At 45.1% G+C, this 72089-nt stretch overlaps 1 protein-coding gene across 1 annotated transcript; it reads right to left on the bottom strand.

Annotated features, from left to right (window-relative positions):
* Window positions 1–19946: 19946 nt before the first annotated feature.
* Window positions 19947–25277, bottom strand: LOC120951604 (uncharacterized). The gene has a single exon (XM_040370404.2). The coding sequence runs from the start codon at window positions 25275–25277 to the stop codon at window positions 19947–19949; it is 5331 nt and encodes a 1776-aa protein (XP_040226338.2).
* Window positions 25278–72089: the final 46812 nt, after the last annotated feature.

The raw sequence follows: 72089 nt of genomic DNA, 5'->3' as shown, positions 1-72089 counted from the left end.
ACTGTTGGAAAATGGACGTTCCCCTTCCTCTACACCTCGTTTGTCACTGAGAAAACCCTTTACACTGTGATACTGTTCGTAAAACTGGTTTCGTTCTTCGTTAATTAATTGTTCATCATAATCGTCCAGCTCCAGCAATACCTTGTCCCTCACACTTTCAAACTCTCGCTTAGCTTCTTCTAACGCCTGCAATCGACTCGCTAACTGAGTATAATGCGTTGTCGCATTATAACCCTCCTTAAACTGCACAAACGCATCAATCGCACGTAACCGATCATCATACGTACGCTTCAGTTGCTTAATCGCTTGAGCCTTAAGCGTCATGTTGACTTCTTCCAAGTTTTTTAACAAACTGTAAGCAACAATGTTCCGATTCGTTGAATTAATCACACACCAAAAATTATTCTTCTCAAAATTCTAAGCCTTACGCGCACCGTATCTAACACTGTCGCAATCCAGAACGAGTCAACAACCTCTCAAACACACTATTGCAAAGACTCAAATTTAACGCACGTTCACTCAATCTTGCCTCAGCTATTAGATGCTTGTACTCAGCCCAGTGTTCACGCACACACTTTCCTTTCTAGCGCAATCCTTCACAGTCTCTATACACTCTCCCGCTATTATGCGTTAGACAACCCTGCTGAGGGTGACCAATACGTAGCTCTCTCCCTATTCGAGTGCGTTTTACACGTACACTGCAGGGCAATACACGAACACTTTCCACGCACACTGTCCTTACACACTCTTGCTGTGGTACGCATAAAAACCGTTTGGTTGAGGCTACACACACAAACCCAACTCAATAGGCCATCATGGCTGCACGAGAAACGTAAACCTCCTATCACAAGAAAACACTACGCTCCAGTCACACTCAAATTGGTGCAAATAACACAAACTACAATTTGGTAGACCACACTAATTGAACGCAGTTCAAAAGTTCACTCTCTGATGCCAATATGCCTAAACTGTCCTAGCACAAGTTCACTAATCATCCGCAACAGTTCGTACCCGATCCAGCGCCCAATAATTGTGCCACGAGTCTAGCCACACACTCCTTATTCAAACAACATACCGAACGGCAAAATTAACTAACTCCAACTTAATCAATGTCACAGTATATCCGGTTCGAAGGACCAATGTTCAATAGCTCAAATAAACGATGTTGCTGAGACGGCTTGTGGGCTTAGACTAAACTTTTTTTTTACAATTATTCCTACATTATCCTATTTCATCCTAATCCTATCACTAACACTAGTATATACATGGTTAGGCTACGCTCTAGGCGTGAACAACTAGCATGTATAAAACTAATACGAGCATAGACGTCTCCAGCATATATTGTACCCTATGCCTTATACACACTCAAGGATTCTATAAAAAAAACTACTTAAATATGGATCAACATGATGAGCGCAATTCCAGTTCAGTTCATTCGCGAATAATGAATAATCCGTTTGAACGGGATCGATCTATTGAATTGTATATGTATAATTTCCACACCAACAGAGCACAGATCGAACACAAATGAGCCAGTTCGAACGCGTTCGATGAATTCAGTCGTATAGATACGATTTCCAAACCAACAGCACACCAAGGATAATGTATTTAGAAGGTTGATTTTTATCGCTTTTGCTGGGCGACATTGTGGGGGACATCTGTCACTCTCTGCATACAAATTTCATTACCCCGCACCAGCCCTCCCCGATTTTTATACCGTAGCCCCCGGAAGAGAAATGTCAAGTCGAGAAATGTCATTTTGCTCTGAACAACTTCACCTTGTCATTTATAACACCTTGCAGCACACGTATCGAACACTGCCTGACAAATTCGACGGCGTTCGAGGAATTGAGTTGTATGGGTACGATTTCAACACCAACAGGGTACATTTTGATCTCTGACGACCCGTTCGCACGATGCGAGAAAGAGCGAGAAAGCAATATGATTTTGCACGTTTTATTACCACATTTATGTGTGTCGTCGAACAATGAACGGAACGTTCGAACGCGTTCGGTGTAGTCAGTTTCTTCCAAAAGTCCTGGTCGTTTTTTGTTAAGAATCTCGTTCGTTCGTGCACTTTACCGAACTGTTCGAACGGTTCGATTCTCGTTCAACCTTTCGTTCCGAAGTTCGGTTGAAAACCTTGATGTTAAATCGTTTAGCAGCCTTTGGTCATTCAAAAATCCTTCTTGCTTCAACAACACCATGTTGTCAATGAGATTGCGCAAAGCGTTGGAAATTCTAGCAGTAAAGACTTGTAAATGCTTTCAGGGTTCCCGACCATTTTGTCGAGCCTGGTTATTACGAGCGCAACGGTTTTCTCGGTTAAGCATTGATCCGCTAACTGCACGAAGTGCTTAACCTTTCAGATGCTTTTGCAGCCTATTTATTTTTTCTAAATTTATTTCACTACTTGCCGATCCGTTGGTTAAAGCATCCTCTCTGGAGCCACTAATCGCTTAATCGCTGGCGCGTTGCATAACGTAGCTATTCAGCAAGTATTGCTACCTAGCAACACTTTGTTTTTAAGGCTAAATTATCGTAAGCGACAGACGGAAAGAAGGAAAAGGAGGGAAAGGAATGAGGAGGGAAAGGATGGAAAGGCGAGAAAGGAGGGAAAGTAAGAAAATGAGGGAATGGAGGGAAAGGAGGGAAAGGAGGGAAAGGAGGGAAAGGAGGGAAAGGAGGGAAAGGAGGGAAAGGAGGGAAAGGAGGGAAAGGAGGGAAAGGAGGAAAAGGAGGGAAGGAGAGAAAGAAGGGAAAGGAGGGCATTGGACTACTTGCCGATCCGTTGGTTGATGCATCCTCTCTGGAGCCACCATTGGTCGCGCACACGAAACTGTCTTTCGGAGCAGCAGCCCAAGACAGGCACAGTACACGCCGACTTAAGCACAATAATAAACGCACCAACTGGCTCTTGGCAAATGATGCCTTCATTAATTTTTTCAATTGAATTTATACTCTAAAAATGCTGACCGTCGTCGATCAGCATTTTCTTCTTAGCCTATGTTTTCCATTAAATCGTTAAATTCCATTTAATCGTTAAGCGCGTTTAATCGCTGGCGCGTTGCATAACGCAAGTATTGCTACCTAGCAACACTTTGTTTTTAAGGCTAAATTATCGTGAGCGACATACGCAAAGGAGGGAAAGGAGGGAAAGGATGGAAAGGCGAGAAAGGAGGGAAAGGAAGAAACTGAGGGAATGGAGGGAACGGAGGGAAAGGAGGGAAAGGAGGGAAAGGAGGGAAAGGAGGGAAAGGAGGGAAAGGAGGGAAAGGATGGAAAGGAGGAAAAGAAGGTAAAGGAGGGAAAGGTTGGAAAGGAGGGAAAGGAGGGAAAGGAGGGAAGGAGAGAAAGAAGGGAAAGGAGGGGATTTGACTACTTGCCGATCCGTTGGTTGATGCATCCTCTCTGGAGCCACCATTTGTCGCGCACACGAAAGTGTCTTTCGGAGCTGCAGCCCAAGACAGGCACAGTACACGCCGACTTAAGCACAATAATAAACGCACCAACTGGCTCTTGGCAAATGATGCCTTCATTAATTTTTTCAATTGAATTTATACTCTAAAAATGCTGACCGTCGTCGATCAGCATTTTCTTCTTAGCCTATGTTTTCCATAAAATCGTTAAAAAAGCGCGCATCGCTGGCGCGTTGCATAACGTAGCTATTCAGCAAGTATTGACCAGCAACGCTTTGTTTTTAAAGCTTAATTATCGTAAGCGACAGACGGAAAGAAGAAAAAGGAGAGAAAGGATGGAAAGGAGGGAAAGGAGGAAAAGGAGGGAAAAGAGGGAAAGGTGGGAAAAGAGGGAAAGGAGGGAAAGGAGGGAAAGAAGGGAAAGGATGGAAAGGAGGGAAATGGGGGAAAGGAGGAAAAGGAGGGAAAGGAGGGAAAGGAGGAAAAGGAGGGAAAGGTGGGAAAGGAGGGAAAGGAGGGAAAGGAGGGAAAGGAGGGAAAGGAGGGAAAGGAGGGAAAGAAGGGAAAGGAGGAAAAGGAGGGAAAGGAGGGAACGGTTGGAAAGGAGGGATAGGTTGGAAAGGAGGGAGAGGAGGGAAAGGAGGGAAATGAAGGAAAGGAGGGAAAGGAGGGAAAGGAGGGAAAGGAGGGAAAGGAGGGAAAGGATGGATAGGAGGGAAAGGAGGAAAAGGAGGGAAAAGAGGGAAAGGATGGAAAGAAGGGAAAGGAGGGAAAGGAGGGAAAGGAGGGAAATGAGGGAAAGGAGGAAAGGAGGGAAAGGAGGGAAAAGAGGGAAAGGATGGAAAGGAGGGAAAGGAGGGAAAGGAGGGAAAGGAGGGAAAGGAGGGAAAGGAGGGAAAGGAGGGAAAGAAGGGAAAGGAGGGAAAGGAGAGAAAGGAGGGAAAGGAGAGAAAGGAGGGAAAGGAGGGAAAGGAGGGAAAGGAGGGAAAGGAGGAAAAGGAGGGAAAGGAGGGAACGGTTGGAAAGGAGGGATAGGTTGGAAAGGAGGGAGAGGAGGGAAAGGAGGGAAATGAAGGAAAGGAGGGAAAGGAGGGAAAGGAGGGAAAGGAGGGAAAGGAGGGAAAGCACAATAATAAACGCACCAACTGGCTCTTTTCAAATAATGCCTTCATTATTTTTTTTCAATTGAATTTATACTCTAAAAATGCTGACCGTCGTCGATCAGCATTTCCTTCTTAGCCTATGTTTTCCATTAAATCGTTAAATTCCATTGAATCGTTAAGCGCGTTTAATCGCTGGCGTGTTGCATAACGTAGCTATTCAGCAAGTATTAGCCGGCATCGCGAATAAATGAACTCTTTTTAACAGTCGTTTAAAGTTCATTTTGGTTTAACCGAGTTTATTTGTTGTTCATTCCTGTTCAATGAAGCTCTATGTAAAAATATTCCGGATAAATTCACGGAAGGTATTGTAGTCCTTGTTCGGAAAAACAATCTACAGAAGAAGGATATAGAAGCTTATCGACCTATAACTTTATTGAACACCGACTTTAAAATACTTAATAGAATAATGAAAACAAGGATCACAAAAGTTATAGATGAACACAACATACTTACAAACTCTCAAAAAAGTAGTAATAAGGACAATAATATTTTTCAAGCCCTCTTATCGATTAAAGATAAAATTCTAGAAATTAACAACAAAAAGAAAATTGGGAAACTCATCTCCTTTGATCTTTCCAAGGCATTTGATAGAGTAAATCACAGCTTTTTGTATAAAACAATGCAAGCAATAGGATTTAACCCAAGTTTGATTACATTCATTAAGAAAATAAATGCATGCACATATTCTAGACTCTATATTAACGGAAGCCTATCAAAAAAAATCCCGATCAAAAAGTCAGTGAGGCAAGGAGATCCACTTGCGATGCATTTGTTTGTGTTATACTTACACCCCTTACTGGAAAAATTAGAATCAGTGTGCAACGGATGTGACGACATCATAAACGCATATGCTGATGATATTTCTATCATAACAACAAAACAAGAAACAATTAATGACATCAGGAAAATATTTATGGAATATCAATCAGTATCAGGAGCTAAATTAAGCACCGAAAAAACAAAAGGTCTGGACATCGGTTATATCACAGAGCGCAAAAGATTAAAAGTTCCTTGGATTAGCACAGAGTATCGCTTAAAAATTTTGGGAATAATTTTCACCAACTCGCTAAGATTAACAATCAAGTTAAATTGGGATAGAACCACACAAACATTTGCACAACTAATCAGACATCACAAACATAGAGATATCAACTTGCAACAGAGAGCCATATTATCAAACACATTCCTAACAGCTAAACTTTGGTACATAGGATCAATAATATCAGCAAACAAAAAACAAACAGCAACGCTCACATCCTTACTGGGTGAGTTCATGTGGCCTAAAGGTGGACTGAGGGTCAGCATGAATCAACTTGGGCTATCCAAAGCTAAAGGAGGTCTAAATCTGCTCCTACCAAGCATAAAGCTACCATCATTACTGATCAATAGACATCTTAAAGAAAAAACTAATATGCCTTTTACCTCTAAATTCTTGCTAAAAATAGAAAACCCTCCAAACATTCAATCAGTGCCCAAATTCTATCTATGTTTGGAAGTAATAACAAAAGAATGTGCTTATTTAACAGATGCAATAATTCAAAAACCCACAGCTAGACAAATTCATACGACTATTTTAGACTTTCTTCCACTTCCCCCTATACAACTAAAAAACAGCCAATCAGTGGAATGGAGAAAAGTATGGCGAAATTTGAACTGCAATAAGCTTAATTCTAATCAAAGAAGTACATATTATCTATTAGTAAATGAAAAAATAATTTGCGAAGAATTGAAATTCAAACAAAAATATAAAGAAATAACTGACCCACATTGTACTTTTTGTGGAAACAAAGACAATTATGAACACAAATTTAAAACATGCAAAAAAATTGAACAATACTGGAGGATGTTTTCAGAAATAATAGTATTTTATAATATAAGGCTCCCTACATTTGTTGAAATGTTAAGACCGGAATTAAAAAATTTGAATTCAACAAAACGTGCGAAGGCTATGAGTCTATTCGTAAATTATATAGAACTTATAGAAAACAAACAGATATTTGAGGTATCGGATAAACATGAACTTAAAGCTTTGATAGGATAATTAGTAGATAAGAACCTTCTATTGTATTGTTTTAATAAAAAAAAAAAAAAAAAAAAAAAAAAAAAAAAAAAAAAAAAAAAAAAAAAAAAAAAAAAATCCTGTTAAAATAAACGACCGTCAAAACAGTTAACGACTGCTCGATATCGCATATAGGCAAACACGGGGAAAAAATTCGAGCAGTATAATTAAACGACTGTTAATTTGTATCGCATACGCTCTTGACAGTCGTTTGTTTAACGACGGCATAGGACCAGTCGTTAAAATTAACAAATGAACTCAATGCGTTCGCGATGCCATATTCTAGCAATTTTTAACGACTCTGGTTAATTTTTAACGACTGTTAATTTTAAACCAATTCTTTCGCGATACCAGCTATTGCTACGCTTGTTTTTAAGGCTAAATTATCGTAAGCGACAGACGGAAAGGAGGAAAAGGAGGGAAAGGAGGGAAAGAAGGGCATTTGACTACTTGCCGATCCGTTGGTTGATGCATCCTCTCTGGAGCCACCATTTGTCGCGCACACGAAAGTGTCTTTCGGAGTAGCAGCCCAAGACAGGCACAGTACACGCCGACTTAAGCACAATAATAAACGCACCAACTGGCTATTGGCAAATAATGCCTTCATTATTTTTTTTCAATTGAATTTATACTCTAAAAATGCTGACCGTCGTCCATCAGCATTTTCTTCTTAGCCTATGTTTTCCATAAAATCGTTAAAAAAGCGCGCATCGCTGGCGCGTTGCATAACGTAGCTATTCAGCAAGTATTGACCAGCAACGCTTTGTTTTTAAAGCTTAATTATCGTCAGCGACAGAGGGAAAGATAAAAAGGAGGGAAAAGAATGAAAGGAGGGAAAGGTGGGAAAAGAGTGAAAAGAGGGAAAGGAGGGAAAGGAGGAAAGGAGGGAAAGGAGGGAAAAGAGGGAAAGGATGGAAAGGAGGGATAGGAGGGAAAGGAGGGAAAGGAGGGAAAGGAGGGGAAGGATGGAAAGGAGGGAAAGGAGACAATAGAGGGAAAGGAGGGAAAGGAGGGAAAGGAGGGAAAGGAGGGAAAGGAGGGAAAGGAGGGAAAGGAGGGAAAGGAGGGAAAGGAGGGAAAGAAGGAAAAAGAGGGAAAGGAAGGAAAGGAGGGAAAGGAGGGAAAGGAGGGAAATAAAGGAAATGGTGTAAAGGAGGGAAAGGAGGGAAAGGTGGGAAAGGAGGGAAAGGAGGGAAAGGAGGGAAAGTATTTCGAAACGCACAATCAAATGTATTTCGAACCACCAATTGGGACGAAAAAGTTACTGCAGGTATATTTCCATACCGTTTCAAACTGTTTCGTCGCTTCTCAGCCCAAGTAAGCACGGAGGAGCTGAGCCGGAATCGATACGAGCACACACCAACTGGTTGAATTTGAAGACAGATGTTTTAACCAACAGATCCATAATACACACCTTCAAACATTGTTTCCGGGATTAGGCATCTCCGAGCTACCAAACAGCTACCGAACACTCAATTCATTCCAGAAGTACCAATTAAGGGGAGAGATGTTGGATTCAGTTACCGCAGGACTCCACACAGCATAACACGGAGCGCAACATATCAACTGACAGCTGCCAAACGCGTAAGAAAACGCTTGGGAAAGGAGGTAAAGCGTTTCATTAACTGTCGGTAATTGCAGTAGGTTGGTAGCTTTTCAATGAGAAATGAGCGGCCTGCTACGGATATTCATAACATGGTACCGGCAATACAGCGTTTTCTGAAGCGTTAAGCAGCTGTCACTTGTTATGTTGCGCTCCGTGTTATGCTGTGTGGAGTCCTGCGGTTATAAGGGGGGAGATAGCACACATTGCAATCATAACATTTTCATGTAATAATTATTAATTGATCATAGTTCACGTTGTTACATTCTGAACTATAAAAAGTAGGGAATGCAAATAACACGTTCAGTTTGAATAAACCTATCGATTGAAACTCATCGTAGTTTGGCAATCCAGTACACAACAGATACTATGATGCCTTTGCCGCAACCGTACCACGCTACATTGTGCTGATAGGCGACAGTTTTTGGTGTTATGGTTGCTGTACTTGCAGCAATTGGTGTAAATTCTATGCCGAATAAAAAGAGTTAATTTTATATTGGGTATCTTACCGTTCAATTGCCTGCAACGAGTGGTTTCGTGAGGAAATCCACAAATTATACATATTGTTTCCTTTTCTGGCCCTTTGTGACAATGCTTTATATTTTGATGTTTCGACCTTTCTTGCTTGGATACTCCTTCGTTCGTGGCCGCATAATGGCTAGTTCTTCAGAGGGTTTCAGCCATTCTGCTAGGTCTTGTAGCGTAAGATTCTTGTTATCTTGTTTCGTACTTATCGTGTGTTTCAACTAGGCATGGGCAAAACGATTCTTTTCACCGAACGCGAACGAACTAGTTCGCTCACCAAAAAGAACCGTACGTGAACGACGATTCTTTCGTTCTTTTTTTCATGGGGTGTTTATTTACAAAGAACGCTCGTTATCTTTTTCATTTACCCGCCATAGACGCATACTGTAGCCAAAGAAGTACTCATTCTGCGGTTGACACCAATAATTTAAAAACATTAAAGACTCGGCCCATCTGCTGTCTGGCTAGCTATCGAAAAACCGACCAAAAACTAGCATGTATAAAACTAATACGAGCATAGATGCCTCCAGCATATATTGTACCCTATGCCTTATACACACTCAAGGATTCTATAAAAAAAAACTACTTAAATATGGATCAACATGATGAGCGCAATTCCAGTTCAGTTCATTCGCGAATAATGAATAATCCGTTTGAACGGGATCGATCTATTGAATTGTATATGTATAATTTCCACACCAACAGAGCACACATCGAACACAAATGAGCCAGTTCGAACGCGTTCAATGAATTCAGTTGTGTAGGTACGATTTACACACCAACAGAACACAGATCGAGCACCAGTTCGAACGCGTTCGATGAATTCAGTCGTATAAATACGATTTAAAAACCAACAGCACACCAAGGATAATGTATTTAGAAGGTTGATTTTTATCGCTTTTGCTGGGCGACATTGTGGGGGACATCTGTCACTCTCTGCATACAAATTTCATTACCCCGCACCAGCCCTCCCCGATTTTTATACCGTAGCCCCCGGAAGAGAAATGTCAAGTCGAGAAATGTCATTTTGCTCTGAACAACTTCACCTTGTCATTTATAACACCTTGCAGCACACGTATCGAACACTGCCTGACAAATTCGACGGCGTTCGAGGAATTGAGTTGTATGGGTACGATTTCAACACCAACAGGGTACATTTTGATCTCTGACGACCCGTTCGCACGGTGCGAGAAAGAGCGAGAAAGCAATATGATTTTGCACGTTTCATTACCACATTTATGTGTGTCGTCGAACAATGAACGGAACGTTCGAACGCGTTCGGTGTAGTCAGTTTCTTCCAAAAGTCCTCGTCGTTTTTTGTTAAGAATCTCGTTCGTTCGTGCACTTTACCGAACTGTTCGAACGGTTCGATTCTCGTTCAACCTTTCGTTCCGAAGTTCGGTTGAAAACCTTGATGTTAAATCGTTTAGCAGCCTTTGGTCATTCAAAAATCCTTCTTGCTTCAACAACACCATGTTGTCAATGAGATTGCGCAAAGCGTTGGAAATTCTAGCAGTAAAGACTTGTAAATGCTTTCAGGGTTCCCGACCATTTTGTCGAGCCTGGTTATTACGAGCGCAACGGTTTTCTGGGTTAAGCATTGATCCGCTAACTGCACGAAGTGCTTAACCTTTCAGATGCTTTTGCAGCCTATTTATGTTTTCTAAATTAATTTCATTACTTGCCGATCCGTTGGTTAAAGCATCCTCTCTGGAGCCACTAATCGCTTAATCGCTGGCGCGTTGCATAACGTAGCTATTCAGCAAGTATTGCTACCTAGCAACGCTTTGTTTTTAAGGCTAAATTATCGTAAGCGACAGACGGAAAGAAGGTAAAGGAGGGAAAGGATGGAAAGGAGGGAAAGGAAGAAAAGGAGGGAAAAGAGGGAAAGGAGGGAACGGTTGGAAAGGAGGGAAAGGAGGGAAAGAAGGGAAAGGATGGAAAGGAGGGAAATGAGGGAAAGGAGGAAAAGGAGGGAAAGGGGGGAAAGGAGGGAAAGGAGGGAAAGGTGGGAAAGGAGGGAAAGGAGGGAAAGGAGGGAAAGGAGGGAAAGGAGGGAAAGGAGGGAAAGGAGGGAAAGGAGGGAAAGGAGGGAATGGAGGGAAAGGAGGGAAAGGAGGGAAAGGAGAGAAAGGATGGAATGGAGGGAAAGGAGGGAAAGGAGGGAACGGTTGGAAAGGAGGGAAAGGAGGGAACGGTTGGAAAGGAGGGATAGGATGGAAAGGAGGGAAAGGAGGGAAAGGAGGGAAATGAGGGAAAGGAGGGAAAGGAGGGAAAGGAGGGAAAGGAGGGAAAGAAGGGAAAGGAGGGAAAGGAGGGAACGAAGGGAAAGGAGGGAAAGGAGGGAAAGGAGGGAAAGGAGGGAAAGGAGGGAAAGGAGGGAAAGGAGGGAAAGGAGGGAAAGGAGGGAAAGGAGGGAAAGGAGGGAAAGGAGGGAAAGGAGGGAAAGGAGGGAAAGGAGGGAAAGGAGGGAAAGGAGGGAAGGAGAGAAAGAAGGGAAAGGAGGGCATTTGACTACTTGCCGATCCGTTGGTTGATGCATCCTCTCTGGAGCCACCATTTGTCGCGCACACGAAAGTGTCTTTCGGAGCAGCAACCCAAGACAGGCACAGTACACGCCGACTTAAGCACAATAATAAACGCACCAACTGGTTTCAATTGAATTTATACTCTAAAAATGCTGACCGTCGTCCATCAGCATTTTCTTCTTAGCCTATGTTTTCCATAAAATCGTTAAAAAAGCGCGCATCGCTGGCGCGTTGCATAACGTAGCTATTCAGCAAGTATTGCTACCTAGCAACGCTTTGTTTTTAAGGCTAAATTATCGTAAGCGACAGACGGAAAGAAGCAAAAGGAGAGAAAGGATGGAAAGGAGGGAAAGGAGGAAAAGGAGGGAAAAGAGGGAAAGGTGGGAAAAGAGGGAAAGGAGGGAAAGGAGGGAAAGAAGGGAAAGGATGGAAAGGAGGGAAATGGGGGAAAGGTTGAAAAGGAGGGAAAGGAGGGAAAGGAGGGAAAGTAGGGTAAGGAGGGAAAGGAGGGAAAGGAGGGAAAGGAGGGAAAGGAGGGAAAGGAGGGAAAGAAGGGAAAGGAGGGAAAGGAGAGAAAGGAGGGAAAGGAGGGAAAGGAGGGAAAGGAGGGAAAGGAGGGAAAGGAGGGAAAGGAGGGAAAGGAGGGAAAGGAGGGAAAGAAGGGAACGGTTGGAAAGGAGGGATAGGTTGGAAAGGAGGGAGAGGAGGGAAAGGAAGGAAATGAAGGAAAGGAGGGAAAGGAGGGAAAGGAGGGAAAGGAGGGAAAGGAGGGAAAGGAGGGAAAGGAGGGAAAGGAGGGAAAGAAGGGAAAGAAGGGAAAGGAGGGAATTGGGGGAAGGGAGGGAAAGGATGGAAATGAGGGAAAGGAGGGAAAGGAGGGAAAAGAGGGAAAGGAGGGTAAAAAGGGAAAGAAGGGAAAGGAGGGAAAGGAGGGAAAGCACAATAATAAACGCACCAACTGGCTCTTGGCAAATAATGCCTTCATTATTTTTTTTCAATTGAATTTATACTCTAAAAATGCTGACCGTCGTCGATCAGCATTTCCTTCTTAGCCTATGTTTTCCATTAAATCGTTAAATTCCATTGAATCGTTAAGCGCGTTTAATCGCTGGCGTGTTGCATAACGTAGCTATTCAGCAAGTATTAGCCGGCATCGCGAATAAATGAACTCTTTTTAACAGTCGTTTAAAGTTCATTTTGGTTTAACCGAGTTTATTTGTTGTTCATTCCTGTTAAAATAAACGACCGTCAAAACAGTTAACGACTGCTCGATATCGCATATAGGCAAACACGGGGAAAAAATTCGAGCAGTATAATTAAACGACTGTTAATTTGTATCGCATACGCTCTTGACAGTCGTTTGTTTAACGACGGCATAGGACCAGTCGTTAAAATTAACAAATGAACTCAATGCGTTCGCGATGCCATATTCTAGCAATTTTTAACGACTCTGGTTAATTTTTAACGACTGTTAATTTTAAACCAATTCTTTCGCGATACCAGCTATTGCTACGCTTGTTTTTAAGGCTAAATTATCGTAAGCGACAGACGGAAAGGAGGAAAAGGAGGGAAAGGAGGGAAAGAAGGGCATTTGACTACTTGCCGATCCGTTGGTTGATGCATCCTCTCTGGAGCCACCATTTGTCGCGCACACGAAAGTGTCTTTCGGAGTAGCAGCCCAAGACAGGCACAGTACACGCCGACTTAAGCACAATAATAAACGCACCAACTGGCTATTGGCAAATAATGCCTTCATTATTTTTTTTCAATTGAATTTATACTCTAAATATGCTGACCGTCGTCCATCAGCATTTTCTTCTTAGCCTATGTTTTCCATAAAATCGTTAAAAAAGCGCGCATCGCTGGCGCGTTGCATAACGTAGCTATTCAGCAAGTATTGACCAGCAACGCTTTGTTTTTAAAGCTTAATTATCGTCAGCGACAGAGGGAAAGATAAAAAGGAGGGAAAAGAATGAAAGGAGGGAAAAGAATGAAAGGAGGGAAAGGTGGGAAAAGAGTGAAAAGAGGGAAAGGAGGGAAAGGAGGAAAGGAGGGAAAGGAGGGAAAAGAGGGAAAGGATGGAAAGGAGGGATAGGAGGGAAAGGAGGGAAAGGAGGGAAAGGAGGGGAAGGAGGGAAAGGAGGGAAAGGAGACAATAGAGGGAAAGGAGGGAAAGGAGGGAAAGGAGGGAAAGGAGGGAAAGAAGGAAAAAGAGGGAAAGGAAGGAAAGGAGGGAAAGGAGGGAAAGGAGGGAAATAAAGGAAATGGTGTAAAGGAGGGAAAGGAGGGAAAGGTGGGAAAGGAGGGAAAGGAGGGAAAGGAGGGAAAGTATTTCGAAACGCACAATCAAATGTATTTCGAACCACCAATTGGGACGAAAAAGTTACTGCAGGTATATTTCCATACCGTTTCAAACTGTTTCGTCGCTTCTCAGCCCAAGTAAGCACGGAGGAGCTGAGCCGGAATCGATACGAGCACACACCAACTGGTTGAATTTGAAGACAGATGTTTTAACCAACAGATCCACAATACACACCTTCAAACATTGTTTCCGGGATTAGGCATCTCCGAGCTACCAAACAGCTACCGAATACTCAATTCATTCCAGAAGTACCAATTAAGGGGAGAGATGTTGGATCATTCAGTTACCGCAGGACTCCACACAGCATAACACGGAGCGCAACATAACAACTGACAGCTGCCAAACGCGTAAGAAAACGCTTGAGAAAGGAGGTAAAGCGTTTCATTAACTGTCGGTAATCGCAGTAGGTTGGTAGCTTTCCAATAAGAAATGAGCGGCCTGCTACGGATATTCATAACATGGTACCGGCAATACAGCGTTTTCTGAAGCGTTAAGCAGCTGTCAGTTGTTATGTTGCGCTCCGTGTTATGCTGTGTGGAGTCCTGCGGTTATAAGGGGGGAGATGTTGGATCATAGCACACATTGCAATCATAACATTTTCATGTAATAATTATTAATTGATCATAGTTCACGTTGTTACATTCTGAACTATAAAAAGTAGGGAATGCAAATAACACGTTCAGTTTGAATAAACCTATCGATTGAAACTCATCGTAGTTTGGCAATCCAGTACACAACAGATACTATGATGCCTTTTGCCGCAACCGTACCACGCTACATTGTGCTGATAGGCGACAGTTTTTGGTGTTATGGTTGCTGTACTTGCAGCAATTGGTGCAAATTCTATGCCGAATAAAAAGAGTTAATTTTATATTGGGTGTCTTACCGTTCAATTGCCTGCAACGAGTGGTTTCGTGAGGAAATCCACAAATTATACATATTGTTTCCTTTTCTGGCCCTTTGTGACGATGCTGTATATTTTGATGTTTCGACCTTTCTTGCTTGGATACTCCTTCGTTCGTGGCCGCATAATGGCTAGTTCTTCAGAGGGTTTCAGCCATTCTGCTAGGTCTTGTAGCGTAAGATTCTTGTTATCTTGTTTCGTACTTATCGTGTGTTTCAACTAGGCATGGGCAAAACGATTCTTTTCACCGAACGCGAACGAACTAGTTCGCTCACCAAAAAGAACCGTACGTGAACGACGATTCTTTCGTTCTTTTTTTCATGGGGTGTTTATTTACAAAGAACGCTCGTTATCTTTTTCATTTACCCGCCATAGACGCATACTGTAGCCAAAGAAGTGCTCATTCTGCGGTTGACACCAATAATTTAAAAACATTAAAGACTCGGCCCATCTGCTGTCTGGCTAGCTATCGAAAAACCGACCAAAAACTAGCATGTATAAAACTAATACGAGCATAGACGTCTCCAGCATATATTGTACCCTATGCCTTATACACACTCAAGGATTCTATAAAAAAAAACTACTTAAATATGGATCAACATGATGAGCGCAATTCCAGTTCAGTTCATTCGCGAATAATGAATAATCCGTTTGAACGGGATCGATCTATTGAATTGTATATGTATAATTTCCACACCAACAGAGCACAGATCGAACACAAATGAGCCAGTTCGAACGCGTTCGATGAATTCAGTTGTGTAGGTACGATTTACACACCAACAGAACACAGATCGAGCACCAGTTCGAACGCGTTCGATAAATTCAGTCGTATAGATACGATTTCCAAACCAACAGCACACCAAGGATAATGTATTTAGAAGGTTGATTTTTATCGCTTTTGCTGGGCGACATTGTGGGGGACATCTGTCACTCTCTGCATACAAATTTCATTACCCCGCACCAGCCCTCCCCGATTTTTATACCGTAGCCCCCGGAAGAGAAATGTCAAGTCGAGAAATGTCATTTTGCTCTGAACAACTTCACCTTGTCATTTATAACACCTTGCAGCACACGTATCGAACACTGCCTGACAAATTCGACGGCGTTCGAGGAATTGAGTTGTATGGGTACGATTTCAACACCAACAGGGTACATTTTGATCTCTGACGACCCGTTCGCACGGCGCGAGAAAGAGCGAGAAAGCAATATGATTTTGCACGTTTCATTACCACATTTATGTGTATCGTCGAACAATGAACGGAACGTTCGAACGCTTTCGGTGTAGTCAGTTTCTTCCAAAAGTCCTGGTCGTTTTTTGTTAAGAATCTCGTTCGTTCGTGCACTTTACCGAACTGTTCGAACGGTTCGATTCTCGTTCAACCTTTCGTTCCGAAGTTCGGTTGAAAACCTTGATGTTAAATCGTTTAGCAGCCTTTGGTCATTCAAAAATCCTTCTTGCTTCAACAACACCATGTTGTCAATGAGATTGCGCAAAGCGTTGGAAAATTCTAAAAATGCTGAAGGATTATCTGTCGTTATATGTTTTATCACTAGTAATTCTAGCAGTAAAGACTTGTAAATGCTTTCAGGGTTCCCGACCATTTTGTCGAGCCTGGTTATTACGAGCGCAACGGTTTTCTGGGTTAAGCATTGATCCGCTAACTGCACGAAGTGCTTAACCTTTCAGATGCTTTTGCAGCCTATTTATGTTTTCTAAATTAATTTCACTACTTGCCGATCCGTTGGTTAAAGCATCCTCTCTGGAGCCACTAATCGCTTAATCGCTGGCGCGTTGCATAACGTAGCTATTCAGCAAGTATTGCTACCCAGCAACGCTTTGTTTTTAAGGCTCAATTATCCTAAGCGACAGACGGAAAGAAGGAAAAGGAGGGAAAGGAATGAGGAGGGAAAGGATGGAAAGGCGAGAAAGGAGGGAAAGTAAGAAAATGAGGGAATGGAGGGAACGAAGGGAAAGGAGGGAAAGGAGGGAAAGGAGGGAAAGGAGGGAAAGGTTGGAAAGGAGGGAAAGGAGGGTAAGGAGGAAAAGGAGGGAAAGGAGGGAAAGGAGGAAAAGAAGGGAAAGGAGGGAAAGGTTGGAAAGGAGGGAAAGGAGGAAAAGGAGGGAAGGAGAGAAAGAAGGGAAAGGAGGGCATTGGACTACTTGCCGATCCGTTGGTTGATGCATCCTCTCTGGAGCCACCATTGGTCGCGCACACGAAACTGTCTTTCGGAGCAGCAGCCCAAGACAGGCACAGTACACGCCGACTTAAGCACAATAATAAACGCACCAACTGGCTCTTGGCAAATGATGCCTTCATTAATTTTTTCAATTGAATTTATACTCTAAAAATGCTGACCGTCGTCGATCAGCATTTTCTTCTTAGCCTTTGTTTTCCATAAAATCGTTAAAAAAGCGCGCATCGCGCGCGTTGCATAACGTAGCTATTCAGCAAGTATTGCTACCTAGCAACGCTTTGTTTTTAAGGCTAAATTATCGTAAGCGACAGACGGAAAGAAGGAAAAGGAGGGAAAGGAATGAGGAGGGAAAGGATGGAAAGGCGAGAAAGGAGGGAAAGGAAGGAAATGAGGGAATGGAGGGAACGAAGGGAAAGGAGGGAAAGGAGGGAAAGGAGGGAAAGGAGGGAAAGGAGGGAAAGGAGGGAAAGGAGGGAAAGGAGGGAAAGGAGGGAAAGGAGGAAAAGTAGGGAAAGGAGGGAAAGGAGGGAAAGGAGGGAAAGGATGGAAAGGAGGGAAAAGAGGGAAGGAGAGAAAGAAGAGAAAGGAGGGCATTGGACTACTTGCCGATCCGTTGGTTGATGCATCCTCTCTGGAGCCACCATTGGTCGCGCACACGAAACTGTCTTTCGGAGCTGCAGCCCAAGACAGGCACAGTACACGCCGACTTAAGCACAATAATAAACGCACCAACTGGCTCTTGGCAAATGATGCCTTCATTAATTTTTTCAATTGAATTTATACTCTAAAAATGCTGACCGTCGTCGATCAGCATTTTCTTCTTAGCCTATGTTTTCCATTAAATCGTTAAATTCTATTTAATCGTTAAGCGCGTTTAATCGCTGGCGCGTTGCATAACGCAAGTATTGCTACCTAGCAACACTTTGTTTTTAAGGCTAAATTATCGTAAGCGACATACGCAAAGGAGGGAAAGGAGGGAAAGGATGGAAAGGCGAGAAAGGAGGGAAAGGAAGAAAATGAGGGAATGGAGGGAACGGAGGGAAAGGAGGGAAAGGAGGGAAAGGAGGGAAAGGAGGGAAAGGAGGGAAAGGAGGGAAAGGATGGAAAGGAGGAAAAGAAGGGAAAGGAGGGAAAGGTTGGAAAGGAGGGAAAGGAGGGAAAGGAGGGAAGGAGAGAAAGAACGGAAAGGAGGGCATTTGACTACTTGCCGATCCGTTGGTTGATGCATCCTCTCTGGAGCCACCATTTGTCGCGCACACGAAAGTGTCTTTCGGAGCTGCAGCCCAAGACAGGCACAGTACACGCCGACTTAAGCACAATAATAAACGCACCAACTGGTTTCAATTGAATTTATACTCTAAAAATGCTGACCGTCGTCCATCAGCATTTTCTTCTTAGCCTATGTTTTCCATAAAATCGTTAAAAAAGCGCGCATCGCTGGCGCGTTGCATAACGTAGCTATTCAGCAAGTACTGACCAGCAACGCTTCATTTTTAAAGCTTAATTATCGTCAGCGACACAGGGAAAGATAAAAAGGAGGGAAAGGAGGAAAGCAAGGAAAGGAGGGAAAAGAGGGAAAGGATGGAAAGGAGGGATAGGAGGGAAAGGAGGGAAAGGAGGGAAAGGAGGGGAAGGAGGGAAAGGAGGGAAAGGAGGGAAAGGAGGGAAAGGAGGAAAAGGATGGAAAGGAGGGAAAGGAGGGAAAGGAGGGAAAGGATGGAAATGAGGGAACGAAATGAAAGGAGGGAACGGTTGGAAAGGAGGGAAAGGATGGAAAGGAGGGAAAGGAGGGAAAGGAGGGAAAGGAGGGAAAGGAGGGAAAGGAGGGAAAGGAGGGAAAGAAGGGAAAGGAGGGAAAGGAGGGAAAGGAGGGAAAGGAGGGAAAGGAGGGAAAGGAGGGAAAGGAGGGAAAGTATTTCGAAACGCACAATCAAATGTATTTCGAACCACCAATTGGGACGAAAAAGTTACTGCAGGTATATTTCCATACCGTTTCAAACTGTTTCGTCACGTCTCAGCCCAAGTAAGCACGGAGGAGCTGAGCCGGAATCGATACGAGCACACACCAACTGGTTGAATTTGAAGACAGATGTTTTAACCAACAGATCCACAATACACACCTTCAAACATTGTTTCCGGGATTAGGCATCTCCGAGCTACCAAACAGCTACCGAACACTCAATTCATTCCAGAAGTACCAATTAAGAGGAGGGATGTTGGATCATTCAGTTACCGCAGGACTCCACACAGCATAACACGGAGCGCAACATAACAACTGACAGCTGCCAAACGCGTAAAAAAACGCTTGAGACAGGAGGTAAAGCGTTTCATTAACTGTCGGTAATCGTAGTAGGTTGGTAGCTTTCCAATGAGAAATGAGCGGCCTACTACGGATATTCATAACAAGGTACCGGCAATACAGCGTTTTCTGAAGCGTTAAGCAGCTGTCAGTTGTTATGTTGCGCTCCGTGTTATGCTGTGTGGAGTCCTGCGGTTATAAGGGGGGAGATGTTGGATCATAGCACACATTGCAATCATAACATTTTCATGTAATAATTATTAATTGATCATAGTTCACGTTGTTACATTCTGAACTATAAAAAGTAGGGAATGCAAATAACACGTTCAGTTTGAATAAACCTATCGATTGAAACTCATCGTAGTTTGGCAATCCAGTACACAACAGATACTATGATGCCTTTTGCCGCAACCGTACCACGCTACATTGTGCTGATAGGCGACAGTTTTTGGTGTTATGGTTGCTGTACTTGCAGCAATTGGTGCAAATTCTATGCCGAATAAAAAGAGTTAATTTTATATTGGGTGTCTTATCGTTCAATTGCCTGCAACGAGTGGTTTCGTGAGGAAATCCACAAATTATACATATTGTTTCTGTTGTGTCTCTAGCGGTGGACTGTAACTTGAGGGGGTGGGGTAGTAGGTTTTCTTTCACCATAAATCGGGAGCCCTCACGGACAAGACGATCTTTCTTGGTTGATGTCGCATGCAAGACTAAAGTACATTTATTATACCTTCAATGTGTGCGTGTCGCACTCCGGATTCTACTGTCACAAAAAATATGCAAACCCAAGCAACAACCCAATCCCTGTGACATATGTCAGTTTGCCCAAGCAGCAAACGCAATGCGCAACTCGCACAACATCCTCCCCGGCGTTGAAATGTTATTTCAATTTTCATCCTCGTCTAACGGTAGAAAACAGACCTCAGTTACCGCACGCTTGAATTCCGCTCCATTCGCCGTCTTAACGGTAACGACACGAATTGTACCATCGTCTCCAGGGTGTGCGGCAACGATTCTGGCAAGTGGCCACTGCAGTAGTGGCGCATTCTGGTCAGCTAGTAGCACAAGTGATCCTACTTTAATCACCTTCCGCTTCAGCCATTTCGATCGATTCTGCAGCTCCGGCAGATACTCGGCGGTCCATCGTTTCCAGAAGTGTTGCAGCATGGACTGCACTAACTGCCATCGTGAGAGATGATTTTCCTTCAAGGTAGAGTAGTCAGGTTCAGGAACCGTCTGCATCTCACGTCCGATCAGGAAATGTGCAGGCGTGATCGCAGTGTAGTCGGATGGGTCATCTGAACTCGGTACCAAGGGACGAGAGTTTAGTACCGCTTCTATCTGGGTCAATGTCGTGTAAAGCTCCTCGTAAGACAGCTTCCTATCGCCAACAATACGTTTTAGGTGGTATTTGACCTGCTTCACACCAGCCTCCCAAATGCCACCAAAGTGTGGGCTTCGTGGTGGTATGAACGACCAGTCAATACCCTTGTCGACGCAATAGTTGGTGATCTTTTTCGTAGCGCAATCGTTCTCGAACATACGCCAAAGTTCATGTAGTTCGGTTTTAGCTCCGACAAAATTAGTCGCGTTGTCAGAGCGTATCGTTTTTGGGCATCCACGTCGACTGATGAACCGTCTCAAACTCGCTAGAAATGCGTCAGTCGTCAAGTCTGAAACCAATTCCAAGTGAACCGCCCGAGTCTGCAAACACACAAACAAGCACACGTACGCCTTGGTGATTTGCGGTTTGCGAGAATTAGTTGATTTTATCCAGAAGGGACCGGCGTAGTCCACACCGGTATTCGAAAAGACGGGGGCTGGCTGGACGCGATACGACGGTAGGTCACCCATCAGTTGCGTCGTCTTCAACGGATTTGCCTTGAAACACACGATGCACTTCCGTATCACCTTTCGAATAGTATTCTTCACATTCAGTGGCCAGTACCGTTGACGTACAACTGCAAGCAAACCTCTTTGCCCGATGTGTAGGTTGTCGATGTGTAGTTCGCGAACGAGAGCTTCAGTGATTGGATGCTTAGCCGGCAACAGCATCTGATGTCGACTGTCGTAAGGTATGAAGGCTCGCTTGATTCTGCCTCCAACTCGTATGATCCCATCGTCAGGATCCAAAAACGCTTGTAGTCCATTAAGTCGATGTTTTGTATTCGCACCGTCCATAAGTGCGATGATTTCGGGCTGGAAAGTCTCGCGTTGAACCAGTCGTACTATTAAGAGCGTCGCTGTACGCACTTCCTTCGCTGTCAGTCGGCCCTTTACCACCTCCCTTTTGCGTGACTTGATGAACCTAGCTAGTCGCACCAAGTAGGCCATACTCCTTACAATCTGTGTGTAACTGCTCAACCTGTCAAAGATCGGAAAACGTTCGATCGGAACAGTCATGGCTAAAGCCACTCCAGCTCGCATTTCCGGCAGCTCATTATCCGGAATTTCCACTTCGTCCTCATCCTTCATGAGGTGCTGTGTTGGTCGGGGCCGCCACCAAATAGTTGAACCTATTAATTTCCTCGGTGTAACTCCACGTGAAATCAAATCGGCCGGGTTGTCATGTGTGGAAATGTAATGCCAGTGGAAGGATTGGCTAAGCTGCTGGATCTCGCTTACCCGATTTGATACGTATGTCTGCAGTAGTTCTGGCGTTTTCTTGACCCAAGCCAAGACGATTTTTGAGTCGCTCCAAAGATGTACTGATTCAAACTTAAGCTCCGTAGCGTTCAGGAACTTCACGACCATTCGAGCCAGTAACAGTGCCGCTAACAGTTCGGCTCGAGGGGTCGTGATGGCCTTCTCCTTCGGACTTCGTTTTTTCGGTAGGATCCGAGACTTGCTGCAAACAAGCTGCATCTTGGACTCCTCGTCGGTGAAAGTGCCCTGCACGTACAAGCAGGCACCGTAGGCTTGATCGGATGCGTCAGCGAACCCTTGTAGTCTCAGCTGGAACACATCCTTCCAGGAAATCCATCTCGGAACTCGGATTTCCCTCAGTGATGTCATCTCGGTCCGAAAGTTTCGCCACTTCTCGTCGATTTCGGTTGGGATGGAGTCGTCCCAATCGATTTGTAGTTCACCTACTTCTCGCAAGATCAGCTTCGCGTAGGTGATTACTGGGCCAAAGAATCCAAGTGGGTCGAAGATTTTGGCCAGATGACTCAGAAGTTTCCTTCGAGTCATTCCTTCTGGGTTGTCAAAGTCAGGAACGGACACCGAGAACCAGTCCTCCAACGGTTTCCATGTCACGCCCAGTGTCTTAACGACGGTTTTCGAGGTGTCGTCCGTAACCTCGAAAGTGTCTCCTCGTTGTTCTTCAGCTACACCTAAAACGATATCTGAATGGTTGGCGCACCACTTGTGAGCGCTGAAGCAGGCTTTCGCTAGTAGTCCAGTCACATCTCGCTGTAGTTGGCAAGCCTCAGCAAGGGTATCGGCACCAGTCAGGATATCATCCATGTATGTCTCCCTATTGACCACCTCTGCGGCCCTTGGGAACTCATCGTGATGATCTTCTGCAGCTTGCTTCAGAGCCATGGTTGCTTGAAACGGGGAAGGTCCCAAGCCATACGTAACTGTCAGCAGCTCTCGCACCGTAAGTGGGTCGTTCCGATTGTACCTCCAAAAGATTCGCTGGTACCTTGTGTCATCCGGATGGACCACCACTTGACGAAACGTCTTCGGAATGTCGAGTGTGAAGACGTACTGAAATCCTCTGAAACGAAGCAAAATTGCAGTAAGATCGTTCTGAACCGTCGGTCCAGTCATCAAAACGTCGTTGATCGAGACGCCGGTTGACGTCTTCGCTGATCCATCAAACACGACTCGCAGCTTGGTTGTCGTGCTCGTAGGCCGCAGCACGCAGTGGTGCGGTAGATAAAACACCGATCCTGGGTCGTCATTCGGTGTTTCCACAATCTCGCGCATGTGTCCGAGATCCTCATATTCTCGGATGAACCGCAAATATTGCTCCTTTAAGTCCGGCTGCTTGTCAAGTTTTCGCTCCAAAGCCAGAAAACGTCGCAGTGCTGTGTCTCGCGAGCCGCCAAGCTCGCGTTTACGTTCGTTGAACGGATATCGTACTACATACCGTCCCTCCTTAGTTCGCTCGTGTGTGCGCTGGAAGTGTTCCAGGCACGCTTCGTCATCCGCCTTCGGGGAAGGGCGGAGCTCGTCGCAGGATTCTACCTTGTAGAAGTTCCTCAGCAGTTCGATGAGCGGCTCATCGTCAGCAGTTTGGCAAAGTGTACGCGCAACGACCGTCGTGTTGCTCGCGATCACACCTCCAGCGATCCAACCCAGCTTTGTGTATCGCAGCGCAGGTCGGTTCGGACCGAGTTCACATCGGCCGTCAAGCATCAGGTTCCAAAAACTTCCAGCGCCAATCAGCATATCGACAGGTCCTCTTCTGTTGAAGGTAGGGTCGGCCAGCACCTGTTCGCTCGAGATGGGCCACTGTGATATGTCGAAAGACTTCGTCGGAAGTTCCCCAGTGATTCGTGGTGTCACTAGGAAGTCTAACTCAGCTGTAAAGTCACTGGCACGAGACCTGATCGTCGTGCGCAGTTTACGGCAAAGACGAGTTCTATTGCCGTTCAGACCACTGACCGTGACGTCAGCGGGTTTTGTCTTAAGGGAGAGAAGGTTTGCAAATCGCTCGGTGACAAAGTTCATCTGCGAAGCAGAGTCTAATACCACTCTACAAGGGTAGGGAGAATCGCACAAACCATCCACTAAAACAATGGCAGTCGAAAGGACGGTCTGCTTCTCGGGTTCCACGTCACTCGCGCACAGGGTTGTCGGTGTTTCAGCTTGTACGTTGGCTGTTTGGGATTCTTCTATCACTGATTCACTAGATGTCGTTTGACCTACGTTAGTTGCAACCTGACTTGGGGAATCTTCATGGAGTAAGCTATGATGTTTCTTACCGCAACGACGGCAAAAACTGGATAAACATGCTCGCAATTGATGGCCTTTGGAGAGACAATTGAAGCAAACACCGCACCGTTTTGCAATCTCGAACCTTTCCTTAACACCTTTAGCCCTGAAAAGTTCGCAAGCTCGGAGTTCATGAGCAGCACTGCATACTGGACACTTCGCTAACGGTTTAGGTTCACTCACTACCAGGCTCCTTGCCACTGTTTTCGGCTTCGTACTTTCCGTCGATGTTTTCACGCTGGTATCGAGCTTCTCAGAAATTCGACACTGCTCCTCCAAAAACTCCATCATAGCGGCGTAGGAAGAAAGTAAGTTCTTCCTTTGTTTCGTCTCCCAAGCCACTCGCAACTTCTTGTCTAACTTACCAGCTATAAGGTTGACCAACATTTGCTCACCGAGACCACCTACCGGAAGGTTCTGATTCTTCAACGCCTCAACGTTTTTAGTGCAGGTGTCAATCACTTTACGAAGGCTCGAAGCATTGTCCTGGTTAATCTTGGGTAAGCTGAAAAGGTTTTCAATGTGCTTATCCACAACCACTCTTTTGTCTTCATACCGCTGAGTGAGAACCTTCCAGGCAGCTTCGTAGTCGTTGTTGTTTACCAGCTCATCGTCGATGATACCAGCCGCCTTTCCGACAAAGCAGTTTCGCAAATGAAAAAGCTTCAGGGTCGGTTCTTCTTGCTGGTATCGGTTCATCACCGTGGTGAACATCGCCTTGAACGAATACCACTTTTCGTATGACCCATCAAAGGTCGGTAGGGGCACTTGCAACGGAGGGAGGTAGGGCTGAGCCTGGTGCTGGGTCAGTGGGAGAGCAGGTGGAACGGCTACTTCAACTTTCGTTACGGCATCGAAACACGCGGTCAGTTTCAACGAAACGTCATTGAAACTTGTCTCAAATTCGATGTATTTGTCATTCTGCTCTTTGTCTTGTTCATCGTGCAGCGATAACTCGTAGATTTTGTTCTGTATTTCGTTGCACTCACTATAGATGTTTTCTAAAGCCTTTTCCTGGAGTTGAAGTAAGCGCACGTTTTTTACGTTGAGGTTAGGCTGCTCTGCACTGTCACACAAAGCTGCACACACACGACTAAGCTTTCCACACACTGCTTCCCGTTGCTTCTCCAACACTTTCAGCTGTGCCTCCATTTCGTCGGAATTGTCTTCTACTAGCTGTTGTTGTGATGATGTTGGTTTCGGTGATGTCGTCCCACGCTTAACTGGTGTTCGTTTTAGCTTTTTTGATCGAGTAAATGGTGATGGCATCGTTCGTCACACATGCACACACACCATCAACGTCGTATCAAGCCTTTGCACAAGAATCCGCGCCAAGCTAAGCTGTCACACACACACGCGCATACACGTACACGTACATTCGCTTGCGCCGCTGCGCAATTGCACACGAACCGATACCAAGCTGAACGCACTAACACACATTCACTTGCACCGGCACGCCATTTGCAACCGCTAAAACCCAAGCCAAACACTTCTCCTGAAACTTTTCCTTTTTTTTCTCCTGAAACACTTTTCCCTTCTTGTTGTCTGGAATGCCCTCAGGCAGCTTCCGTCGAACAGCACTGACCGAAAACACTCGCGTTTACGGATACTGTTCGATCTGTTTGTCAGTAGTAACGCACCAAAAGTCACGTCACTGTAGGGCGTCTAGAGCCCTTAACACCCGGTCTCGGATGTTCCTTTGTACCGACTTTACGCGAGAAAGACAAACCACTTATCACAACACTGGGTAACTTTATCCGGTTCCGTAGGACCACAATGTTGTGTATCTAGCGGTGGACTGTAACTTGAGGGGGTGGGGTAGTAGGTTTTCTTTCACCATAAATCGGGAGCCCTCACGGACAAGACGATCTATCTTCGTTGATGTCGCATGCAAGACTAAAGTACATTTATTATACCTTCAATGTGTGCGTGTCGCACTCCGAATTCTACTGTCACAAAAAATATGCAAACCCAAGCAACAACCCAATCCCTGTGACATATGTCAGTTTGCCCAAGCAGCAAACGCAATGCGCAACTCGCACAACAGTTTCCTTTTCTGGCCCTTTGTGACGATGCTGTATATTTTGATGTTTCGACCTTTCTTGCTTGGATACTCCTTCGTTCGTGGCCGCATAATGGCTAGTTCTTCAGAGGGTTTCAGCCATTCTGCTAGGTCTTGTAGCGTAAGATTCTTGTTATCTTGTTTCGTACTTATCGTGTGTTTCAACTAGGCATGGGCAAAACGATTCTTTTCACCGAACGCGAACGAACTAGTTCGCTCACCAAAAAGAACCGTACGTGAACGACGATTCTTTCGTTCTTTTTTTCATGGGGTGTTTATTTACAAAGAACGCTCGTTATCTTTTTCATTTACCCGCCATAGACGCATACTGTAGCCAAAGAAGTACTCATTCTGCGGTTGACACCAATAATTTAAAAACATTAAAGACTCGGCCCATCTGCTGTCTGGCTAGCTATCGAAAAACCGACCAATAACTAGCATGTATAAAACTAATACGAGCATAGATGTCCCCAGCATATATTGTACCCTATGCCTTATACACACTCAAGGATTCTATAAAAAAAAACTACTTAAATATGGATCAACATGATGAGCGCAATTCCAGTTCAGTTCATTCGCGAATAATGAATAATCCGTTTGAACGGGATCGATCTATTGAATTGTATATGTATAATTTCCACACCAACAGAGCACAGATCGAACACAAATGAGCCAGTTCGAACGCGTTCGATGAATTCAGTTGTGTAGGTACGATTTACACACCAACAGAACACAGATCGAGCACCAGTTCGAACGCGTTCGATAAATTCAGTCGTATAGATACGATTTCCAAACCAACAGCACACCAAGGATAATGTATTTAGAAGGTTGATTTTTATCGCTTTTGCTGGGCGACATTGTGGGGGACATCTGTCACTCTCTGCATACAAATTTCATTACCCCGCACCAGCCCTCCCCGATTTTTATACCGTAGCCCCCGGAAGAGAAATGTCAAGTCGAGAAATGTCATTTTGCTCTGAACAACTTCACCTTGTCATTTATAACACCTTGCAGCACACGTATCGAACACTGCCTGACAAATTCGACGGCGTTCGAGGAATTGAGTTGTATGGGTACGATTTCAACACCAACAGGGTACATTTTGATCTCTGACGACCCGTTCGCACGGTGCGAGAAAGAGCGAGAAAGCAATATGATTTTGCACGTTTCATTACCACATTTATGTGTGTCGTCGAACAATGAACGGAACGTTCGAACGCGTTCGGTGTAGTCAGTTTCTTCCAAAAGTTCTGGTCGTTTTTTGTTAAGAATCTCGTTCGTTCGTGCACTTTACCGAACTGTTCGAATGGTTCGATTCTCGTTCAACCTTTCGTTCCGAAGTTCGGTTGAAAACCTTGATGTTAAATCGTTTAGCAGCCTTTGGTCATTCAAAAATCCTTCTTGCTTCAACAACACCATGTTGTCAATGAGATTGCGCAAAGCGTTGGAAAATTCTAAAAATACTGAAGGATTATCTGTCGTTATATGTTTTATCACTAGTAATTCTAGCAGTAAAGACTTGTAAATGCTTTCAGGGTTCCCGACCATTTTGTCGAGCCTGGTTATTACGAGCGCAACGGTTTTCTGGGTTAAGCATTGATCCGCTAACTGCACGAAGTGCTTAACCTTTCAGATGCTTTTGCAGCCTATTTATGTAAGAAAGGAAAAGCGCTAGTGGTAGTGAGAGAGAGAAATAACGATAGCGAGATCAGGAGAACGAGAGCGAACTAGGAACGAGTAGCGAGAGAGAGAACGCGCAGCTTTAAAATCGGGAGCGCGGGTTAAGCGCGGGGAGTTGAATTCGGACCGCGAAGCGAATAACATATTGTGAACTGAAGTAATCAATAAAGCGTTATTTTGTCTTAAACCGAATAAAAAACTCTACATTTGGTGTCAGAAGTGGGATGAAAATCCAGCAAACAGTGGTTTTACGTGTAGCTTGTGGAATGAACAAGAGTGATTAGAACGTTGAGTAGATTGATCTAAGAAAATCAATTGAAGTGAGGGAAAAGTGATCCCGTGACTAATTGATTTGAGGTGATCAGAGTTAGACTCAAATTTCTGTGGAGTGAAAGTCAGTCAAAGTGAAGGAAAGTGTTCGTTCCTGTGACCGATTGATTTTCGCCAAAAAAGTTAACTGATCAAAAATGGATGAGCTGGAGCAGCGCATTCTTGATCTGTGTGAAGAATTCACGAAGACTGGCCTAGCGAAAAGGTGCCAGCAAAAAGGGTTGCCCTCAACGGGAACCAAAGAGGAAATGGCTAGATCACTAGTGGAAAGTGAAGAAATGCCCAGCGCGGATGATTCTACCATGGATCATTTTCATGACGCGGATGAAAAATCTGAAGCGGCAGCTAGCAGTGCAGCAGCGAAAGTGGAACCGAGCATAGTGCAGCAGCCCTACTCCTTTAGGGACGTGGAAGAGGGAATTGAGGCGTTTTGTGCAGATGGCTCGGTGAATTTTGCTGCGTGGCTGACCGATTTTGAGGATGTTGCGACCATGGCGGGATGGTCAGATGAGCAAAAATATGTGATGTGTCGAAAAAAGTTGGTGGGCACAGCGAGAAGTTTTTTGCTAACGATGCGTGGGGTCTCATCGTTCGGGGCTCTTCGCAAGGCGCTAGTAGCAGAATTCGGAGAAAAAGTGCGTCCGATGGACATTCATCGTCAACTTGCATCACGACGACGGAAAAAAGGGGAATCTGCTTTGGATTTCATTTACTCTATGCAGCGAATTGCCAAACAGATTGACCTTGACGAAGAAAGTGTGTGTGAGTACATTGTTGATGGTATCGCGGAGAGCGAAGCGCAACGCGCGGCATTGTACGAAGCGCGCACGGTGAGAGAGTTGAAAGAAAAAATTGCCTGGCAAGAGCGTGCAGCGCAGAAACAAACACGTGCGGTGAGATCTGCATGGCACGAGCGCGCGGGGCAGAAAGAGAACAAAAGTTTGCCGGTTCAAGACACAATTCCTGTGAAAAATGCAACAAAAGCACGTTGTCTTAATTGTGGTGTGATGGGACATATGGTACGGAATTGTCCAGAACAAAGAAGTGGACCACGGTGTTTTCAGTGCAACGAGTTTGGGCATCGTGCGAATCAGTGTGGGCAAAGGAATAAACAACAACCGGGTACAAGTACAAACCTGATAAACCATGTCCAAGCTGAGCTACCGACAAAAATGGTCCAGTTGGGGGGAAAAATATAAAAGCGGTTATTGACACAGGCAGCGAAGTGTCGATTGTCCGTCAAGACACATTGCAAGATTTAGGGTGTGTACAACAAAGGATGGAACAATCCATACAACAATTGCGTGGTTTTGGTGGAATCATACAAAAGCCGATATGCGAATTGGTAACAAACATTGGCATCGATGACGTTGAATACGAAATCGGTTTGCTGGTGGTCTCTCCAAATTCGATGAAGGTTCCAATGCTGGTAGGCATGAATTTTCTTCGAAGTGTTTGTTACGCTATAACCAACGATGGAGTGCAGATTTTTAAGAAAAAAAGTGACAATGAGGAATCGGGTAGCGATCACGAAAGTGCTGTGTATAAGATTGATTGTGAACAAATCCAAGAACTGGAAGTGCCGGAGAAGTTTCGAGACAAGGTACAAGCACTGAAAAGTCAATACGAAGCTTCAGTGGTGGATAATTACGAAGACAATTGTCCCATACAAATGAAGATAGTGTTGGAAGAAAACGCGTCACCTTTTCGGCATACGCCCCGTCGCTTGCCTTTAATGGAGGAAGAAGCAGTCGAAAACCATGTAGGGGAATGGTTGAGGAAGGGAATTGTTCGTCCATCGACGTCAGACTTTGCAAGTCGCGTTGTGGTAGTGAAGAAGAAAGACGGCACTAGTCGGATTTGTATCGACTTTCGGAAACTGAATACAATGGTTCTAAAGGATGGGTTTCCAGTTCCATTGTTAGAAGAAGTTTTGGAGCAGCTTCAGAGTGCAAAGGTGTTTACTGTTATGGATTTGGAAAACGGGTTTTTTCATGTGCCGATAGAAGAAGCTAGCCGCAAGTATACCGCATTCGTTACAAAATCGGGATTATTTGAATTTAATCGTGTGCCATTTGGACTATGCAACTCGCCAGCGGTGTTCATAAGGTTTGTGAATTACGTTTTTCAAAATTTGTTAAGAGAGAATGTGTTGCATATTTATATGGACGATATTGTGGTTTGTGGTAGTACGGCTGAGGAGTGTTTAGAAAAAATGGGGAAAGTGTTTGAAGTAGCAGCCCAAAATGGATTAAAAATAAAGTGGAAAAAGTGTCGTTTCCTTCAAACATCGATTGAGTTTTTGGGACATCATATTGAAAACGGATCGATTTGGCCTGGACAAGAAAAAGTTAGTGCGGTGAAAAATTTCCCTATACCGAAAAACATAAGAGCGGTGCAAGCGTTTTTGGGTTTGACAGGATTTTTTAGGAAATTTATAAAAGGGTATTCTATTATGGCCAAGCCTCTTACTGACTTGCTGCGGAAGGAGGTAGATTTTAAAATGGGTAGTATAGAAATCGAAGCCTTTAATGATTTGAAAAGTGCGTTAGTGAAAGAACCGGTGCTCAAAATATACGATCGAAATGCTAAAACAGAAGTGCACACGGATGCTTCCATCAAAGGGTTTGGGGCAACAATGTTGCAATGGTTTGATGGAGAGCTGCATCCCGTATATTTTTGGAGCAAGAAGGCAACCGATGCAGAGGCCAAACATCACAGCTATGTGTTGGAAGCAAAGGCTATTTATCTTGCGTTGAAAAAATTCAGGCATTATCTCCTGGGGATAAAGTTCAAGCTTGTGACCGACTGTAATGCATTCAAACAAACATTGAAGAAAGCAGACGTTCCGCGAGAGGTGGTGCAGTGGGTTATTTGCTTGGAGGAGTTTAGTTTTGAGGTGGAACATCGTGCCGGAGACCGATTGAAACACGTCGATTGTCTCAGTCGATATCCACAGTTAACAATGATGGTGACATGTGAAGTGACGGCTCGTGTTAAAAGAAGTCAACAAAGGGACGATTCAATAAAAGCGATAGTTGAAATTCTTAACACCAGACCGTACGAAGATTACAAAATAAAAGGAGAACTTTTATACAAGTGTGTCGAAGGACAAGACCTTTTAGTGATTCCGCGTGATATGGAAAAACAAATAATTTCGGACATTCATAGTGAGGGTCATTTTGGACTATGCATAACCATGCACGCCATAAAACAACGGTATTTTATACCGCATTTAGAGCGAAAAGTGAAACTGATCCTCAACAGCTGTGTGAAGTGTATCATCCACAATAAGAAGTTAGGACGAAAGGAAGGGTTCCTGCACCCCATTGACAAGGGAGATCAGCCACTGCAAACCCTTCACCTCGATCATGTAGGGCCGATGGACGCCACGGGAAAGCAGTACAAATACGTTTTGACTGTAGTGGATGGTTTTTCCAAGTTCGTCTGGTTGTACCCGACAAAAACGACTGGAGCGGAGGAAACGTTGAGGAAGCTGGAATGCTGGTCGACAATTTTTGGCTATCCAGCTCGTATCGTAACCGACAGGGGCTCAGCTTTCACAGCCAACGCATTTGGTGAGTACGCTAATCGCCATGGTATACAGCACGTCGTTTGTACAACAGGAGTGCCGAGGGGCAACGGTCAAGCGGAGAGAGTGAACCGCACCATGTTATCGGTTTTGACGAAGTTGTCATCGGAAGATCCTGGAAAGTGGTTCAAGGTGGTGCCTTCTGTGCAGCGAGCGATTAACTCTCATATTCACGTAGCAGCTGGAAAGTCGCCATTCGAGTTGATGTTCGGGACAAAGATGAGGACGTCGGAGGTGGAAGACTTGTCGCGGTTACTGGAGGAGGAAGCGTATGATCGTTTTGATTGTGAACGGCAGGAAATGCGAAAAGGAGCGAAGAATGACATTTGTAATGCGCAAAATGTATATAAAAAACATTATGATTTATCACGAAAGCCGGAATATGCGTACGTGGTAGGAGATTTGGTAGCCATCAAAAGAACACAATTTGTAGCCGGAAGAAAGCTTGCTAGCGAATTTTTGGGACCGTATGAAGTTATTAAAATTAATCGTAACGGACGATACAAGGTTAAAAGGGCAGCCAATTGCGAGGGACCGAACATAACAACAACAAGTTGCGACAACATGAAGTTATGGTCGTTTGCCATCAGTAACGACAAAGTATTTTCGGAAGATGAAGCAGAATCGGAAAATGAATAAAATGAATTAGAAGAAAAATCTTCAGGGGCTGAAGATAGGGTAGGACGGCCGAATGTAAGAAAGGAAAAGCGCTAGTGGTAGTGAGAGAGAGAAATAACGATAGCGAGATCAGGAGAACGAGAGCGAACTAGGAACGAGTAGCGAGAGAGAGAACGCGCAGCTTTAAAATCGGGAGCGCGGGTTAAGCGCGGGGAGTTGAATTCGGACCGCGAAGCGAATAACATATTGTGAACTGAAGTAATCAATAAAGCGTTATTTTGTCTTAAACCGAATAAAAAACTCTACATTTATGTTTTCTAAATTAATTTCACTACTTGCCGATCCGTTGGTTAATGCATCCTCTCTGGAGCCACCATTTGTCGCGCACACGAAACTGTCTTTCGGAGCAGCAGTCAGGCACAGTACACGCCGACTTAAGCACAATAATAAACGCACCAACTGGCTCTTGGCAAATGATGCCTTCATTAATTTTTTCAATTGAATTTATACTCTAAAAATGCTGACCGTCGTCGAGCAGCATTTTCTTCTTAGCCTATGTTTTCCATAAAATCGTTAAAAAAGCGCGCATCGCTGGCGCGTTGCATAACGTAACTATTCAGCAAGTATTGCTACCTAGCAACGCTTTGTTTTTAAGGCTAAATTATCGTAAGCGACAGACGGAAAGAAGGAAAAGGAGGGAAAGCAGGGAAAGGAGGGAAAGGAGGAAAAGGAGGGAAAAGAGGGAAAGGAGGGAACGGTTGGAAAGGAGGGAAAGGAGGGAAAGAAGGGAAAGAAGGGAAAGGATGGAAAGGAGGGAAAGGAGGGAAAGGAGGGAAAGGAGGGAAAGGAGGGAAAGGAGGGAAAGGAGGGAAAGGAGGGAAAGGAGGGAAAGGAGAGAAAGGAGGGAAAGGAGGGAAAGGAGGGAACGGTTGGAAAGGACGGATAGGTTGGAAAGGAGGGAAAGGAGGGAAAGTAGGGAAATGAGGGAAAGGAGGGAAAGGAAGGAAAGGAGGGAAAGGAGGGAAATTACAATAATAAACGCACCAACTGGCTCTTGGCAAATAATTCCTTCATTATTTTTTTTTCAATTGAATTTATACTCTAAAAATGCTGACCGTCGTCGATCAGCATTTCCCTCTTAGGCCGCGGGGCCATGGGGATTCTCAACACTCATTTTCTCAAGCACTCATGAGTGCTTTTGAGAAATCCTCGTTCTCAGCGTTTGTCGAATCGGAACAAAATCGGTTTTGAGAATCTTTGAGAATCTTTGAGAAAGTTGACGATGCAGCTATAGGCTAACTGAAACATGAGCAATTGTGCTATTTGTTTTTCGGTAATCACTTTGGAAAATGTATTCAATGTTTATAATTGAAAAAAAATTAAAAAAATGCGATCAAAAATATATTTTCTATTTAAAGCTCCAAATAAAGCATGAGTGGCAATATCAGTTTCTCGAAGTGAGAAAACTGACGACGGCCACGGGCTCGCGTCTGAGAACAAGATTTGAGTGCTTGAGAAACTTAAATGAGTGTTTGAGAATGATTTCTCAGCTTGAGAAAGCCCCATGGCCCCGCGGCCTTAGCCTATGTTTTCCATTAAATCGTTAAATTCCATTGAATCGTTAAGCGCGTTTAATCGCTGGCGCGTTGCATAACGTAGCTATTCAGCAAGTATTGCTACGCTTGTTTTTAAGGCTAAATTATCGTGAGCGACAGACGGAAAGGAGGAAAAGGAGGGAAAGGAGGGAAAGGAGGGCATTGGACTACTTGCCGATCCGTTGGTTGATGCATCCTCTCTGGAGCCACCATTTGTCGCGCACACGAGAGTGTCTTTCGGAGCAGCAGCCCAAGACAGGCACAGTACACGCCGACTTAAGCACAATAATAAACGCACCAACTGGCTATTGGCAAATAATGCCTTCATTATTTTTTTTCAATTGAATTTATACTCTAAAAATGCTGACTGTCGTCGATCAGCATTTTCTTCTTAGCCTATGTTTTCCATTAAATCGTTAAATTCTATTTAATCGTTAAGCGCGTTTAATCGCTGGCGCGTTGCATAACGTAGCTATTCAGCAAGTATTGCTACCTAGCAACACTTTGTTTTTAAGGCTAAATTATCGTAAGCGACAGACGGAAAGGAGGAAAAGGAGAGAAAGGAATAAGGAGGGAAAGGATGGAAAGGCGAGAAAGGAGGGAAAGGATGGAAATGAGGATATGGAGGGAACGGAGGGAAAGGTTGGAAAGGATGGAAAGGAGGGAAATGAGGGAAAGGAGGGAAAGGAGGGAAAGGAGGGAAAGGAGGGAAAGGAAGGAAAGGAGGGAAAGGAGGGAAAGGAGGGAAAGGAGGGAAAGGAGGGAAAGGAGGGAAAGGAGAGAAAGGAGGGAAAGGAGGGAAAGGAGGGAAAGGAGGGAAAGGAGGGAAAGGAGGGAAAGGAGGGAAAGGATGTAAAGGATGGAAAGGAGGGAAAGGAGGGAAAGGTTGGAATGGAGGGAAAGGAGGGAAAGGAGGGAAGGAGAGAAAGAAGGGAAAGGAGGGCATTTGACTACTTGCCGATCCGTTGGTTGATGCATCCTCTCTGGAGCCACCATTTGTCGCGCACACGAAACTGTCTTTCGGAGCAGCAGCCCAAGACAGGCACAGTACACGCCGACTTAAGCACAATAATAAACGCAACAACTGGTTTCAATTGAATTTATACTCTAAAAATGCTGACCGTCGTCCATCAGCATTTTCTTCTTAGCCTATGTTTTCCATAAAATCGTTAAAAAAGCGCGCATCGCTGGCGCGTTTCATAACGTCGCTATTCAGCAAGTATTGACCAGCAACGCTTCGTTTTTAAAGCTTAATTATCGTCAGCGACAGAGGGAAAGATAAAAAGGAGGGAAAAGAATGAAAGGAGGGAAAGGTGGGAAAAGAGGGAAAAGAGGGAAAGGAGGGAAATGAGGGAAAGGAGGGAAAGGAGGGAAAAGAGGGAAAGGATGGAAAGGAGGGAAAGGAGGGAAAGGAGGGAAATAAAGGAAATGGTGTGAAGGAGGGAAAGGAGGGAAAGGAGGGAAAGGAGGGAAAGGAGGGAAAGTATTTCGAAACGCACAATCAAATGTATTTCGAACCACCAATTGGGACGAAAAAGTTACTGCAGGTATATTTCCATACCGTTTCAAACTGTTTCGTCGCTTCTCAGCCCAAGTAAGCACGGAGGAGCTGAGCCGGAATCGATACGAGCACACACCAACTGGTTGAATTTGAAGACAGATGTTTTAACCAACATAATAACCATAATACACACCTTCAAACATTGTTTCCGGGATTAGGCATCTCCGAGCTACCAAACAGCTACCGAACACTCAATTCATTCCAGAAGTACCAATTAAGGGGAGAGATGTTGGATCATTCAGTTACCGCAGAACTCCACACAGCATAACACGGAGCGCAACATAACAACTGACAGCTGCCAAACGCGTAAGAAAACGCTTGGGAAAGGAGGTAAAGCGTTTCATTAACTGTCGGTAATCGCAGTAGATTGGTAGCTTTCCAATGAGAAATGAGCGGCCTGCTACGGATATTCATAACATGGTACCGGCAATACAGCGTTTTCTGAAGCGTTAAGCAGCTGTCAGTTGTTATGTTGCGCTCCGTGTTATGCTGTGTGGAGTCCTGCGGTTATAAGGGGGGAGATAGCACACATTGCAATCATAACATTTTCATGTAATAATTATTAATTGATCATAGTTCACGTTGTTACATTCTGAACTATAAAAAGTAGGGAATGCAAATAACACGTTCAGTTTGAATAAACCTATCGATTGAAACTCATCGTAGTTTGGCAAACCAGTACACAACAGATACTATGATGCCTTTTGCCGCAACCGTACCACGCTACATTGTGCTGATAGGCGACAGTTTTTGGTGTTATGGTTGCTGTACTTGCAGCAATTGGTGCAAATTCTATGCCGAATAAAAAGAGTTAATTTTATATTGGGTGTCTTACCGTTCAATTGCCTGCAACGAGTGGTTTCGTGAGGAAATCCACAAATTATACATGTTGTTTCCTTTTCTGGCCCTTTGTGACGATGCTGTATATTTTGATGTTTCGACCTTTCTTGCTTGGATACTCCTTCGTTCGTGGCCGCATAATGGCTAGTTCTTCAGAGGGTTTCAGCCATTCTGCTAGGTCTTGTAGCGTAAGATTCTTGTTATCTTGTTTCGTACTTATCGTGTGTTTCAACTAGGCATGGGCAAAACGATTCTTTTCACCGAACGCGAACGAACTAGTTCGCTCACCAAAAAGAACCGTACGTGAACGACGATTCTTTCGTTCTTTTTTTCATGGGGTGTTTATTTACAAAGAACGCTCGTTATCTTTTTCATTTACCCGCCATAGACGCATACTGTAGCCAAAGAAGTACTCATTCTGCGGTTGACACCAATAATTTAAAAACATTAAAGACTCGGCCCATCTGCTGTCTGGCTAGCTATCGAAAAACCGACCAAAAACTAGCATGTATAAAACTAATACGAGCATAGACGTCTCCAGCATATATTGTACCCTATGCCTTATACACACTCAAGGATTCTATAAAAAAAACTACTTAAATATGGATCAACATGATGAGCGCAATTCCAGTTCAGTTCATTCGCGAATAATGAATAATCCGTTTGAACGGGATCGATCTATTGAATTGTATATGTATAATTTCCACACCAACAGAGCACAGATCGAACACAAATGAGCCAGTTCGAACGCGTTCGATGAATTCAGTTGTGTAGGTACGATTTACACACCAACAGAACACAGATCGAGCACCAGTTCGAACGCGTTCGATAAATTCAGTCGTATAGATACGATTTCCAAACCAACAGCACACCAAGGATAATGTATTTAGAAGGTTGATTTTTATCGCTTTTGCTGGGCGACATTGTGGGGGACATCTGTCACTCTCTGCATACAAATTTCATTACCCCGCACCAGCCCTCCCCTATTTTTATACCGTAGCCCCCGGAAGAGAAATGTCAAGTCGAGAAATGTCATTTTGCTCTGAACAACTTCACCTTGTCATTTATAACACCTTGCAGCACACGTATCGAACACTGCCTGACAAATTCGACGGCGTTCGAGGAATTGAGTTGTATGGGTACGATTTCAACACCAACAGGGTACATTTTGATCTCTGACGACCCGTTCGCACGGTGCGAGAAAGAGCGAGAAAGCAATATGATTTTGCACGTTTCATTACCACATTTATGTGTGTCGTCGAACAATGAACGGAACGTTCGAACGCGTTCGGTGTAGTCAGTTTCTTCCAAAAGTCCTGGTCGTTTTTTGTTAAGAATCTCGTTCGTTCGTGCACTTTACCGAACTGTTCGAACGGTTCGATTCTCGTTCAACCTTTCGTTCCGAAGTTCGGTTGAAAACCTTGATGTTAAATCGTTTAGCAGCCTTTGGTCATTCAAAAATCCTTCTTGCTTCAACAACACCATGTTGTCAATGAGATTGCGCAAAGCGTTGGAAATTCTAGCAGTAAAGACTTGTAAATGCTTTCAGGGTTCCCGACCATTTTGTCGAGCCTGGTTATTACGAGCGCAACGGTTTTCTGGGTTAAGCATTGATCCGCTAACTGCACGAAGTGCTTAACCTTTCAGATGCTTTTGCAGCCTATTTATGTTTTCTAAATTAATTTCACTACTTGCCGATCCGTTGGTTAAAGCATCCTCTCTGGAGCCACTAATCGCTTAATCGCTGGCGCGTTGCATAACGTAGCTATTCAGCAAGTATTGCTACCTAGCAACACTTTGTTTTTAAGGCTAAATTATCGTAAGCGACAGACGGAAAGAAGGAAAAGGAGGGAAAGGAATGAGGAGGGAAAGGATGGAAAGCCGAGAAAGGAGGGAAAGTAAGAAAATGAGGGAATGGAGGGAACGAAGGGAAAGGAGGGAAAGGAGGGAAAGGAGGGAAAGGAGGGAAAGGAGGGAAAGGAGGGAAAGGAGGGAAAGGAGGGAAAGGAGGAAAAGGAGGGAAGGAGAGAAAGAAGGGAAAGGAGGGCATTGGACTACTTGCCGATCCGTTGGTTGATGCATCCTCTCTGGAGCCACCATTGGTCGCGCACACGAAACTGTCTTTCGGAGCAGCAGCCCAAGACAGGCACAGTACACGCCGACTTAAGCACAATAATAAACGCACCAACTGGCTCTTGGCAAATGATGCCTTTATTAATTTTTTTTATTGAATTTATACTCTAAAAATGCTGACCGTCGTCGATCAGCATTTTCTTCTTAGCCTATGTTTTCCATAAAATCGTTAAAAAAGCGCGCATCGCTGGCGCGTTGCATACAGGGTTTTCCATTCCAATTAACAACTGTCCACAGTCAACTAGCAATCTTCGATTTGAAAAACACAATTGTCTACCACTTACAAACAAGTCAAGCCGTTTTTGGTACACTGTTCATTTCAATTTCACAATTGTCGTCTTCGAAAACACACGTCAGATGCGGCACGGGTTGTTTTGGTTTTGGCTGGAACGTGTATCACTTGATGTTGGGACAGCTGAGCAAAATGGACATGTTAGGCAGTTTTATCTATATTTTAATTTTTAATACAATGCAGAAATTTGTATATTAATCAGTGCTTTTACTGGTAGCAAATGAAAAAAAAAAAATACAACATCCCAAAATAACTTAAAAACTGTAACACACCAAGAATAACTTAAAGCAAATGATAACACTGCTTAACATGAAAAAATTGCTCAGCTTTCCCATATTCTGATATTCAATCAAGACCTGTTTACAACATGGTTCAATTCTTACGGACAAGTGATACACGTTCCAGCCAAACCCGTGCCGCATCTGACGTGTGTTTTCGAAGACGACAATTGTGAAATTGAAATGGACAGTGTACCAAAAACGGCTTGACTTGTTTGTAAGTGGTAGAAAATCGTGTTTTTCAAATCGAGGATTGCTAGTTGACTGTGGACAGTTGTTAATTGGAATGGAAAACCCTGTAACGTAGCTATTCAGCAAGTATTGCTACCTAGCAACGCTTTGTTTTTAAGGCTAAATTATCGTAAGCGACAGACGGAAAGAAGAAAAAGGAGGAAAAGGAGGGAAAGGAGGGAAAGGTGGAAAAGGAGGGAAAAGAGGGAAAGGAGGGAACGGTTGGAAAGGAGGGAAAGGAGGGAAAGGAGGGAAAGGAGGGAAAGGAGGGAAAGGAGGGAAAGGAGGGAAAGGAGGGAAAGGAGGGAAAGGAGGGAAAGGAGGGAAAGGAGGGAAAGGAGGGAAAGGAGGGAAAGGTTAGAAAGGATGGAAAGGAGGGAAAGGAGGGAAAGGAGGGAAAGGTTGGAAAGGAGGGAAAGGAGGGAAAAGAGAAAGGAGGGAAAGGAAGGAACGGTTGGAAAGGAAGGAACGGTTGGAAAGGAGGGATAGGTTGGAAAGGAGGGAAAGGAGGGAAAGGAGGGAAAAGAGGGAAAGGAGGGAAAGGATGGAAAGGAGGGAAAGGAGGGAAAGGAGGGAAAGGAGGGAAAGGAGGGAAAGGAGGGAAAGGAGGGAAAGGAGTGAAAGGAGGGAAAGGAGGGAAAGGAGGGAAAGGAGGGAAAGGATGGAAAGGAGGGAAAGGAGGGAAAGGAGGGAAAGGAGAGAAAGGAGGGAAAGGAGGGAAAGGAGGGAACGGTTGGAAAGGAGGGAAAGGTGGGAAAGGAGGGAAAGGAGGGAAAGGAGGGAAAGGAGGGAAAGGAGGGAAAGGAGGGAAAGGAGGGAAAGGAGGGAAAGGAGGGAAAGGAGGGAAAGGAGGGAAAAGAGGGAAAGGAGGGAAAGGAGGGAAAGGAGGGAAAGGAGGGAAAATGTTGGCACGATATCGACCTCGTGCGAGATCTGTCTGGCGAATGTTGACATATATCGAGCTATCTTGATAATAGCTCGAATAAGTCACAATAAATCCCTCAATAAAATAAAGCTATACAGATACAGACAAGGACGAAAATACGAGACAGCTAGATCTCCAACATTAGGGCCAATTAGGAAATAGTTCATCTACGGTCAACTTAAGGGCAAAAGAGGTCAAGGAGATCAGCTGATCGAGTAAAATGCCGCCATCGTAAAAGGGACAGTAGCAAACTTACATAGAAAGAAGAAAGACTATTTTTTGAACTGTGCGGCGAAACCCCTATACGCGAGAGCCAGTTACAAGAAAGTCTAACCAGCTACCAAAATAAACAGATTGTTACCAGGCGTAACAACATTCAAAAAATACGTGCGAATATTTCTTTCGAAAACTACAATTCGTGCAAATAGTTATCGCGATGAGCCAACGCGGGTTTAATTGTGGTGGCTGCGAGCGGCATATTACTGTGAATGATATGGTGCTGTGCAATAAGTGCAAAATGAGGTACCACCATGGATGTGTCGGCGTCACCACAGTGACAAAATACCGAGCGTTGTGTTGCGATTCGTGTGTGATAAAGGTGTCAAAGTGCGAAGCTAAGGAGACGGGTTACACAATGACCTCCCAGGAAGCGAACGCGAAGACGAGGAAGCCTGCAGATAGTTGCGACGGTGATAATAAGGCCAAAGAAGCAGTATCTAGCGAGGGCGAAACCTCGGCGAACAAGCTGTCCACAGGAGAAGAAGTGCCCATGATGATCCACGCTGCAAGGATGACATCTACCACGAACGCATCAAAAAGAGCGTCAACAAAAAGCACAATACAAGCTGCACTTACACGACTTGTAAAAGTGTAGCATCTAGAACGAGAAATGGCCTTGAAGAAGTTCGAACTCAAAATGGCCAATCTAAAGTTCGAGCAAGAAAAGATTCGGCTTCAATTCGAGTACAAACGAGAATCGATTCGATCTTCCGTGAAGAAAACATTCACAGAACAGACGAATTGCAAGCAGCTGCAGCAGCAGCAACAGCAACATCAACTGCAGCATCAGCAGCCGCAGCAGCATAAGCAACATCAGCAGCCGCAGCAGCATCAGCAGCCGTGTGATGTAGCTACAAATGAAAGTGCATGCATCAAATCGGGGACTCCTTCGGCAGTGGCAGTCAGGGATGAAACAGTCCTTCCTGAGCTTGATGCAGAGGAGCAGCGATCTTCCGAACCACATAACACCGCACTCCTGCACGATGCGTCGAGAATGTGGGTACCGAGAGAACCATTTGGTGTAGCGTCTGTCACACCTTTGCAACATGGACAACAAACCGTCAACACCCCCGACGTCGGATCAGCACCAGCTCTTCTGCTATCACAACTGGCACGATGCGCCGGTGTAACGGGTAAAACAAAACCATCGGAAAGGAGCTGCACAGGAGGCGCGGCGAGGGGCGATTCAACTGTGAGGCGGACCAACTTGGCAATTTCGGCGTGCGGCAACAGCAGACAACACGAGTTTGCCAACACTCGTTCCGTCAAACAGCTAAGTTTGCCGCTTCAAGAACCGTACTTCATCGCATTAACCATTGACTTTACTCACTTTCAGGGACTGTCGACTCTACCGTTCCTGAAAGGGGAGTTGAGGTCAATGATCGGGACTCAACGCATCGATTCAGTGGCATCACTCGACATTCGCAGCACCGACAACCCTGCAACCGGGAGAAGCCGTTTGAGATTGATGAACCATGGATTCGGCAGCCTCGACGGGCCCACTACTGGCAGAGGCCGAACGCGACACATATTCCCCGGCGTACAACAAAACGGTGTAGCAGAGCTAAAAAATAACAATGCGCAAATTAGGAATCTGTACACACACGCACTCACCAGTATCGACACAGTTGAGGTTAAGTTGCTACCATCCGCGTTGCGAAACAGGAATATAGGCCAAACAAATCTACGTCTTCGTGTCCCAAAACAAAACGGTAGGGCAAACGAGCTAGATAGCGTAAAATCATCAGAGTGCCAGCTACGGTTGAAAGAAAGATTGATTGAGGGAAGGCGTAGGCGTGACCGCTTAAAGTTTGTAGCGCAGAAAGTAAACAAACCGAACGAGATGAAACGCAATGATGAGCGTTGGAAACGGCGAATAATCAGGCGACATATTGTGAAACCTTTTATCCCACACTTGAGTCGAGAAGCAGGAAATTGGTATATCGTGCTAATTATAAGCAAATCCTGCTTTTCTAAGGATTTACGGTGTGGGGTGTTGGCACGATATCGACCTCGTGCGAGATCTGTCAGGCTGATCGAGTAAAATGCCGCCATCGTAAAAGGGACAGTAGCAAACTTACATAGAAAGAAGAAAGACTATTTTTTGAACTGTGCGGCGAAACCCCTATACGCGAGAGCCAGTTACAAGAAAGTCTAACCAGCTACCAAAATAAACAGATTGTTACCAGGCGTAACAACAGTTGGAAAGGAGGGAAAGGAGGGAAAGGAGGGAAGGAGAGAAAGAACGGAAAGGAGGGCATTTGACTACTTGCCGATCCGTTGGTTGATGCATCCTCTCTGGAGCCACCATTTGTCGCGCACACGAAAGTGTCTTTCGGAGCAGCAACCCAAGACAGGCACAGTACACGCCGACTTAAGCACAATAATAAACGCACCAACTGGTTTCAATTGAATTTATACTCTAAAGGCCGGGCTACATTGATCGTACTCTCTGGTGTAATTTTGATTTTCATTAGCGCACCTGGCGGTTGACCGAAGCATTTTTCCAAACAATTTGAAGCCGCTTCAGAAAATATGTAATTTTTCTATGATTTTAACCTAATTTGGACAAGAAAAGTTTTGTAAAAGGTAGATGCACATGTCCTGTACGCATTGCATCCATTTTCATGGCAAAAAACGATGAAAAAACAACTTAAATTTGAGATCCGGCACGACCATTTCCTCGACGACCAAAAAAAGCTTCCTCCAGCCGCCGCCAGATGCGCTAGTGAAAATTGAAATTACAGCAGAGAGTACGATCAATGTAGCCCGGCCTTAAAAATGCTGACCGTCGGCCATCAGCATTTTCTTCTTAGCCTATGTTTTCCATAAAATCGTTAAAAAAGCGCGCATCGCTGGCGCGTTGCATAACGTAGCTATTCAGCAAGTATTGACCAGCAACGCTTCGTTTTTAAAGTTTAATTATCGTCAGCGACAGAGGAAAAGAATGAAATGAGGGAAAAGAATGAAAGGAGGGAAAGGTGGGAAAAGAGGGAAAAGAGGGAAAGGAGGGAAAGGAGGAAAGGAGGGAAAGGAGGGAAAAGAGGGAAAGGATGGAAAGGAGGGAAAGGATGGAAAGGAGGGAAAGGAGGGAAAGGAGGGAAATAAAGGAAATGGTGTAAAGGAGGGAATGAAAGGAGGGAAAGGAGGGAAAGGAGGGGAAGGAGGGAAAGGAGGGAAAGGATGGAAAAGAGGGAAAGGAGGGAAAGTAGGGAAAGGAGAGAAAGGAGGGAAAAGAGGGAAAGGATGGAAAGGAGGGAAAGGAGGGAAAGGAGGGAAATAAAGGAAATGGTGTAAAGGAGGGAAAGGAGGGAAAGGAGGGAAAGGAGGGAAAGGAGGGAAAGTATTTCGAAACGCACAATCAAATGTATTTCGAACCACCAATTGGGACGAAAAAGTTACTGCAGGTATATTTCCATACCGTTTCAAACTGTTTCGTCGCTTCTCAGCCCAAGTAAGCACGGAGGAGCTGAGCCGGAATCGATACGAGCACACACCAACTGGTTGAATTTGAAGACAGATGTTTTAACCAACATAATAACCATAATACACACCTTCAAACATTGTTTCCGGGATTAGGCATCTCCGAGCTACCAAACAGCTACCGAACACTCAATTCATTCCAGAAGTACCAATTAAGGGGAGAGATGTTGGATCATTCAGTTACCGCAGGACTCCACACAGCATAACACGGAGCGCAACATAACAACTGACAGCTGCCAAACGCGTAAGAAAACGCTTGGGAAAGGAGGTAAAGCGTTTCATTAACTGTCGGTAATCGCAGTAGGTTGGTAGCTTTCCAATGAGAAATGAGCTTCCTACTACGGATATTCATAACATGGTACCGGCAATACAGCGTTTTCTGAAGCGTTAAGCAGCTGTCAGTTGTTATGTTGCGCTCCGTGTTATGCTGTGTGGAGTCCTGCGGTTATAAGGGGGGAGATAGCACACATTGCAATCATAACATTTTCATGTAATAATTATTAATTGATCATAGTTCACGTTGTTACATTCTGAACTATAAAAAGTAGGGAATGCAAATAACACGTTCAGTTTGAATAAACCTATCGATTGAAACTCATCGTAGTTTGGCAATCCAGTACACAACAGATACTATGATGCCTTTTGCCGCAACCGTACCACGCTACATTGTGCTGATAGGCGACAGTTTTTGGTGTTATGGTTGCTGTACTTGCAGCAATTGGTGCAAATTCTATGCCGAATAAAAAGAGTTAATTTTATATTGGGTGTCTTACCGTTCAATTGCCTGCAACGAGTGGTTTCGTGAGGAAATCCACAAATTATACATATTGTTTCCTTTTCTGGCCCTTTGTGACGATGCTGTATATTTTGATGTTTCGACCTTTCTTGCTTGGATACTCCTTCGTTCGTGGCCGCATAATGGCTAGTTCTTCAGAGGGTTTCAGCCATTCTGCTAGGTCTTGTAGCGTAAGATTCTTGTTATCTTGTTTCGTACTTATCGTGTGTTTCAACTAGGCATGGGCAAAACGATTCTTTTCACCGAACGCGAACGAACTAGTTCGCTCACCAAAAAGAACCGCACGTGAACGACGATTCTTTCGTTCTTTTTTTCATGGGGTGTTTATTTACAAAGAACGCTCGTTATCTTTTTCATTTACCCGCCATAGACGCATACTGTAGCCAAAGAAGTACTCATTCTGCGGTTGACACCAATAATTTAAAAACATTAAAGACTCGGCCCATCTGCTGTCTGGCTAGCTATCGAAAAACCGACCAAAAACTAGTGTTCAATAGCTCAAATAAACGATGTTGCTGAGACGGCTTGTGGGCTTAGACTAAACTTTATTTTACAATTATTCCTACATTATCCTATTTCATCCTAATCCTATCACTAACACTAGTATATACATGCTTAGGCTACGCTCTAGGCGTGAACATCCCGACCACCATAAAATTCTAATTTTATCGCACCCATTAATTCAATACAATTCAATCATAACATTCTAATTAGCCTCTCTTATTTCACTACCTTCTTCTATGCTCTTAGCATTAAATGGCAAAATACAAATTTTAGCAACAGGTCGTTTTACCCTTTCTGCTTGTGCCGTTTTGATAGTTACCACTCTTACTACCCCGTCTTCTGCTGGATGTACTTCTATAATTCTTCCTAACGGCCATTTGCCAGGGGGCACATTATCCTCCCTTATAAGCACCATCATTCCAGGACTAATCTTGACAGCTGGCCCGTGCCATTTTGTTCTAGCCTGTAACTGCTGAAGGTATTCTTTTCTCCACCGTGCCCAAAAATGTTGTACCCGCTTTTGCACTGCACGCCAATGATTTAGTCTATTATCAGAAATATCGCTAACATCAAGCTCCGCAATTTGCTGCATATTTGACCCCGTAAGGAAGTGTCCTGGCGTGAGCACTTCCATATCCGCAGGATCATCTGATAGCGACGTTAGAGGCCGTGAATTGAGACATCCTTCGATCTCAACTAAAACCGTTAAGAGATCTTCGTACGTCATGGGAGAATCTCCGATCACACGTCGAAGGTGAAATTTCATAGATCGCACAGCTGCCTCCCAAAGGCCCCCAAAATGTGGAGCGCGAGGGGGTATAAACTTCCACTTGATGCCTTGCTGACTACTCCATGATTGCACACTCTCCTGAAATTGTCTTCTTCTTCTTCTTGGCCTGCTCAATGAGCACGTCTCATAGACATGGCCAGGTCGCCAATTCGTTTCCAGGAAACTCGGTCCTGGGCTGCAGTCCTCCAACCACGGTTGCATCCGATTTCCGACAGGTGCGACTCCACCTGATCCAGCCAGCGAGCTCGCTGTGCTCCTCTACGCCTCGTGCCGAACGGGTCGCTGACGAGCACCTTCCTGGTGGGGCATGAGTCCGGCATCCTCATCACGTGCCCCAGCCAGCGTATCCTTCCGGCTTTGATGACCGTCAGGATGTCTGCACCGCCAAACAGCTCAGCTAGCTCGTGGTTCATCCTCCTTCTCCACACGCCGTGCTCGCACACACCGCCAAAGATAGTCCTTAGCACCCGCCGTTCGAAAATGGCGAGTGCATTGGCGTCCTCCGTCAGTAAAGTCCAGGACTCGTACCCGTAGAGGACCACCGGACGTATCAGTGTGCGATATATCGCGCATTTCGTGTGTTGCTGGAGTCTTCTGGATCGCAGGAGTTTGTGGAGCCCGTAGTAGGCACGATTTCCCTGAACAATGCGCCTTCGGATTTCGCTGCTTACGTTGTTGTCCGAAGTTACGATCGTGCCAAGGTAGCAGAACTCCTCTACCACCTCGAGATCGTCGCCGTCAACTGATACTCTGCTTCCGAGTCGGGCTCTATCACGGTCAGAGCCCCCGGCAAGCAGGTACTTTGTCTTCGTCGCATTGATCCTCAATCCAACCCTAGCGGCTTCGCGTTTCAGTCGGGTGTACGCCTCGCACACCGCCGCAGATGTTCGCCCGATGATGTCGATGTCATCCGCGAAGCCAAGGAATTGGAGAGTTCGGGTGAAAATCGTGCCCCGGATGTCGAAACCCGCGCTTCGCATGACACCTTCCAGAGCGATGTTGAACAGCAAACAGGAGAGTCCATCCCCTTGCCTCAGACCCCGGTGAGATTCGAACGCTTCTGACAGCATGTTTGTCACTCTCACCTTGCACTGCACCCCGTCCATAGTGGCCCGCAACAGTCGTACCAGCTTCCCAGGGAATCCGTGCTGCTGCATGGTGTTCCATAGTTCGGTCCGATCTATGGTATCGTATGCCGCCTTGAAGTCGATGAACAGGTGGTGCGTAGGGATCTGGTGCTCTCGGCATTTCTGGAGGATTTGCCGTAGAGTAAAGATTTGGTCGGTAGTTGATTTGCCTCCAACAAATCCAGCTTGATAGCTGCCGACGAAATCTGTAGCAAGAGGCGAAAGTCTGCAGAAGAGTATTCGGGACAGGATCTTGTAGGCAGCATTCAGGACTGTGATGGCCCGGAAGTTAGCACAGTCCAGTCTGTCGCCCTTTTTGTACACTGGGTGTATGACACCCAGTTTCCACTCGTCCGGTAGTTCTTCCTGATCCCAAATCCTAACAATCAGCCGATGCATGATGACGGCAAGCCTCTCCGGACCCATCTTGAACAGTTCGGCCACCAGACCATCGCTGCCAGCTGACTTGTTACATTTCAGCTGTTTGATGGCGCTGATGACTTCGTCCAAAGATGGCGGGGGCACTTCGTCATTGTCATGCTGGCTGTCGTAGGGTTGCTCTCCTCTGCTTCCTGCGTCTGCTCTGGTATCTGCTCCGTTCAGGTGTCTGTCGAAGTAGCATTTCCATCTGTCGATCACCTCTCGCTCGTCCGACAGGATATCTCCCTCCTCACTGCGGCATATAGCGGTCATGGGAATAAAACCGCTCCGTGCCGCATTCAGCATCCTGTAGAACTTACGAGTTTCCCCCGACTGGGATAGCTGCTGCATGAGTTGCTCGTCCGACTCTTCGAAGCCGCGCCTCTTGTCCTGCAAGAGTAGGGTCTGCTGCCTTCTCAGTCGTCTGTAGTCTTCCACGTTCTGCCGGGTCTCGCGCTGGAGCATGCGGGTCCGCGCGGCGTTCTTCTCGGAGAGTGCTCGCCTGCACTCATCATCAAACCATTCCTTCCTCTGGTTATGGGTCACGCGGCCAATTGTTCGCTCGGCCGTGCTGCTGATGGCTTGCTCCACCATGCGCCAGTGGTCATTGAGAGACATCGCCTCGGTAGTGGTGTCCTCCGGCAGCGCTTCCCCAAGCGCGATTGCGAAGTCCCTCGCCACAACAGCTTGTTTCAGCCGGTCTGTGTTGAGCCATGGGGTGGGCTGATAGCGCAGTTTGTTGGCCACGCACAGTTTCTGGCGTAACTTAACCATAACCAAAAAATGGTCTGAGTCGACGTTTGCTCCTCTATAGGTCCTTACGTCGATTATGTCCGAGAAGTGCCTTCCATCGATGAGAACGTGGTCGATCTGGGAAAGTGTTTGCTGCGGTGATCTCCAGGTGTAACTGAAGCGAGGTGCGTGCTGGAAGAAGGTGCTGCGAATGTTCATGTGCTTGGAGGAGGCGAAGTTTACGAGCCGAAGCCCGTTGTCGTTGGTCAGCCGGTGGGCACTGAAACTTCCTATCGTCGGTTTAAATGCCTCCTCCCGTCCGACCTGAGCATTAAAATCCCCGATGACAATTTTAACGTCGTGTTGTGGACAGCGGTCGTACTCCCTCTCCAACTGCGTATAATAATTGTCTTTATCGTCATCGGTGCTTCCAAGGTGCGGACTATGCACATTTATGATGCTCAGGTTGAAGAACCTGCCACGAATCCTCAACCTGCACATCCGTTCATTGATCGGCCACCACCCGATCACTCGCTTTCGCATCTCACCTATGACCAGGAACGCCGTACCGAGTTCATGCTTTTCACCACCGCTTTGGTAGATCGTGCAATCGCTACGATAGGGGCGCTCCGTCACTCCTTTCCAGCGCGTCTCCTGAAGTGCTACTATTCCGAAGCCACGGGCCCTCACCTCGTCCGAAAGAATGCGGGTACTTCCGGGTGCTGTGAGAGATCTGCAGTTCCATGTTCCGAGTTTCCAATCGTTTGCCTTGTTCGGTTGCGTGGGTCGGTATCGGTTGGTCCGGTTCGAAATTCTTTGGTTTCCTTTCGTTGCGTTTATGTTTTTCCAGGGGTGGCTTGCAAGGCCTCTCCCCCAACCTCCAGTCTCGTCGTAGGGCCTACGCATCCTAGCTGATTAAAGTCCCGTAGGATGCCAGGACAGAAGGGGCAACCAGCCGCCCCTAACATGGAGAACAGACGCTGGTCATCCCCCCCCGCTCAATTTAGCCATATAGCCCATCTTCCCAAGGGGTTGGGTTTCCCCGAATACCCAAGCTCAGATATTTGGAGAAATATGTTACCGTTCTGTACGCCGTGGACGTATTGAGTCGGAGTAGGGTATAGAGATCCTATATTAGCCTTCGAGAGGCGTCAGACCATACCCGTATCAGTGCGGTATTGCTACAAACACTGACAACAGAACAAAAAAAATTGTACAGACTTAAATAGATCGTGTAGTTTACGAAGTTCATTAGCAGCTCCCTTAAAATTTGTCCCATTATCCGAGTTCATCTCTGTTACCAACCCTCTTCTAGCTACAAATCTTCTTAAGGCTGCTAAAAATGCTGACGTGCTCAAATCTGAAACTAGCTCGAGATGAATTGCTCGTGTAACAAAACACACAAATACGGCGACAAATGCCTTGGTTGGTACTGATTTGCGTTGATTACTCTTCACATAAAATGGACCGCAGTAGTCTACACCGGAGATTGCAAATGGCCTAGCCTCTGTCACACGTGATGTTGGCAAATCTGACATTGGTTGTGTTACACATGATGGTGGTTTAGTTCGAAAACACCGCACGCACTGTCTTGTAACCTTTCTCATACTGGATCTAGCCTTAATTAACCAAAATCTTTGCCTTAACGTAGTTGCTAACAATTGAGGCGCCGCATGTAGATATCTTTTATGGAAGCATTCTACCAATAATGTGGCTAACTGACAACCCCTCGGTATAACAATTGGGTGTTTAGTATTCGCATTTACTGTAGATCGTCCCAGTCTACCACCTACTCGAATCAAACCAGTTTCATCCATATATGGACTAAGTGTTGCGAGTTCTGAACGCCTGGCGACCAATTCGCCTTTCTTTAACAATTTGATCTCTTCTGGAAAATGCTCGGATTGTACTACTCGACAAATGGCTCTTTCTGCTCGGTATAGTTCCTCAGTCGTTAACGCACTTCCTCTCTCTTGCTTGCATTGGTTAAGTCGACTTTCAATATAACGCAAACAATATCCGACAACTCTTCGAAGCGTTGTATACGATGATGTTCGACTGAACAAATAACTACAGAAGCTTTCTTCCGTTCCAGAAGAAACTAGTGCTACCGTCACCCGTTTTTCTTCGCTGGTTGTTTCTCCCTTAGTTGGAATTCCTGGCCATCTCTCCACTCCTTCCCTCAACCACTGTGGCCCCGACCACCATAAGGTATTCTCCGAGAAACTATCTGGCTCACAGCCTCGTGATACGAGGTCTGCTGGATTCATAACGCCTGGTACATGTCGCCAGTAACAGCCTTCTGTTAACTCCTGAATCTTTGCTACCCGATTAGCTGCGAACGTTTTCCAGTGATTATGTGGTGCGTTTATCCAGTGGATATCACTATGGAATCGTATCACTCATGGAATCAGTGATACGAGGTCTGCTGGATTCATAACGCCTGGTACATGTCGCCAGTAACAGCCTTCTGTTAACTCCTGAATCTTTGCTACCCGATTAGCTACGAACGTTTTCCAGTGATTATGTGGTGCGTTTATCCAGTGCCAAACTGTCATGGAATCAGTCCACAAATAGCAAACTCCCTTAGCCATATTTGCTCTCCTCATTGTTTGATACAATCTACTAGCCAACAATGCTCCACACAATTCCAACCTAGCAATGGTAAGCCTTTTCGACAATGACGCCACCTTCGATTTTGACATTAGTAGCTCTATCTCAATCCCTCTCCTTGCCTCCGCGTTTCTTACGTACACCGTTGCACCGTAACCCCTCTCAGACGCATCACAAAATATATGATACTGCCATTCGCCATCCATAAGTAACCTTCTTGGAATACGAATCTGTTCCAATCTATTAGGTTGGTTTACGAAAGCCTTCCATTCTATTTGCATCGCTTCTGGTAGCAGTTCATCCCACGACCAGTTTTTTCCACTATTATTCTTCATAGACCAGATCCTTTGTAATAATAGTTTTGCTGTCATTTTGATCGGATCTAGAAAGCCTAACGGATCATAAATCCTTGCCACATCGCTCATAACCGCTCTCTTTGTGATGGGTTTTTCAGCATCTAGTGCTGGGATTTGTATACGAAATTGATCCGTCCGAGGGATCCAAATCAGCCCTAATGTTGACACATCTTCGTTATCCACATTAAATTCAACTGACTGTGCGCAATCATCTTCTGGGACATGGTCTAAGGCCTCCAACGCGTTTGAAGCCCACTTTCTTAGCTTGAAACCTGCCTTACTCAGCATCACTGACACTTGTTTAGCTATCTCCTTAGCCTGCTCGACATTGTTGGCTCCGCTGATAAGGTCGTCAACGTAAAAATCATCACGCCACTCTTGTGCCTTAGGAAACTCATTTTCATGATCTTCAAACACCTTTCTCAGCGTTCTGATGGCCAAGTATGGAGCACATGCTGTGCCGTAGGTTACTGTTTGAAGCTCGTATACCTTGACAGGTTCGTTTTCGTTTTCTCGCCATAATATTCGTTGAAGTTTCCTATCTTCTTCTTTAATCAAAATTTGCCGATACATTTTTTCGACATCTGCTATCATGGCTACCGCTCTCATTCGAAACCTCAACAAGATCAACAAAATATCGTCCTGTAATTGTGGACCAATCATAAGAATGTCGTTTAATGAATGACCACTACCTGTCTTACATGACGCATCGAACACCACTCTACATTTTGTGGTAGTACTGCCAGGTTTCCAGACTGCGTGATGTGGCATGTAATAAAAAGCTTCATTTTCTCCAATTTCCTTACTATAATCACAAATCAGCGACATGTGTCCCATACTTTCATATTCACTCATGAATTTGTGATATTCCTTCCGTAAAATAGGATCAACTTTCATTCGCCTTTCAATTGCCAAAAATCTCTTCAGTGCAGTTGATCCTGAGGCACCTAACATAGCATCGTGTTGAACTATTTTTGGCAATTCAACTATGTATCTTCCTTCTCTTGTTCGAGACGTAGTGCTGAGATACAACTTCTCTATTACCGTTTCCTTCATTGTTTTTACTCTCTCTTCGGGAACGCCTTCCAACATCACCAATCGGTCCATTGCCTTTTTCATTCCCTCATCAAACATTCCACACGCAATTACTTGGATATTGGTTTCCTTATCCTTGCTCTGCTCCCTGCCACATACGACCCAACCAAACTTTGTGTTTAATAACATGGGCAAATGAGGCGCTAAGCGCAACTGGCCTTGCTCCAATAGTTCAACGAATATTTCAGCACCAATTAATATATCTATACTGTCTGGCTCTGAGAACAATGGATCTGCAAGTAACAGTGCTTCTGGAATATTCCAATCCTTAACATCCACACGCCGAGGTGGAAAATCCGTGATTACCTTAGGTAGTACTAAGTAATCTAAACATGCCGTAAAAGGTGTTACTCGTGATCTTATGTTTGCTGTCACCATACTGGCTGTCGTTAGAGAGACCGATCCTATACCATGCAATGGTTTTTCTAAGCGTCTTTTTCGTAACTGCAGCTGCTGCACTAATCGCTCAGAAATGAAGTTTGCTTGCGACCCTTGGTCCAAAAGTGCCCTAGCAGGAAACTCTTGCCCATCCTGTCCACTGACCCAAATGATCGCTGTAGATAACCACACCATACCAGTTTTCCTTACAATTCCGTAAGTAGTAGCAGTTATCGTCCCAGTTTGTGGCTGATTTTCTACCGATGCTGGTTGCACCATAGGAATAGCTACTTGCGCGTCTGATGGTACTTCTCTCATACATATCAACATATGATGTCGGCCTTCACACTTGTTACAATTACCTCTCACCTTACACCAACGTGCACCATGCCCTCGCCTCAGGCATTTGTAACAAACCCTGCCATCTTGTACAATTCGCAATCTTTCGGCGACAGATAAACCTTCAAACGCTGTGCAGCTTGCTAACTGATGATTGTTTTGGCAATACACACATTTCGAAGGATCTTGCGGTGTCATTTGTGCAGCACATGTCATCCATGTACCAGGTGCCCTTTTCACTGTCTTCTCTGCTGTCCGCGGTGTCCAGCCTCGATGAACCGCTTGACGTTGGAAGCTGCTGCCTTGGGTGACTGGCTTCGTGAGGATCGAGTTACCATGGTGAAGGGCCGTGCTGGTCAACATCTTGATTTGTCGTTCACAAAAGTTCATCATCATTTCGTACGTATCGGTTTTCTCGTCGGCTGAAAATTGTTCCCACGCTATTAGTAATTTTGAATGTAATTTCCATCTTACCATGCTGGTGAGCGGGGTGTCCCACTGATTAATGGGTTCCTTCAACCTTTCCATGCCTCTCACTAAACGTTTACATTCGTTTACCACTCGAGTGAGTTCCTCTGCGGAAGCAGCGGTCATGGGCTCCAGCCGGTACAGCGCCTTGAAATATTCCCGACGAAGAATCTTGCTATCATCATAGCGTTCCAGCAGCGTCTTCCATGTTGTATCATATTTTTCTGCGACGAGCTGGACGTGTTCGAAAGATGCCAATGCGTCGCCCTTCAGCGAGGCTAGCAAATACTGCAGCTTCATCACTTCCGATATTTCTGCCACTTCATGCACCATCGATACAAATCGATCCTTAAAGGTTACCCATTGAGTTATGTCGCCATCAAACGTTGGTAACTCAATCTTAGGTAGCCTTACTCTCGCACTCGAGTTCATTGAAACCGCCATCGTACTGTTGGAAAATGGACGTTCCCCTTCCTCTACACCTCGTTTGTCACTGAGAAAACCCTTTACACTGTGATACTGTTCGTAAAACTGGTTTCGTTCTTCGTTAATTAATTGTTCATCATAATCGTCCAGCTCCAGCAATACCTTGTCCCTCACACTTTCAAACTCTCGCTTAGCTTCTTCTAACGCCTGCAATCGACTCGCTAACTGAGTATAATGCGTTGTCGCATTATAACCCTCCTTAAACTGCACAAACGCATCAATCGCACGTAACCGATCATCATACGTACGCTTCAGTTGCTTAATCGCTTGAGCCTTAAGCGTCATGTTGACTTCTTCCAAGTTTTTTAACAAACTGTAAGCAACAATGTTCCGATTCGTTGAATTAATCACACACCAAAAATTATTCTTCTCAAAATTCTAAGCCTTACGCGCACCGTATCTAACACTGTCGCAATCCAGAACGAGTCAACAACCTCTCAAACACACTATTGCAAAGACTCAAATTTAACGCACGTTCACTCAATCTTGCCTCAGCTATTAGATGCTTGTACTCAGCCCAGTGTTCACGCACACACTTTCCTTTCTAGCGCAATCCTTCACAGTCTCTATACACTCTCCCGCTATTATGCGTTAGACAACCCTGCTGAGGGTGACCAATACGTAGCTCTCTCCCTATTCGAGTGCGTTTTACACGTACACTGCAGGGCAATACACGAACACTTTCCACGCACACTGTCCTTACACACTCTTGCTGTGGTACGCATAAAAACCGTTTGGTTGAGGCTACACACACAAACCCAACTCAATAGGCCATCATGGCTGCACGAGAAACGTAAACCTCCTATCACAAGAAAACACTACGCTCCAGTCACACTCAAATTGGTGCAAATAACACAAACTACAATTTGGTAGACCACACTAAATGAACGCAGTTCAAAAGTTCACTCTCTGATGCCAATATGCCTAAACTGTCCTAGCACAAGTTCACTAATCATCCGCAACAGTTCGTACCCGATCCAGCGCCCAATAATTGTGCCACGAGTCTAGCCACACACTCCTTATTCAAACAACATACCGAACGGCAAAATTAACTAACTCCAACTTAATCAATGTCACAGTATATCCGGTTCGAAGGACCAATGTTCAATAGCTCAAATAAACGATGTTGCTGAGACGGCTTGTGGGCTTAGACTAAACTTTTTTTTTACAATTATTCCTACATTATCCTATTTCATCCTAATCCTATCACTAACACTAGTATATACATGGTTAGGCTACGCTCTAGGCGTGAACAACTAGCATGTATAAAACTAATACGAGCATAGACGTCTCCAGCATATATTGTACCCTATGCCTTATACACACTCAAGGATTCTATAAAAAAAACTACTTAAATATGGATCAACATGATGAGCGCAATTCCAGTTCAGTTCATTCGCGAATAATGAATAATCCGTTTGAACGGGATCGATCTATTGAATTGTATATGTATAATTTCCACACCAACAGAGCACAGATCGAACACAAATGAGCCAGTTCGAACGCGTTCGATGAATTCAGTCGTATAGATACGATTTCCAAACCAACAGCACACCAAGGATAATGTATTTAGAAGGTTGATTTTTATCGCTTTTGCTGGGCGACATTGTGGGGGACATCTGTCACTCTCTGCATACAAATTTCATTACCCCGCACCAGCCCTCCCCGATTTTTATACCGTAGCCCCCGGAAGAGAAATGTCAAGTCGAGAAATGTCATTTTGCTCTGAACAACTTCACCTTGTCATTTATAACACCTTGCAGCACACGTATCGAACACTGCCTGACAAATTCGACGGCGTTCGAGGAATTGAGTTGTATGGGTACGATTTCAACACCAACAGGGTACATTTTGATCTCTGACGACCCGTTCGCACGGTGCGAGAAAGAGCGAGAAAGCAATATGATTTTGCACGTTTTATTACCACATTTATGTGTGTCGTCGAACAATGAACGGAACGTTCGAACGCGTTCGGTGTAGTCAGTTTCTTCCAAAAGTCCTGGTCGTTTTTTGTTAAGAATCTCGTTCGTTCGTGCACTTTACCGAACTGTTCGAACGGTTTGATTCTCGTTCAACCTTTCGTTCCGAAGTTCGGTTGAAAACCTTGATGTTAAATCGTTTAGCAGCCTTTGGTCATTCAAAAATCCTTCTTGCTTCAACAACACCATGTTGTCAATGAGATTGCGCAAAGCGTTGGAAATTCTAGGAGTAAAGACTTGTAAATGCTTTCAGGGTTCCCGACCATTTTGTCGAGCCTGGTTATTACGAGCGCAACGGTTTTCTCGGTTAAGCATTGATCCGCTAACTGCACGAAGTGCTTAACCTTTCAGATGCTTTTGCAGCCTATTTATGTTTTCTAAATTAATTTCACTACTTGCCGATCCGTTGGTTAATGCATCCTCTCTGGAGCCACTAATCGCTTAATCGCTGGCGCGTTGCATAACGTAGCTATTCAGCAAGTATTGCTACCTAGCAACAATTTGTTTTTAAGGCTAAATTATCGTAAGCGACAGACGGAAAGAAGGAAAAGGAGGGAAAGGAATGAGGAGGGAAAGGATGGAAAGGCGAGAAAGGAGGGAAAGTAAGAAAATGAGGGAATGGAGGGAACGAAGGGAAAGGAGGGAAAGGAGGGAAAGGAGGGAAAGGAGGGAAAGGAGGGAAAGGAGGGAAAGGAGGGAAAGGAGGGAAAGGAGGAAAAGGAGGGAAAGAGAGAAAGAAGGGAAAGGAGGGCATTGGACTACTTGCCGATCCGTTGGTTGATGCATCCTCTCTGGAGCCACCATTGGTCGCGCACACGAAACTGTCTTTCGGAGCAGCAGCCCAAGACAGGCACAGTACACGCCGACTTAAGCACAATAATAAACGCACCAACTGGCTATTGGCACATAATGCCTTCATTATTTTTTTTTCAATTGAATTTATACTCTAAAAATGCTGACTGTCGTCGATCAGCATTTTCTTCTTCGCCTATGTTTTCCATTAAATCGTTAAATTCCATTGAATCGTTAAGCGCGTTTAATCGCTGGCGCGTTGCATAACGTAGCTATTCAGCAAGTATTGCTACCTAGCAACGCTTTGTTTTTAAGGCTAAATTATCGTAAGCGACAGACGGAAAGAAGGTAAAGGAGGGAAAGGAGGGAAAGGAGGGAAAGGAGGGAAAGGAGGGAAAGGAGGGAAAGGAGGGAAAGGAGGGAAAGGAGGGAACGGTTGGAAAGGAGGGATAGGTTGGAAAGGAGGGAAAGGAGGGAAAGGAGGGAAATGAGGGAAAGGAGGGAAAGGAGGGAAAGGAGGGAAAGGAGGGAAAGAAGGGAAAGGAGGGAAAGGAGGGAAAGGAGGGAAAGGAGGGAAAGGTTGGAAAGGAGGGAAAGGAGGGAAAGGAGGGAAAGGAGGGAAAAGAGGGAAAGGATGGAAAAGAGGGAAAGGAGTGAAAAAAGGGTAAGGAGGGAAAGGAGGGAAAGCACAATAATAAACGCACCAACTGGCTCTTGGCAAATAATGCCCTCATTATTTTTTTTTCAATTGAATTTATACTCTAAAAATGCTGACCGTCGTCGATCAGCATTTCCTTCTTAGCCTATGTTTTCCATTAAATCGTTAAATTCCATTGAATCGTTAAGCGCGTTTAATCGCTGGCGCGTTGCATAACGTAGCTATTCAGCAAGAATTGCTACGCTTGTTTTTAAGGCTAAATTATCGTAAGCGACAGACGGAAAGGAGGAAAAGGAGGAAAAGGAGGGAAAGGAGGGAAAGGAGGGCATTGGACTACTTGCCGATCCGTTGGTTGATGCATCCTCTCTGGAGCCACCATTTGTCGCGCACACGAGAGTGTCTTTCGGAGCTGCAGCCCAAGACAGGCACAGTACACGCCGACTTAAGCACAATAATAAACGCACCAACTGGCTATTGGCAAATGACGCCTTCATTAATTTTTTCAATTGAATTTATACTCTAAAAATGCTGACCGTCGTCGAGCAGCATTTTCTTCTTAGCCTATGTTTTCCATAAAATCGTTAAAAAAGCGCGCATCGCTGGCGCGTTGCATAACGTAGCTATTCAGCAAGTATTGCTACCTAGCAACGCTTTGTTTTTAAGGCTAAATTATCGTAAGCGACAGACGGAAAGAAGGAAAAGGAGGGAAAGGATGGAAAGGAGGGAAAGGAGGAAAAGGAGGAAAAGGAGGGAAAAGAGGGAAAGGAGGGAACGGTTGGAAAAGAGGGAAAGGAGGGAAAGAATGGAAAGGATGGAAAGGAGGGAAATGAGGGAAAGGAGGAAAAGGAGGGAAAGGAGGGAAAGGAGGGAAAGGAGGGAAAGGTGGGAAAGGAGGGAAAGGAGGGAAAGGAGGGAAAGGAGGGAAAGGAGGGAAATGAGCGAAAGGAGGGAAAGGAGGGAAAGGAGGGAAAGGATGGAAAGGAGGGAAAGGAGGGAAAGGAGGGAAAGGAGGGAAAGGAGAGAAAGGCGGAAAAGGAGTGAAAGGAGGGAACGGTTGGAAAGGAGCGAAAGGAGGGAACGGTTGGAAAGGAGGGATAGGTTGGAAAGGAGGAAAAGGAGGGAAAGGAGGGAAAGGAGGGAAATGAGGGAAAGGAGGGAAAGGAGGGAAAGGAGGGAAAGGAGGGAAAGGAGGGAAAGGAGGGAAAGGAGGGAAAGGAGGGAAAGGAGGGAAAGGTTGGAAAGGAGGGAAAGGAGGGAAAGGAGGGAAAGGAGGTAAAAGAGGGAAAGGATGGAAAAGAGGGAAAGGAGGGAAAAAAGGGTAAGGAGGGAAAGGAGGGAAAGCACAATAATAAACGCACCAACTGGCTCTTGGCAAATAATGCCCTCATTATTTTTTTTTCAATTGAATTTATACTCTAAAAATGCTGACCGTCGTCGATCAGCATTTCCTTCTTAGCCTATGTTTTCCATTAAATCGTTAAATTCCATTGAATCGTTAAGCGCGTTTAATCGCTGGCGCGTTGCATAACGTAGCTATTCAGCAAGAATTGCTACGCTTGTTTTTAAGGCTAAATTATCGTAAGCGACTGACGGAAAGGAGGAAAAGGAGGAAAAGGAGGGAAAGGAGGGAAAGGAGGGCATTGGACTACTTGCCGATCCGTTGGTTGATGCATCCTCTCTGGAGCCACCATTTGTCGCGCACACGAAACTGTCTTTCGGAGCTGCAGCCCAAGACAGGCACAGTACACGCCGACTTAAGCACAATAATAAACGCACCAACTGGCTATTGGCAAATAATGCCTTCATTATTTTTTTTCAATTGAATTTATACTCTAAAAATGCTGACCGTCGTCGATCAGCATTTTCTTCTTAGCCTATGTTTTCCATTAAATCGTTAAATTCCATTTAATCGTTCAGCGCGTTTAATCGCTGGCGCGTTGCATAACGTAGCTATTCAGCAAGTATTGCTACCTAGCAACACTTTGTTTTTAAGGCTAAATTATCGTAAGCGACAGACGGAAAGAAGGAAAAGGAGGGAAAGGAATGAGGAGGGAAAGGATGGAAAGGCGAGAAAGGAGGGAAAGTAAGAAAATGAGGGAATGGAGGGAACGAAGGGAAAGGAGGGAAAGGAGGGAAAGGAGGGAAAGGAGGGAAAGGAGGGAAAGGAGGGAAAGGAGGGAAAGGAGGGAAAGGAGGAATAGGAGGGAAGGAGAGAAAGAAGGGAAAGGAGGGCATTGGAATACTTGCCGATCCGTTGGTTGATGCATCCTCTCTGGAGCCACCATTGGTCGCGCACACGAAACTGTCTTTCGGAGCAGCAGCCCAAGACAGGCACAGTACACGCCGACTTAAGCACAATAATAAACGCACCAACTGGCTCTTGGCAAATGATGCCTTCATTAATTTTTTTTATTGAATTTATACTCTAAAAATGCTGACCGTCGTCGATCAGCATTTTCTTCTTAGCCTATGTTTTCCATAAAATCGTTAAAAAAGCGCGCATCGCTGGCGCGTTGCATAACGTAGCTATTCAGCAAGTATTGCTACCTAGCAACGCTTTGTTTTTAAGGCTAAATTATCGTAAGCGACAGACGGAAAGAAGGTAAAGGAGGGAAAGGAGGGAAAGGAGGGAAAGGAGGGAAAGGAGGGAAAGGAGGGAAAGGAGGGAAAGGAGGGAAAGGAGGGAACGGTTGGAAAGGAGGGATAGGTTGGAAAGGAGGGAAAGGAGGGAAAGGAGGGAAATGAGGGAAAGGAGGGAAAGGAGGGAAAGGAGGGAAAGGAGGGAAAGGAGGGAAAGGAGGGAAAGAAGGGAAAGGAGGGAAAGGAGGGAAAGGAGGGAAAGGAGGGAAAGGTTGGAAAGGAGGGAAAGGAGGGAAAGGAGGGAAAGGAGGGAAAAGAGGGAAAGGATGGAAAAGAGGGAATGGAGTGAAAAAAGGGTAAGGAGGGAAAGGAGGGAAAGCACAATAATAAACGCACCAACTGGCTCTTGGCAAATAATGCCCTCATTATTTTTTTTTTTCAATTGAATTTATACTCTAAAAATGCTGACCGTCGTCGATCAGCATTTCCTTCTTAGCCTATGTTTTCCATTAAATCGTTAAATTCCATTGAATCGTTAAGCGCGTTTAATCGCTGGCGCGTTGCATAACGTAGCTATTCAGCAAGAATTGCTACGCTTGTTTTTAAGGCTAAATTATCGTAAGCGACAGACGGAAAGGAGGAAAAGGAGGAAAAGGAGGGAAAGGAGGGAAAGGAGGGCATTGGACTACTTGCCGATCCGTTGGTTGATGCATCCTCTCTGGAGCCACCATTTGTCGCGCACACGAGAGTGTCTTTCGGAGCTGCAGCCCAAGACAGGCACAGTACACGCCGACTTAAGCACAATAATAAACGCACCAACTGGCTATTGGCAAATGACGCCTTCATTAATTTTTTCAATTGAATTTATACTCTAAAAATGCTGACCGTCGTCGAGCAGCATTTTCTTCTTAGCCTATGTTTTCCATAAAATCGTTAAAAAAGCGCGCATCGCTGGCGCGTTGCATAACGTAGCTATTCAGCAAGTATTGCTACCTAGCAACGCTTTGTTTTTAAGGCTAAATTATCGTAAGCGACAGACGGAAAGAAGGAAAAGGAGGGAAAGGATGGAAAGGAGGGAAAGGAGGAAAAGGAGGAAAAGGAGGGAAAAGAGGGAAAGGAGGGAACGGTTGGAAAAGAGGGAAAGGAGGGAAAGAAGGGAAAGGATGGAAAGGAGGGAAATGAGGGAAAGGAGGAAAAGCAGGGAAAGGAGGGAAAGGAGGGAAAGGAGGGAAAGGTGGGAAAGGAGGGAAAGGAGGGAAAGGAGGGAAAGGAGGGAAAGGAGGGAAATGAGCGAAAGGAGGGAAAGGAGGGAAAGGAGGGAAAGGATGGAAAGGAGGGAAAGGAGGGAAAGGAGGGAAAGGAGGGAAAGGAGAGAAAGGCGGAAAAGGAGTGAAAGGAGGGAACGGTTGGAAAGGAGGGAAAGGAGGGAACGGTTGGAAAGGAGGGATAGGTTGGAAAGGAGGAAAAGGAGGGAAAGGAGGGAAAGGAGGGAAATGAGGGAAAGGAGGGAAAGGAGGGAAAGGAGGGAAAGGAGGGAAAGAAGGGAAAGGAGGGAAAGGAGGGAAAGGAGGGAAAGGAGGGAAAGGTTGGAAAGGAGGGAAAGGAGGGAAAGGAGGGAAAGGAGGTAAAAGAGGGAAAGGATGGAAAAGAGGGAAAGGAGGGAAAAAAGGGTAAGGAGGGAAAGGAGGGAAAGCACAATAATAAACGCACCAACTGGCTCTTGGCAAATAATGCCCTCATTATTTTTTTTTCAATTGAATTTATACTCTAAAAATGCTGACCGTCGTCGATCAGCATTTCCTTCTTAGCCTATGTTTTCCATTAAATCGTTAAATTCCATTGAATCGTTAAGCGCGTTTAATCGCTGGCGCGTTGCATAACGTAGCTATTCAGCAAGAATTGCTACGCTTGTTTTTAAGGCTAAATTATCGTAAGCGACTGACGGAAAGGAGGAAAAGGAGGAAAAGGAGGGAAAGGAGGGAAAGGAGGGCATTGGACTACTTGCCGATCCGTTGGTTGATGCATCCTCTCTGGAGCCACCATTTGTCGCGCACACGAGAGTGTCTTTCGGAGCTGCAGCCCAAGACAGGCACAGTACACGCCGACTTAAGCACAATAATAAACGCACCAACTGGCTATTGGCAAATAATGCCTTCATTATTTTTTTTCAATTGAATTTATACTCTAAAAATGCTGACCGTCGTCGATCAGCATTTTCTTCTTAGCCTATGTTTTCCATTAAATCGTTAAATTCCATTTAATCGTTCAGCGCGTTTAATCGCTGGCGCGTTGCATAACGTAGCTATTCAGCAAGTATTGCTACCTAGCAACACTTTGTTTTTAAGGCTAAATTATCGTAAGCGACAGACGGAAAGGAGGGAAAGGAGGGAAAGGAATGAGGAGGGAAAGGATGGAAATGAGGGAATGGAGGGAACGGAGCGAAAGGAGGGAAAGGTTGGAAAGGAGGGAAAGGAGGGAAAGGAGGGAAAGGAGGGAAAGGAGGGAAAGGAGGGAAAGGAGGGAAAGGAGGGAAAGGAGGGAAAGGAGGGAAAGGAGGGAAAGGAGGGAAAGGAGGGAAAGGAGAGAAAGGAGGGAAAGGAGGGAAAGGAGGGAAAGGAGGGAAAGGTTGGAAAGGAGGGAAAGGAGGGAAAGGAGGGAAAGGAGGTAAAAGAGGGAAAGGATGGAAAAGAGGGAAAGGAGGGAAAAAAGGGTAAGGAGGGAAAGGAGGGAAAGCACAATAATAAACGCACCAACTGGCTATTGGCAAATAATGCCTTCATTATTTTTTTTTTCAATTGAATTTATACTCTAAAAATGCTGACCGTCGTCGATCAGCATTTTCTTCTTAGCCTATGTTTTCCATTAAATCGTTAACTTCCATTTAATCGTTAAGCGCGTTTTATCGCTGGCGCGTTGCATAACGTAGCTATTGTATTGTTTATTGTATTAAGTGATTGGCCAAACAAGCGGCCTTATCACTGAATTAAAACTGAAACTTAAATAACTAACGCAGTGTACAATGACAAAACGGATCAACAAAATCTAGTAGGTAGGTGCCAGTCAAATGAAGTGTAACGCTGATTAAATTTACGGGCCATCGCAGTCATTGGGTCGTTCTCGCTGTATGCACGTCTTGTAAGGTCAGTTCTTATTAGTCTGTAGTTACGGAACACTCTAGGAGGGACATTTATGTTGACTCTAGCCAGTAGTTCTGGCGAATCTATCTCACCGACAATAAGTTTGGACAAAAACGTACATTGGGCATTATCACGTCTCCTAGCAAGTGTGTCCAGACCAAACAACAAACAACGAGTATGATACGATGGACGAGGGGTTACATTACGCCACGGAGTGAAGTGTAGGACAATACGAGTAACTCTCTTTTGGACAGCTTCTATTCTATTGGACCAAACACTAGAGAATGGACACCAAACTGTAGAACTAAACTCGAGGATGGAACGAACATAGGACTTATACAGAGTTAACAGGCAGTGTGGGTCATTGAGTTCTCTCGAATGTCGACGAATAAATCCTAGCATTTTGTTAGCTTTGTCTAAAATATCACAGTAATGTTGTCGGAAATCTAGTTTGCGATCCAGGGTGACTCCTAAATCCCTGACCGTATTGCACCGCGGTAGTTGTGTCCCTGATATGCTATAGATATACCTTATCGGACTAGCTATTCTAAAGAAAGACATTGACGTACACTTATCAACAGAAATTAGCAGGTCGTTATTGATACACCAGTCAGAGAAAACATCAATCGATCTTTGCAGAGAAAGAGAGTCGGAAGTGTTACGTACGATACGAAACAGCCTAACATCATCCGCATAAAGCAGACAATCTGCTTCCGTAATGGCCAGTGTGATGTCGTTAATAAAAAGCGAGAACAGCAGTGGTCCCAAGTTGCTGCCCTGAGGGACGCCAGATGAACTCTCGAAAACGTTAGAGGAGACACCATCGATTTGTACGTAGTAGCTACGTTCAGAGATATAGGACCTGAACCAATTCACCAGCGGAGTAGAGAGACCGATCCGGGCGAGCTTAGCCAACAGCAAGCGATGGTTCACACGATCAAACGCAGCCTTAAGATCAGTGTATACTGCATCCATCTGAGCTCCGGAAGTAAAGGCTGCATGGCAGTTGGAGACGAATTCCACCAGGTTTGTGGTAACACTGCGTCGAGGAAAGAAACCATGCTGGCGTGTAGAAATATAAGAACGACAGTGATACATTAGCGAGTTTTGTATGACGATCTCAAACACCTTGGCACAAGAAGGCAAGGTGGTTATACCGCGGTAATTCTCAGCAGAGTTTTTATCCCCTTTTTTGTACACCGGAAACATCACAGAGGATTTCCAGGCCGTGGGTACAGTACTTTGTGCAAAAGAGAGTTGGTTCAGCATTAGCAATTCAGCAAGTATTGCTACCTAGCAACACTTTGTTTTTAAGGCTAAATTATCGTAAGCGACAGACGGAAAGGAGGAAAAGGAGGGAAAGGAATGAGGAGGGAAAGGATGGAAATGAGGGAATGGAGGGAACGGAGGGAAAGAAGGGAAAGATTGGAAAGGAGGGAAAGGAGGGAAAGGAGGGAAAGGAGGGAAAGGAGGGAAAGGAGGGAAAGGAGGGAAAGGAGGGAAAGGAGGGAAAGGAGGGAAAAGAAGGAAAGGAGGGAAAGGAGGGAAAGGAGGGAAAGGAGGAAAAGGAGGGAAAGGTTGGAAAGGAGGGAAAGGAGGGAAAGGAGGGAAGGAGAGAAAGAAGGGAAAGGAGGGCATTTGACTACTTGCCGATCCGTTGGTTGATGCATCCTCTCTGGAGCCACCATTTGTCGCGCACACGAAAGTGTCTTTCGGAGCAGCAACTCAAGACAGGCACAGTACACGCCGACTTAAGCACAATAATAAACGCACCAACTGGTTTCAATTGAATTTATACTCAAAAAATGCTGACCGTCGTCCATCAGTATTTTCTTCTTAGCCTATGTTTTCCATAAAATCGTTGAAAAAGCACGCATCGCTGGCGCGTTGCATAACGTTGCTATTCAGCAAGTATTGACCAGCAACGCTTCGTTTTTAAAGCTTAATTATCGTCAGCGACAGAGGGAAAGATAAAAAGGAGGGAAAAGAATGAAAGGAGGGAAAGGTGGGAAAAGAGGGAAAAGAGGGAAAGGAGGAAAAGGTGGAAAGGAGGGAAAGGAGGGAAAAGAGGGAAAGGATGGAACGGAGGGATAGGAGGGAAAGGAGGGAAAGGAGGAAAGGAGGGAAAGGAGGGAAAGGAGGGAAAAGAGGGAAAGGAGGGAAAGGAGGGAAAGGAGGGAAAAGAGGGAAAGGATGGAAAGGAGGGAAAGGAGGGAAATGAGGGAAAGGAGGGAAAGTATTTTGAAACGCACAATCAAATGTATTTCGAACCACCAATTGGGACGAAAAAGTTACTGCAGGTATATTTCCATACCGTTTCAAACTGTTTCGTCGCTTCTCAGCCCAAGTAAGCACGGAGGAGCTGAGCCGGAATCGATACGAGCACACACCAACTGGTTGAATTTGAAGACAGATGTTTTAACCAACAGATCCACAATACACACTGTTGGAATGTAAGGGTTATGAAACGGTCATTTTGAATTGTTTGCGGTTGTTTTGTCAGTTGGGAATTAAAAGTTAAATGTATTTTCTGGCAGCACTGCCGATCGACAATTTGTGATTAAGTATGTGTGCGAATAAAGCGGCACTAGCGCATGAAACTCGATACGAGCCGGACGTGTTCTTTACTTTGTCTCCTTTGGCGATCGAAGACGACACAACAAAACACAACGTAGGGCGTAGAGGCGTCAAGGGGGAAAAGAACCAACAAACCATGTTCCAGAACGCAACATTGGTGCCGTGACCAGGATGGTCTAATATTTGCGGTTTGGTTTGAGTGGTTAAAGTGAAGTACTTTGTTTGATTTCTTTTGGCAAAATTCGCGTAACGCGTGTGAAATCTGAAAGTTCCGTATCGAGCGTTGGTGGATTTCTGAATAAGAAAAAATCGCGAAAGCGTGAGAAATCATTGTGCTAGTGGGTGTTCTTTGCGTGTGTATGCATTTTGTGTCGCGTATTAGAAATGTCGGTTAGTGAAGATTTTGCCGGTTTTTCTGACGCGTCGGGTTCGAACAATACAATGCAATACACACAAGCAGAAGATCTGGATATGATTATCCTAAAGCGCGAGCGCGACCGAGTCGTGCAATCGTTGACAAGAATCGACACGTTTTTGGCGCAGTACAAAGAGAGTGATTTCCCAGAATTGACGCCTCGTCTCGATCTATTGAACGAGCGTTGGAGGGAGTTTCAGGCTTTGGCTCGAAATATTGGCGCAAAAGATTACAGTGAAGATAACGATGTGCTTTATGGTGAGATTGAAGACAAAGTCATGCTATTGAAAGGAAAATTATTGGGAAAGCTGCGGGCTGGAGCGGAGATACCGAGTGTGAAACAGGAACGCGTGTGCGATGATTATAATAGTGTTCGTTTGCCTCAGTTGACGCTTCCTCAATTTTCCGGAAAATATGACGAATGGCTCCCGTATCACGACATGTTTGTTGTTACTGTTCATGAGAACGAGAAATTGTTGCAGGTTGAAAAGATGCTTTATTTGAAGGGTTCTCTGAAAGGTGAAGCGCTGAAGGTGGTGGATACTTTGCAAGCCTGCAATTCGAATTATGACGTAGCTTGGGATGCTTTGAAAAAGCGATATTCTAACGAATATATTTTGAAAAAGCGTCATGTTAACGCGATGCTACAATGGCCACGGATGAAAGTCATGAACACGGTGGGTATTCATGGGCTTATCGATTGTTTCGAAAGGAACTTACAAATTCTAAAGCAGTTAGGTGAAGTGACCGAACAGTGGGGATGTTTGATTATTCAGATAATCATTTCAAAGTTGGACGAAAGCACCCAACAAAAGTGGGAAAGGCACGTTGAAGAAAGTGAGCAAAAAACGGTGACGGATTTGTTAAACTTTTTGCGCACACAGACGCGCATAATGGACGCGTTTGCAGTGGATAGGCCAATGGCGGCGGGCAAATCTACAAGTGAACGTCGTGTTGCGTCTAATGTGGCTGCAGAAGCAAAGTGCGCAAAATGTGATGGATCGCACATGGTGGAAAATTGTGACTCGTTTCGGAGTTTAACGTTGCCGCGTCGTCGTGAAGTGGTTGAAGCTAAGAAGCTTTGCCTTAATTGTTTGAGGCAAGGGCATTTTCAAGCCAAGTGTTGGTCACGTGCACGATGCAATATTTGCAATCGTAAACATCATTCCATCATTCGGATATACTACACGGTGAAAATGTAAGTGAAACGATCGGTCCGTCGGTTCGTGAAGAACTTCCATCTACCAGTGGTACGCAAAATGTGGTGGTGAACGCGTCATCGAACAGAGAGTGCACTTCTGTGTTATTATCAACGGCGATAGTGAGTGTGCGTGCGTGTGGTAACAAATGGTTGTCAGCAAGAGCATTGATCGATAGTGGGTCTCAGGTGAACCTGATGACAAAGGGCTTGGCTGCGCGGCTTAAGTTACCGCAGTACGAAAGTAAAACGGCATTATCGGGAGTTGGACATTCGAAAGTGGACATAACGACGTCGGTAACGACTGTCATACGTTCCAAAAGTTGTAACTATCAAGAACGTATGCAGTTTCTAGTTTTGCCGAGAATTTCTAGCTACAGGCCGGTAACTGGATATCAAATTAGCAGGCAGAATCTCCTGATGAATTTTGTGCTCGCGGATCCTAATTTCGATAGTGATGCTGAAGTGGATTTATTGTTGGGCTCCGAATTTTACGCGACTTTTTTGAAACCGGACAACCGTGGTAAAATTAGGCTCGAGCTACCAGCGCTCCCAACATTTATTAGCACTGTTTTTGGATGGGTTGCAACTGGGAAAGTTCCGCTGGCTTCTGAAGGTAGCAATTATGTTACTTGTGGCACGTGTACTAGGTTGGACGATTTAATTGAGCGTTTTTGGATTATTGAAGAAATACGTGAGCCGCTTCAACATAGTCAGGAAGAAAGGGATTGCGAAGCACATTTTGTGCAAACTCATCAGCGGGATAGTGAAGGGAGATATATAGTGAAGCTGCCATTTAAGTGTGACTTACAGAACCAATTGGGACCGTCTGGTGCGATAGCGAGAAAACGGTTCTTGCAGTTAGAACGACGTTTCAATCGGGACCCATGGTTGAAACAAAAGTATACGGCGGTTATCAACGACTACATCGACAAAGGGATTTTAGTCAAGGTGGCTGCGAACCCTGATTCTGAGGAAGCGCATGGTCATTATTTCTTACCGCATCATCCGGTAATCAAGGCGTCCAGTACCAGTACAAAGGTACGACCTGTGTTTGATGGATCGGCCTCTACCGACGGTGGTAAGTCTCTTAATGATTTGTTAATGACTGGTCCTGTGATTCAGGAGAACTTGTTGGCGTTGTTGCTGAAATTTCGAATGAGGAGCGTGGCATTAGTGGCAGACATAAAACAGATGTATCTGCAAGTCAAGGTGCATCCCGACGACACTCGTTTTCAACGTGTATTATGGCGAGGCTCATCTGTTGAGTCCATCGAAGTCTACGAGTTGCAGCGGGTCACATTTGGACTTGCCCCGTCTTCCTTTCTGGCCATTCGAGTACTGCAGCAATTGGCAATTGATGAAGGGGAAAACTTTCCCTTGGCGAGACAAGCGTTGTTAGAGGACTTCTATGTCGATGACTACATTGGTGGTGCCTCTAGCGAAGAAGAAGCAGTTAGGTTGCAAGCTGATCTGACGCTATTGTTGAGAAAGGGCGGATTTCATCTAACTAAATGGAATTCTAACAAACCAGATGTTTTATCTAGCGTTTCAGCGGAAGACAGAGCAACATCCAACGTTAAAATGTTTGAAGTTCCAGAGGAGCCAATAAAAACTCTAGGTATCGCGTGGCTACCAGAATCGGACCAACTGTACATAGACTCGAACATTCAGATGAACAACGAGAGCTGGTCCCGTAGAAAGGTTTACTCTTTGGTAGCACGTATATACGACCCTTTGGGGCTGGTGGCTCCTGTGACATCTTGGGCCAAGATAAATATGCAATCGTTGTGGTTGGCAACTGATGACTGGGATGAAGAAATACCGGCTGTCATGCAAGAACGATGGTATGCCTTTCAATCACAACTCGCATATTTAATGCGTTAAGTTGCTAATGCGTTAAGTTGCGTTAATGCTAATCAGAAGGAGGTTAAGTTTTCGCGCCATGCTGTTGTGCATAATCCTGTTGCTGTTCAACTACATTGCTTTTCGGATGCATCTGAAGCGGCTTATGGGGCATGCGTGTATGTTAGAACGATTGGTAGCAGCGGGGAAGTGGTAGTTGAGTTGCTTGGTCCATGGTCCAGGGTGGTTACAACTATCAGAGGAAGAATGGAAGAAGAATGCCAGCGGTGTGTTGGCAATTCCCGAAGAGGAGTTATTGGAACGAAGGAAGAGCTCATTGGTGGCCGCAGTAAGTAGCGAGAGCGATGATTGGTGTGATAGGTTTTCCAACTATGACAAATTACTGCGGATCACTGCGTATTGTATGAGATTTATTCGTTGTTGCCAACGAAAGCTGGATCCTAAACACAAAGGTGTTTTGTTGGTGAGCGAGCTAGCAGAGGCGAAAATTCGACTGGTGAAAAGAGAACAACGGATATACTTTGCGGCTGAGATCAAGGAGTTGTCTGCTGGACAAACGGTACGTCCCAAATCATCACTGAAGACATTAGGAGCTTTTTTGGACGGTGATGGTTTGCTCCGAGTTGGTGGCCGCTTGCATCGCGCTAAAGCCATGCAAGTTTGTAGCAGATTTCCGTTGGCGCTACCCAAGAAGTCACGATTTACTAGGCTAATGGCAGAATATTATCATCGATTGGCACTTCATGGTGGGCCAACTGCAACATTGAGCGCACTCAGGAGAGAATTTTGGCCAATTCAAGGACGATCTTTGGTCAATAGTGTTTGCAGAGGCTGTCTGGTATGCTTCAGGATGAATCCCGCGTTAGTTCAACAACCACCAGGACAGCTACCCGTGTCGCGTGCTATGCCAGCTCGACCATTTTCGATCGTAGGGGTTGATTTCTGTGGACCCATTTACTTGAAGCCGGTGCATCGCCGAGCAGCAGCTGAAAAAGCATATATTTCCATCTTTGTGTGTTTTTCAGTAAAGGCTGTTCACATCGAGCTTGTGGAGTCTCTATCAACTCATGCATTTCTAGCGGCGTTTCGTCGGTTTGTGGCAAGACGGGGTTTGCCCAGCGAGGTCTATTCCGATAACGGTCTCAACTTCCAAGGAGCGAGTAAGGTGATCGATGACTTCTACACGTTGATGAACAGCGATTCGGCGGTGGAGGATATATCGAGGTATGCTGTTGGCGCTGGCGTTAAGTGGCATTTCATCCCACCCCATGCACCGAACTTTGGCGGCCTTTGGGAGGCAGCGGTAAAAGCGGCAAAACGCGTCCTACTGAAGGTTGTTGGTGATCGGCAGCTGGCGTTTCTGGAGATGTCGACGGTACTGGCACAAGTGGAAGCTCAACTCAACAGCAGACCGCTTACACCGTTGTCGGAGGATCCGGAAGAACTTGATGTATTGACGCCGGGGCATTTTCTAATCGGGGCTCCGATGAACGCTCTACCGGAGCCTGACGTGGGTGATGTACCAATCAATAGATTGAAGCGGTATGAGGAATTGCGTAGAGTGGTACAGAATCATTGGGCGCGTTGGCGTAGGGAATATTTTAGCGAACTACATAACGAACATCAACGCGGCAAGGCAGTAGTAGAGTTAAAGGTAGGACAAATGGTCCTGTTGAAAGAGGATGGGAAGACTCCTCACCATTGGCCAATGGGACGGATTGCTGAGGTATTTCCTGGCCCAGATGGCGTAGTGAGAGTCGTTAGTATCAGGACTAGGAACGGCTTGTATAAGAGGCCAGCGAATAGGATTAGTCTTCTTCCGTTTGAGAGAGTGAACTAGATATCATAAATGCATTTTGTGAAGTAACGGCAAGAAGTAAATTTGGTAAATTTAGGTGGCCGCTATGTTGGAATGTAAGGGTTATGAAACGGTCATTTTGAATTGTTTGCGGTTGTTTTGCCAGTTGGGAATTAAAAGTTAAATGTATTTTCTGGCAGCACTGCCGATCGACAATTTGTGATTAAGTATGTGTGCGAATAAAGCGGCACTAGCGCATGAAACTCGATACGAGCCGGACGTGTTCTTTACTTTGTCTCCTTTGGCGATCGAAGACGACACAACAAAACACAACGTAGGGCGTAGAGGCGTCAAGGGGGAAAGGAACCAACAAACCATGTTCCAGAACGCAACACACACCTTCAAACATTGTTTCCGGGATTAGGCATCTCCGAGCTACCAAACAGCTACCGAACACTCAATTCATTCCAGAAGTACCAATTAAGGGGAGAGATGTTGGATCATTCAGTTACCGCAGGACTCCACACAGCATAACACGGAGCGCAACATAACAACTGACTGCTGCCAAACGCGTAAGAAAACGCTTGGGAAAGGAGGTAAAGCGTTTCATTAACTGTCGGTAATCGCAGTAGGTTGGTAGCTTTCCAATGAGAAATGAGCGGCCTGCTACGGATATTCATAACATGGTACCGGCAATACAGCGTTTTCTTACGCGTTTGGCAGCAGTCAGTTGTTATGTTGCGCTCCGTGTTATGCTGTGTGGAGTCCTGCGGTTATAAGGGGGGAGATGTTGGATCATAGCACACATTGCAATCATAACATTTTCATGTAATAATTATTAATTGATCATAGTTCACGTTGTTACATTCTGAACTATAAAAAGTAGGGAATGCAAATAACACGTTCAGTTTGAATAAACCTATCGATTGAAACTCATCGTAGTTTGGCAATCCAGTACACAACAGATACTATGATGCCTTTTGCCGCAACCGTACCACACTACATTGTGCTGATAGGCGACAGTTTTTGGTGTTATGGTTGCTGTACTTGCAGCAATTGGTGCAAATTCTATGCCGAA

This window comes from Anopheles coluzzii, chromosome 2 (assembly GCF_943734685.1).
Source record: "Anopheles coluzzii chromosome 2, AcolN3, whole genome shotgun sequence".
In the NCBI taxonomy this organism is placed as follows: Eukaryota; Metazoa; Arthropoda; class Insecta; order Diptera; family Culicidae; genus Anopheles; species Anopheles coluzzii.
The sequence above is the reverse complement of the archived record's forward strand: the minus strand, read 5'-3'. Positions and strand labels throughout refer to the sequence as shown.

Excerpts from the sequence above, each read along its gene's own strand:
- LOC120951604 (XM_040370404.2), bottom strand. The coding sequence starts at position 25,277 with ATGCCATCACCATTTACTCGATCAAAAAAGCTAAAACGAACACCAGTT.